The sequence below is a fragment of the Vigna unguiculata genome, chromosome 10 (assembly GCF_037176805.1).
Source record: "Vigna unguiculata cultivar grain cowpea cultivar isolate G323 ecotype 2 chromosome 10, ASM3717680v1, whole genome shotgun sequence".
Classification (NCBI taxonomy): Eukaryota; Viridiplantae; Streptophyta; class Magnoliopsida; order Fabales; family Fabaceae; genus Vigna; species Vigna unguiculata.
The window spans coordinates 9,091,228-9,163,316 of NC_140801.1; the positions used below are offsets into that span (position 1 = coordinate 9,091,228).

At 33.9% G+C, this 72,089-nt stretch overlaps 3 protein-coding genes across 5 annotated transcripts; 1 reads left to right on the forward strand and 2 right to left on the reverse strand.

Moving 5' to 3' along the window:
* Positions 1–9,146: 9,146 nt before the first annotated feature.
* On the reverse strand, positions 9,147–16,893 carry LOC114165828 (Core-2/I-branching beta-1,6-N-acetylglucosaminyltransferase family protein). Its single transcript, XM_028050422.2, has 4 exons — positions 16,194–16,893; positions 10,875–10,950; positions 10,675–10,790; positions 9,147–9,737 (listed from the first exon to the last, which is right to left on the reverse strand). The coding sequence occupies exons 1-4, from the start codon at positions 16,765–16,767 to the stop codon at positions 9,223–9,225; spliced, it is 1,281 nt and encodes a 426-aa protein (XP_027906223.2). The 5' UTR covers positions 16,768–16,893; the 3' UTR covers positions 9,147–9,222.
* Positions 16,894–27,911: 11,018 nt separating this feature from the next.
* On the forward strand, positions 27,912–52,776 carry SGT (UDP-Glycosyltransferase superfamily protein). Of its 3 annotated transcripts, none has more exons than XR_014985158.1 (14): positions 27,912–28,227; positions 30,551–30,732; positions 31,350–31,586; positions 32,762–32,873; positions 34,521–34,691; positions 35,101–35,164; positions 35,311–35,368; positions 35,459–35,636; positions 38,039–38,169; positions 42,654–42,756; positions 42,839–42,915; positions 44,111–44,224; positions 44,384–44,431; positions 44,516–44,554. XR_014985158.1 is itself a non-coding variant. In XM_028052096.2 (14 exons), the coding sequence occupies exons 1-14, from the start codon at positions 28,104–28,106 to the stop codon at positions 52,601–52,603; spliced, it is 1,803 nt and encodes a 600-aa protein (XP_027907897.1). In that variant the 5' UTR covers positions 27,918–28,103; the 3' UTR covers positions 52,604–52,776. The 3 variants fall into 3 exon arrangements, 2 of the variants coding, with proteins under 2 accessions (XP_027907897.1, XP_027907898.1); XM_028052096.2 differs by lacking the exon at positions 44,111–44,224 and adding an exon at positions 52,436–52,776 and having other exon boundaries at positions 27,918–28,227; positions 44,516–44,665; XM_028052097.2 differs by lacking the exon at positions 44,111–44,224 and adding an exon at positions 52,436–52,776 and having other exon boundaries at positions 27,921–28,227; positions 31,367–31,586; positions 44,516–44,665.
* A 152-nt stretch (positions 52,777–52,928) lies between these two features.
* Positions 52,929–55,317, reverse strand: LOC114165192 (uncharacterized). Its single transcript, XM_085667271.1, has 4 exons — positions 55,165–55,317; positions 54,474–54,714; positions 54,132–54,355; positions 52,929–54,078 (listed from the first exon to the last, which is right to left on the reverse strand). The coding sequence occupies exons 1-4, from the start codon at positions 55,315–55,317 to the stop codon at positions 53,506–53,508; spliced, it is 1,191 nt and encodes a 396-aa protein (XP_085523397.1). The 3' UTR covers positions 52,929–53,505.
* Between the last annotated feature and the right edge of the window lie 16,772 nt (positions 55,318–72,089).

Consider the following 72,089-nt stretch of genomic DNA (forward strand, 5'->3'; position numbering starts at 1 on the left):
CTGTGACTATTTTTTTTTTTCAGAAAATAGTTAATCCAATTCATTAGTTTATTAGTTTTTTGTTCAAAATCACTCGAATATAAGTACAAAGGTTCATTTTAAGTACACAGAACATGGTGTGTTTAAATTTCGAACTTGTCCAAAAATTGTACAAAAATTCCAACACAACTCCCCACTTATTTGCACACAGCTCCCCACATGTGTGTGGCCTACTATGGCTATTTTTTCAGAAAAAATGAATTCAATCCATTACTGTTGCGGGAAGGTTGAAAACAAATATAAAGTTAGTTCTTGAAATATAAGAATGAAAAATACACATGTACAAACGCTTTTTTCCTCACTACATTCATCAATTTCACCACCTTTACTAACTATTCTCCTTTCGATAAACACAACAAACATAAATATAAATCAAGGTTAAAATACTCCCTTGGTCCATGTTTTTGTTGAAAAATCTCAAATAGCTCCTAAGATTTTTTTTAGTCTCAATTAGGTCCATATTTTTGAAAATGTGTAACAATTAGGCCCATTCTGTTAGTATGGTGTTAACGGTGTTAAGGATATGTCACGTGTCAGCTTCTCATTTTTTTTAATTTTTTAATTTTTTTTTAATTTTTTTTTAATTTTTTTTTAATTTTTTTAATTTTTTTTTGAAAATTATTCATGCCACGTGTCAAGTCAGTAAGGTGACACGTGTCAAGTCATTGTTTGAATCTCAATTTGGTCCATATATTTGTTATTTTAATTATATTTCAGTCCATTTTTTTTTTAATTTTTAGTTTCATCCTCTCCAAATTGAGATCAAATTTAACTTTTATATAAATTTTGTAATGATATTTTTATTAAACATTTTAATAATATTAAGTTTATTTTATATTTTGTTTTAAAATTTTAAAATATTTATTTTAACTTGTTACAAAATTGTTTTAAATAATTTATATACAAATGTTAGAGTTGGTTTAAAATTAGCAATTTTATAAATTTAAATATAAAATTTTAAAACAATTTTGTAAAAAGTTAAAATAAATATATTTAAAAAATTTAAAAAAAAATGGACTGAAATGTAATAAAAATAACAAATATATGGACCAAATTGAGATTCAGACAATGATTTGACACGTGTCACCTTACTAACTTGACATGTGGCACAATACTGACGTGACACGTGGCATGACTAATTTTTTAAAAAAAAATTTAAAAAATTTAAAAAAAAAATTCAAAAAAAATGTGGAGTTGACACGTGGCACATCTTTAACATCGTTAACTCTATACTAACGAAATGGGCCTAATTATTACACATTTTCAAAAATATGGACCTAATTGAGACTAAAAAAAATCTTAGGACGTATTTGAGATTTTTCAACAAAACCATGGACCAAGGGAGTATTTTAACCTATAAATCAATGTAAAAATTTTTGGACCACCAATCGAACACTTCATGAAAAACACACCCACCCATAATGGAATGACAAATGTCAAGAACGAGAAAAAACCCACACTAAAATAGTCTGCGAATGGACAGAGAAGACGATTGGAGAGATGCCCTACCTTCCACGCGATAAGATGAAGACAGTAGACAAACAAACTTCAAATGGTTACACGAAGTGGACGAAGACAACACCACACTCAGAAAAGCGTCAATGCCTTGAAAAAGAAGGAGGAGGAGATACCTTAATTTTCAGCATTTTTCTAAATGTTTACTTTGCCAAAGACGAATCCTTTTCGCCCAATACCACTCGTGTGTGCAATGAAAAAAAATTGAAAATTGTAATTAATAGATGACACGTAGACGGTGACAAAAAAGAGTGTTAAAATACCATTTCCCTTTGTTTGAAGCCTTGACTTTAGTGTATGATTCATGTTATTGTGTGGTGGTACCAGATAATTTTTGTTTTCTTTTTTGAAACGTCAAATAAACTTAAAAAAAATGGGTTAAATATGTTTTTGGTCCCTTAAGTTTCAGTGAATTTTGGAATTAGTCCCTCATCAAAACTTTTGACCAATTTAGTCCTTCATCTTTCAAAATGCAGGAATTTAGTCATTTTAATCAAATTTTGTTAAGTTTATCTGACGTTTCAAGCACATTTCATGATAGTATTTAAATTATTTACACTGTTTGACACAATTTTTCTTCCATGTTAACTTAAATACTATCATGAAATGTGCTTGAAACGTCAGATAAACTTAACAAAATTTGGTTAAAAGGACTAAATTCACGCATTTTGAAAGATGAAGGACTAAATTGGTATAAAGTTTTGATGAGGGACTAATTCCAAAATTCATTGAAACTTAAGGGACCAAAAACATATTTAACCCAAAAAAAATTGGTTTAAAGGATTAAATCCTCGCATTTCTAAAGATAAGGGAATAAATTGGTTCAAAGTTTCCAAGAGGGACTAATTCCAATTTTCACTTAAGTTCAAAGACCAAAAACATATTTAACCCTTATTTTATTATAGATATTGCTAGAACAAGAGGAGCATTTGTACCTCATGGCGAAAGTTCTTCACATGTTAAGGCTTCTGAGAAGGATCCTAGATGTAGACCTACGACATTTGCTCGTAGAAGAAGTTAGGGTCGTCATGGAGAAGTTGGTCCATCAACAACTCATGGAGAAGTTGGTCCATCATCAGTAATTCTTGCTTATATTCATGAGGAGGTTATTCTGGAGCAGGACGACCATGATTTAGGAGGATTTCCCGAAGAACTCGAGGATACTTCTCTGTTGATCATCTATATTGATCATGTCGCATGTGCTATTTGGGATGACCAGGTTAGTATAGTACAATATTTTTGTTGAAATTGGTGGATGAATTTAAAAATTTTTTTTTTTTTACGAGGACCGAGTGAACATGAAGTCGGTGTCCCATGGTAAGAAATTAAACAGATTTGGAGTGTGTCATGAGGTTGTTGAGCCATTTGTTCAAAATTCTAGTTTGATGCTACTATGTGATATATGTTATGAATACCTTTATAAGGGCCCTTAATTGGCTTTTATTGAGAGGTGACATAGAGTGACCAACAACTTTCATCTTCCTTTTAGAGAGATGGCATAGAGAGACCAAGATGATGTTGTTATGAATTACATCCCAACATGAGCATAGGTATCCCATACTGCTTCCCAAACTTTCTTGAGGCTCTAGTTGGCAGACTCAACCCTATTACACTTAAGATAAACAATATCATAACTCAAATAACCAAAAATAACTAATCAAAATGACAATGAAACATACTTGTTTGATGTTGTATTTCCTAAATGCATTACTCAATTTGTCATAGCCTTTACAAAGAATTTTTTATACGAAATTATCCCACTTTCATTGACATATTCATATAATAAAGGCCATAAAATACAAACATGACGAAGTCGCTTAACACAATCAGTGATGGTGGACTCATCTTCACAATACATTACATTCTCCCATGCTTCCATCACAACATCCCATGCCTCAACAAAATTGACTAACATTTTGCGTTTCGCTCGGACATTTTTATGAATATTGAATCGACATAGGAGATGATAACATTCAAGAAATACAGTGGCAATATCATTCATCAAAGTAAGATCTCTATCACTCACAATTAGTTGTGGACCACCCTTAGATGTCATGAATAATCCTCCAAGCCTTTCCAGAGCCCAAGTGAAATTAGATTGTCGTTCACTAGAGAAAGTCAACATTGTAGATGTTACCCTAACTATCTCAAGTAATGACAATCGATATTTGTTGGTTTTGTAGGTGGTATCCATCAAAAAAACAATATTGAATAATTCAACAATTTAACGGAATAAGGATGTGTCTAAAATAGGTCACTAACCACCTCTAATTCATCTTAACCTACTTAGTGAATGTAATTAACACGTTCTAACAGCATCATCAAGTGTTATAATTCAGTTCTTAAACCTCAATGATCATTTATAAGTGTATCTTGCATTAGATACTTGCTTTATCGTTGTCATATTACACTCATTATTTTCTTTGAGAGTGGGCAGAATATTTGCAGGCTTTACTTGACTCTTAGACATATCAATAAGCAAGGAACGTTCAGTAGATTTTAACCTCTCAACAAATGGGTGACCAACTAAAGTTTGAGACAAATCATTATTATGATATTTACACATTACCTTCAACACCCAACCATCTCAATTACAAATTGGTTTGCCTCTCAATTTAAATGAAAAATCACATTTTATTGTGCTAGAAACACTAGGTTGAACATCATATTTGTACTTCCTATACTTACCACACCCTTTCATAGCCAAACAATACATATGTTTTCCTCCCAAGTTGACCATTAGCTTTGTCAGATCTTATAATGACAACAACAAAACCAAGATGAAAAGTTATCCCTCGAACCCACTAAATCAACTCATCTCGTGTGGTAAATATCTACTCATTCATAAAATTATATGTAAAGCGGTGTTGACGTGACATCGTAAACTTGGGTATAAGTCAGGGAGAAGTTTGCAAATCTAGGCAGAACATAATCTATTACTCAGGCTCAAGAAGTTTGTTTTACCTCTGCGTGAGCATTGTGTGATAAGCCAACACATATAGACATAGATCGCAGATTGCTAGTTTGACTACCAAGAAAAAGAAACACAAGAAGACTAGTTCATTCTGATGTAAGGGAATCATAAGAGTTATCACTAGGAGAATCAAAGTTTACTCTGGAAGATTGTAGGTGTACTACATCAAGAGGGAGTCAAATGTGTTGTTACCAGTTCAAGGAATCCAAAGCACAAGTAGAGCTTGAAACTGGGGAAAATTAAGTGTTTGGGTTATGCTAATAATGTGAAGGGGTACCACCTGTGGGTCCCACTACCCACAAGGTTATTGTTAAGCAGAAATGAAATGATGCTCCAACCAGAAGGCGTTAAAGAACAAGAAAACTTGGTTTGCAGGATTGAACAAATCTTAGTATGGTTTAAAGAGGACGCTCAGGTGTTCGTACAAGAGATTTGATTCCTTCATAAGCCTCGGTTACAATAGAATGGGTGTTTAGACAATTGATGTTGTATGCGGATGACATGTTGGAGGTAAGCCCCAACAAAGTTCAAATCTAGAAATTGAAGGCACAATCGGCTAGAGAGTATGAGAAGAAAGACTTGGAACCAACAAACAAGGATTTCAAGGATGCAAATTTATCGAGACAGAAAAGATAGGAAGATTTGGCTTTCTCAAAAGAAATACTTACAGATAATCTTGTGGCGCTTCAACATGCAAGATTGCAAGCCAGTTTTTACCCCTTTTTCTATCAGTTATTCCTCACATTTGAGTCCTAGCAGTGAAGCGAAGAGGATGGAGAAGTCTTGAGTACCAAGTGCATCAGTGGTGGACATCCTTATGAATGTTATGATGTGTACAAGACCAGATATTGCACAAGTAGTGGGAATGGTTAGTAGGTTCATGGCAGTTTGGTGGAGAGCATTAAAGTATTGATAAGAGGTCCTTAGAAGGAACCGGTGTTGCATTGCATTTCGGAGGATCATAATTATGTGTCAATGAAGTCTACGTGGATTCGATCCTATTGAAGTCTATCAGAAGAACAAGCAACATGAAGGTAGAGAATAAAGCATGGTGTGAAGATTTGATTAATTTCACCAAAATCTTCAAGTGGGAGAATGTTAGAAAAGAAGTCTCACATCAATGGGAACTTACTTTGAGGCTTACTTTTCATGCTATAAAAGGAGCCTGGTGTTTCCTTAGGAAATGATCCCAAAGTCTCTCCTTTTCTATTCCTTTTTCTTTATTGCTTGAGAGAAGAATTAAGAGAGAATATTAGTTTCTCCTTTAAGAGAGAGAAGGTTAGTTTCTCCTTTAAGGTTCTCCTTGTATTAGTTTTTCCTATTTCCAAGAGAGGGATTGTCATTGTTTTCTCCTTGGGACTAGAGAGAATTGTACGAAATTTTTCTTTTCCTTGAATAAATTATATTGGTTGTCTACTATCTATTTTTATTCCTTTATTTTCATCTTTTATTTTAGTTATGAGTACTTGTGCTAGTACTCTAATACCCAACAAAACAACACACTAGAAAATATTTATTTTTATACATCACTTCCTAAAATAATCAATTATCATAGAGCAAGAACAAGTTATTAGGAAGCTAAAACACTGGAATAATTGATTGTCAATCAATTACTTATATCGGAACTTAAAAATAGAGAACTTAATCCAGTTCAACTTTAAAACATAGAACTTTGTTTTTCATTCATATTAAAAAAAATTTTAAAACTTATTCAAACATCTTAAAATAGATTTCATTAATAATTTTATAGATTTACATTTATACAAGCAAGGAGAACATGGAACTAAAAACAATGAGTAGATTAAAATTCTTCATTTGATTCACAACTCCTTTCATCATTTGTTAGCTTCTTTAGCTTCCTATTCACCCTTTCTGATTTGTTGTACACGTTAGCTTCTTTTTTTCTCCTTCTGGTAATTGTATATTGCATTCGATATCTTCACCAAAGTGGGTTCAAAAGGAGTGAGAGACTTTTCCTCTTATTCTTGGACAAGTTCTTGTACAGGTTGAGCAAGTCGAGCAAGATCTTCTACTTAAATAAAACAAATAAAAAATACAATCATTATAAAATAAAGGCTTAAATATGTTTTTGGTCCTTCAACTTCTAGTGAAAATTGAAATTAGTCCCTCTTGAAAACCTTGAACCAATTTAGCCCCTCAACTCTGTAAATTCTTGGATTTAGTCCTTTTAACCAAATTTTATTAAGTTTATTTGACGTTTCAAACACATTTCATTATAGTATTTTAGTTTGTTTACACTGTTTGAGACATGTTCGCTTAAATGTTAGTTGAGAAATGCGTTTGAAATGTCAAATAAATTTAAAAAATGGTTTAAAGGACTAAATTCACGCATTTCTAAAGACAAATGACTAAATTTGTTCAAGATTTTTAAGAGGGACTAATTCCAATTTTCACTAAAATTTGAAGGACCAAAAACATATTTAACCCTAAAATAAATATAAATCTGTGTACAAAATATATGTTATTAACATCCAATCCTAAATATTCAACAAGAAATATATCTTAGGAAAAAATTTGTAAAGTTCTAGACAGTCTCCCAAAAGAAAATAGATTTATAAGACCATCTCAACTTTTGTAAAAACAAGTTTGATAGAGGCCAATCTAATAAGGAGTTATCATTGAGATGTTGCATTTAGAGTCATAGGTTATGATACATGGATACGATACGTGTATCAGATACGATACATATATGATACGACACATATATGATACGCTGATATATTTATTTTGAAAATAATAGGATACGATACGTGATATATGCATATTGAAAAGTGTACAAAAATTCTTAAAAACATGATAAATATATGTTTGTTATTATGTAAATCCAAATTAAAATCATATGTATTAAACATTGTCAAAATAAAATTTATAAATTATTGTCATCATAAAAATTCTATTGTTTTATGGATTTGATACTTTATTGAAAGTATTAATAAAGTATTCTAATGTATCAAATATAATTGAAGTATCAATGCATAATAGGTCATAGGATTGGGTCAATATGTAAATTTAAATCATTACCTATCTTTTATAGTGAGTTAAAAAAGAGAGGACATAATATTAAATTACACATTTCTACATTTGTAAAATGCATTGATCAACAAATGGACCATAAAATAAGAACTTGTTTTTGTGTTGTATGTTCAGAGTTGTCATTTTAAACCACATATTTTATTGACGGGGGCTTTTTGAAAGCCCCCCAGCTCCAAAACGCTTATGTAGGTTGGGACAGGGTTCACCCTCCCCCTTCTTACGTCCTTCGCTTCAAGAAACAGTGTGTTCCTTACCTCAAGGGCACCTCCTTTGAAACCATTGCAGCACACATCATGCACTCTTGGATTCGTTCACTCCAACAATCCATACCGTCCAAACTCCTTGTGAATCCCCTTTTCTCTGTCAACGTTAAACGAACAGTTGACCTTCTACAAGGGTATTATCATATGGGAATAGATTCTTGCTAGAGCTAGAGTGTTGTTGTATGTCATCGAGACCATAGTGGAACGTATCACATGATGAGGCAAACTTAGGAAGAAAAAGAAGAAAATGGATTCTTCTAAAATCTTGGTTCCTCGTGCATGCGTACACTAGTTTCAGTGTGTTCAACGTTGTTCGATTGATATTATGTGACTTACGTAATATTACGTGAGATTACGTAATGTCATTGATATTGAGTGAAATTTTCTTTTTATTGTTCTAAATGTATGGGTTAAATATGTTTTTATCTTTTAACTTTTTGTGAAAATTGAAATTAATTCATTTTCTAAACTTTGACCCAATTAATCCTCAATCTTAGGAAGACATGTGTGTGTGGATTTAATCCTTTTAACCATATTTTGTTAAGTTTATTTGCTGTTTTAAACACGTTTCTCAACTTTTCTCAGCTAACATTAAAGCAGAAATGTGTTAAACAATGTAAACAACTTAAATACTATAGTGAAAAACGTGTTTGAAAATGTCAAATAAATTTAGAAAAATTTAGTTACAATAACTAAATTCATACGATTCTTAAATTGATGAACTAAGTTGGACGAAAGTTTCAAAAAGAAATTAATTCTAATTTACACTAAAATTTAAGGGACAAAAAATATATTTAACCCTTAATATAGTAAAGAACCAAAATGGAATCTCGTTATGATATTAGGATATAAGGATATAAAAGAGATTTTATTGAATTCTTGTTTTTCTAATACCCTATTCTTATGCTGAGGATGGAACCTCTACAATATCTGAGGCACAAAAAATTGACATGACTCTTGCATTTAGAACTAATATTTTTTTCTTGTTCAAAAGAAGATCATGGACTGGTCCTTATTAATAGAGCTTTTATGAGTATTTTGATTTTTTGAACCTTTTCAATGGAGGAGTTGTTGATCTGCGAGTTTTTTTGTGTTTTTGCCTCAATCCGTATGAACCAAGGTCAAACAATGTGAGATGGTCAAATTGCCAGGTCTACGAATGTTCCTTTGTCCAATACCACTGCATTATGTTTCAAAAGAAGCAAAAGTTTCTCTTGAAATCAAAGGTTCATTTACGGCATCAATTGATAAGACCTACTTTACGTTCATATGCCACAAGAAAAAAACACGTTTCACAGCAATTCAGGGTTAAATTTGAACAGATGCAATAAAAATGGCAATAGAATCGTGAATAGAGATTTCAAGTTGCAGTGACGACTATTTACACTGTTTGGGCCTAAAATTTTCAGAATCCAACAGTTTCACCAATAGTTTTTCAAGCTTCTTTGATCGTAAAGTAGGTTTAACTACAATTGGATTTCCATAAACTGTGCAAGGGTCTTTTCCCAAAAGAGGACTGCCAAAACACCAGCCTCCAGGTGTAAAGTGACCCTTTGATCTTCCCAGAAGTTCCTTGTCAATTTTGTCAAGAACTGGGTCATCCTTTGCAAACTTCCGAGCAAAAGGAATACCACTACGTACCATGTCATCAAAATGCTCCAACTTCAAGAACAATGGATGCTGTTTTGGCGGGTTGTCCCACCTTATATAACGTAAATCATGGTTAATGGTCGTGTTTTGATAATCCTTATGATTGCAAATGACCGTATGGAAGTAGCCCTCAGGGGATGAAAGAAAATTCGTGTAATACATAAGGAGAGTGCGAGGAAGATTATCCCAACCCAAAACACAAAACTCCAGAAACGACTTTGTCAGCACAATCCACGGAGAACCTGGTTGAAAGACACAAATACCATTAGGTAAAACAACTAAGACTTCACCAAAATATCAAGTAAAATGAAGTTCCTCTCAAATTAAAAATAACATCTGCACCCAAATGATTTGTGTTCTATGTTATACAAATGCTCTATGTAATAACAAAAATAAGAGCAACAGCAAAACCTTTGATGTTTTTCCAGAAATATAGCTCTGAGCTAATAAGAGAACTCCATTCAATTCTTCTAAAGAAACTTGTATGTTTGATGACTCAGCTTTCGCATAGGGTATCAAGTAAATTTACTTGGGGTCAATTTATTTTATAAGAATATACCCAAACAAACTTCAATCATTTGGTCAATGAAATGGCCGAGCATTCATTCGAATCCTTTGTATAGAAAGACAACACAATTATGCTAACCTACTTTTCCAATAATGTTTTAGATGTCTTTGGCTAGTTAGAACATTAAATTCATGTAATGACACATCTCATTAGAATGATTTCTTAATCATCTATTATATTGAGCTGCGGTTAATAAGAAATAGCAGCATGTGCAGAGCCAATCATGCATGCCGAAGACATTGTTACTCTGCGATGCTCATCTTTATGACAATAAAAAAACTAAGGTTCTCTAGTGCCATAGATCCTCTTTTCAACGAGGTATGAGGGAGGGTAACTGTAAGCAGTCTTCAACATATGCAAAGAGACTGTTTCTGAATTAAAGCCCATGACCAACTGGTCGCGAAGGTGGAACATTACTGTTACCCCAGGGTTCGTCCCCTATTCATGTTTAAGACAATGAAACAAAAACACAAAAGATAGAATATGAGATGCATAAGAGAGACTTAAGCAGCATATATTTATAAAGAAAAATGAGAAGAGCAAAGAACAGGGATATGTTAGGACCTAGAAGAGAATACGACAAAGCTTCGGAAATGCTGCATATTTAATACCTGTGAATAATTTGAACGATGAAGGAACAGATCTCTTCTCTTTAGCCCAGTAAACACCAGATTTCTTCAAATGATATAAGCCTGGATCTATAATGATCGGTCTAGCTCTTTGATGCCTGATGCCACAGTTATTGCAAAATTATGAACAAATAGTTTAGCAACAAATTGAGAAAATATCAAAGGATAGATAATGTACATACTCTTTCCAACCAATATTACTTGTATGCTCAATGAAATTGAGATCCCTGGGCAAGAATGAAAAGATGTGCAAGAGATCTGAAGCAAGTTACATGGAAAAAAGTCAGCAAAGTAAACATAATTTACATTTGTGAAACGGACTAGGATTCACATAGATCTCACATCTACTAGATATATGACAAAATTATAGTATATAAATGGGTTAAACATTACCTTATAAGTGTAGTTTTGGTATGGTGAAGTGAGGTTTAAATTCCACTTTCTTAAGATGATATAAGAGCCTATCCTAGCCAAGTTTGTAAGGCCTATCATATCCCCCACTATCAGGTAACACCCTAGTCTCATCCTCAAGATGTTTAGTCCTTGACATGAGAGCGTCTGTTGAAGATCTCATATCGACTAGAGATATGATCAAGTCATAGTATGTAAGTAGATGAAAAACTCACCTTACAATTCAGTTATGTCAAGTTTAGTTAGACTTAAACTCCGTTCGTTTAAGAATAAAAAGCAAAAAACACTAAAGGAAAGTACTTGTTACACATGATAACAAAATTAAATGAGAATGATCAAATGAGAACTTGAAACATTTCCTTCCTATCCATATACTAATAGAAACGTGGCATCTTAAAAGAAAAAATAAGGGATTCTCCATTGAATATAATATTTAGCTTGTAAACTTTCACCCAATGTCCAAAGGTCTCAATCCTCACAGGTAAGTGAAATAATCTCTTCCTTCACCTTTCCTCTCATTTAAATGCTTTCTTCAACCAATCAACTTAAATAACTACCTAAACTAGATGATATTACCCTTCTTTCAATTTAGTCACACTAGTCATTTTCAAAGAGTTCATTTCTTGAATCTTGAAAACATCATTAGAGAAGGTGAGTGTGTAATTAAGCATGGAAATTACTTTAGAAATGGAAATAAGGTTAAGAAATAATTTAGAAATACAAACAACATTATGAATAATAATGTAATTAAGCATGTCTGAATCTTGTTCTTCTTGCAGAGGGCCTGTAGCTTTGCAAAGAAATACTCCCTCAACCAATTTTTCGATATTTGATTTGCTTGTGACACCAATATCTTGAATTCTTGGATGAAATTTTTCACACTCCCAGACTGTGTTACTGCGAGCAAACTATCAAATAATATGCTTCCCATGTTGCCTCCCGCTATCCATAGTAGAGTTGTTGCAAGATCTTCCCAAGAAGAGTTCTTGGATTTTTGCTGCCAGATTTGGAATCCCTAGCCTGCATTTACTTCCATGCTAACGAAAGTTAGGTGTACTTTTGTTGATCCTTTGATGTTCCAATCAAAAACATTTGTTGCCCTTGCTATCTAACCTTGGGGGCCATTCCCTTCAAATTTGGGCAACTCCACCCTTTTAACCGAAGGGCAAAGTGGTTATTCCTCATCTTTATTAAATCCATTACTGTCAATGACATTCTCTTCTCTTTTCTCATCCCGATTGATTGAATTTTTTCCTCCATCTGAAAATTCTCTCCTTCCTTGATGTCTTGAAGAAAGTCTTTAATCTACTTCATGTCCTCTAGGGGATCTTTGATAATAGACAGATCTATCTTCATTTTTGTAATCACCTTTCCTTTCTCACTGGCCAATCTATCCAAAGCACTGACTCTAATTTCCAAGACTGTCCTTTAACAGATCTAGCAAGTCGGACCAAATTGTTACGTGCCCAAGAAAGGAAACTAAAAGAGACTAGACAGAAAAGAAGAGAAGACATAGTCTTGCATTGTATTATTCACTTTACACAGTAAAAACCAAAGTTTCCAAAGGAAAACTGCTTTCCTTTCTCGTAGGGTTCTCCCTATCACAAACAACAATTCCAAAATCTCCCCTTCAACATCCCATAAGATAAAAATGTATAGACTTTCCTAGAAAGTCTCACCCTTCTAGCAACTAACAATTTTACTACTTTTATCTTTAAATTTGTTCCTAACTTCCCTGCCTAACAATATGCAACATGTCATTTTGAGAGAAGCATTTCTTTAGGTCATTCCAAATGGCATCTGCATGATCAAAGTAAAGAATGCTTTGAGAGATAGATTGAGACAAGGAGTTTAAGATCCATGATATGATCAAATTGTTACAACATTTCCACACTGGATACAACAGGTTGGTGGGTTGCGTAATAGGAATGAAGTCAGCACCTTATTGCTTTTGAAGATTTGTGCCATTCAGAAGGAGCGTGACTAAAAGTGATAGCAGTTTCCGTATAAGATTAGTGTGATAATGACTGAAGAAGGATTCTCACTTGAATGGATGTAACAAGGACTCGAGGGGTTTTGCCTTAGGTCAGGTGTATTTATCTCATGATTGTTAATGGTTTGATGATGAAGACATGGATAAAAAGGCGTATCAACAAAGCTCCAGATGAGAGTTTTGATACCATAACACAAATTAGGATACAAGGGAGAACGGAACCAAAGGTAACGACTACCAAATAGGGATTACTTTGAGAATGCTAAATTCATTAATTATCAGAATGTAATGCAGGAAGAATTTAACAACCAACGCTAACAATAACAATTACAGCTCAGTAAAAGATAAGAAATATCCCCGAGAGAAGGTAAAAATTGTAAAATAGCTTAACTTAATACAGCGCAGCAGTATTTTAGAGTTTTATAGAAGATAGGGGATAAACGTCAGAATTCTTATTTTAGGCCACAGGACTTGCTATGGGCTGCTTGTTAGATACGTATCCATCATAAACAGAAAACAGTGGACCATAAACTTCTCCTCTAGGATTATCCTGTAGCCCATCCCCAAACGTAGAAAAATATTCTTTTTCCTGCTACTTTGTAGAAGCATATTAACAAACAGAAATTAATGTTGTGAAATCAATGTTTATAATAGGAAAAAAATCCTTTCCATATGCAGGATTATGCACAAAAACAGAATAAGTAGAAGAGAGACTGCATTGGTGATGAGAAATGGAAGAAGATGCTGGAAATAGCAAGAGCACAAGCTACCAGGCAAGAAAAGTCCTTTGGCCACAACAATGTCAAATAAATACTGTAAGGTTTTCAGAGAGATAAATTTCCTATATCTGTTTTTGTCTCTCTACTTGAGGCCTCGAGATTATCCGTGTAGGGGCCTAGGCTGAGCATCAGCATATGTTTGAGTGAGGTTTTGGTGGAAAAGGAAATAGAATTTAAATTAAGAGACATATAATGTTTAAAAAAATAAATAAATAAATTTGTTTGATAAATATATAAATAAAAAAATTAGGGAATTAACTTAATGCCTATCTATCATTTAAATAATCAGTATAAATGGAATGGCAGACTAACTTATTTTTAAGGATTAACTCTCTGTTATTCATTTCGTCCTTTTCTGCTTCGAAATTGAAAAGCATAAAAAACTGGGCATATATAAGTCACTTGCAGCATTTTGTAACATCCTTGTGATCAGGGCTTGTGGAAAAGGGAAATTCATGCTATTTTAGCTATTAGAATATCCTTTTTCTTCTTTGGTGACACACAGGTGCCAAAGGCGTTAAGTAGAAAATCACAAACTAATGCAAGCACGTCTCACACATGGTGAAACCACTGAACATGCAATTAAGTTCCGCTTCCGACAATTATCCCTTAAGCATGGAAAGGAAATGGACTCAGAAATTGCATCACTGTAAATATGATGTCGGGGAGAATCCTGGTAGAAAATTGAATTTTACTTATACACTGGTGGGGAAGATCTCACGGTTTATGAGATGAAAAAGAGGGAGATCAAAAAGGACTTCTAAGGAAGTTACTAAAAGTGGTGACATGGTAAATAAAACCTCTGAAGATTTAGCCTTTAACCGAGCTAAATGACTTCATGTAATCCGTGTAACTGATCTTTTGCAAGTTGCACAAGATTTTGTTGTTATTCTATTGTCTAATATTAAGCACAACAGTAACGATTCATGAATTGCTCAGGTGAGTCTAGCTTGGAGTTTAGGACGATATTACTAATTTACGAACCACAGTTAAGCATTAAAATCAATTTTAGCCCACAACCAACAAAGCAGGTAAAAGATCCACAAAATTACCTAATTTATGTATCATTCATCACTCTTGAGTTAATAGCTACCATTACCGTCTTAGAACTTAAATTTGAGCTTAACTCAACCCTAAAATCCAGCTTATAGGTTGAGGACTAACTCCTACTTTTATACTCCTATGTAACATGGAGCCAAAATAACCCAAAAGTGAAAATGAAATTAAGCAGTCAAATCACATGGAAAAAGTGGGAAAGTTAGTTATACCAAGGAGACACATGTCCAATGATCCAGGAGAAAGGGACACAAGAAGAAGCACAAGACTGAGGAGGAGGAGGAATGTTATATCGGAAGGCTTTGGAGAATGAGAGGGTATCCATGTGGTTTGGCCCAATTTCCTTTGATTCTTCTCTCTCATCTCTGGGCTCATACTTCTCAATCTCCATGATTGCTCTAATTCTTTCTCTACCAGGTTGTTGGTGTGATTGTGATCATTGACAACTTGATTCTACAGTCACTATAGTTACTCCGTTATAGCCAATTATAGTTTTAAATTCCACTCACTGATACTACTTCTTTGAGTTTGTTCCCCATTCTGCTATTCATTGATATACATCCATAATTTTTCATCCTTCCATCCCACATTTACTGCAATTTAAAGTTTCGTTTTTGCACTATATTAAGAATAACAATAAATATACCACTTTTCAAAACAATTTTACTAAAATAATCCAATTTTCTCAATAAACGTATTACTTTTATTGAGAAAGACAAGGTAATTAATTTGGGGACAAATTAGACATATAAAGATCAATATTTTATTAAAAAGTGATACGTTAAAAGTCTAAGACTGAAGTCATTGTGGGGTGGAGGGAGTATACACTATTTTAACTACAGTATTGGTCAACATGCAATCAACAACACACACCCTCATGTTGGGGACGGGGAGGTTCGACCTCTCGAGATGGTTCAATAATGCCATAATAATGGCTGGTCATATATGCTTAAGAGAGCATCTCCAGTTGTTCACTATAGTTTTTCTTTATCAATATGGCCATGTAAACATAAATTCTTCAAAATTGAATAGAGTTGCTTTAACTCTCTTCAATTTTAAAGGATCCTATGTTAGTACAACTTCAATTGGAAATGCTTGAGAGCAACCAACAAGAGAAATTCTAGTAGAATCCTAGAATTTAGGTTTGTACTAGGAGTCAATTCTAGTTGTTTCCCGTGTGTAGATTATTTGGGTGAATGTGCAATCTATTTTGAAAACTGCAACACTAGAGATTTAAAGAACAAAGAAGAGTGACAACACACCATCTTGGGAGATGAGAGGATAATCAGAGGCACTGAGATTGAGAAACCAGTCCCATTGGGGAATCCTCTTGAGCAACAGAGCAATGCCGTGGAGAGTGGAAGCGACCATGGTGGGGCCCTTGTAGGTGACCAAATCAGACTTACCCACGACCATGACGTTCCCAAACGCCGCAAACACAGCCTCGAACTTGACGTACTTGGCAAGCTCGAACCTTTCCTCATCAGAAGCTTCTAGATCGAGATGAAGCAGGTAGAAGTTCCTGGGATGATACACTGCCTGAAGAACCCTCTTCAGCTGCGCTCCCTCCCCCTTTGTGCCCGTCAACATGTACGCCAATCTCGGAAGACCCACTCCTACTTCTTCCGTTAAATTGAGCGATGAAGAAGAAGAAGACCATGTTGCAGAAGAGGAAGAAGAAGAAGATGATGATGATGAAGAAGAAGAGGGTTTGGTGAGGGTAAGAAGCAGGAGGATAATGCATATTGTTACGATGACGGTGATCATCATCATCCATTTGCGTGGTCGGAAGGAGTCGTGGTGGTGGTGGTTGTGGGAATTATGGTTTCGTTTCATGTTTTTGGGTGTGCGAAACTTCTTAGCTGTTGTTTGTTGGGTTTCTTCGTGTTATGTTTTTTGTCGGCTCCAACGGTGGTTGAAATTGGCCTTGAAATTGGGTGGGGTAGGGTGGGTTCAGTTGTGGGATTTTCTGTCAAATTGTGAGGGAGACCCACTATCTACTGGTACTGTCTCCGCCCTGCTTTTCGTTCTTATGTCTCTGCCAACTCAAGTATAAACATTGTCCATATTTCATATTTTTAAGAGTATCCAAATTTTTTTTAAATTATAAGTTATAATTTGTCAGTTTAATTTCTTAGAAAAACATTTTATTATTTCATCTCTATTATTGCTTATTATTATATTCACTGTTTTTAACTAGTTTCTAAAAAACTTTAAATTTTTTTATGATCCCTATTTTTTTATTATAATAATTTTTTATTATTATAAATAGTAGATACATTGATAATAGAATTGACAAAAAGAAATGAGATATTTAAACCAACATTTTTAAATTATTAAACATTTAACTTGAAAAAAAATTTAATACTTAAAGTAAAAATTAGTTTTTTATCATTATATTAATATTTTTTTAGTCAAAAACTCATGTTAGATATAAATATGTTTTTGACATTTAAGTTATATTTTTATCTATAAAACACATCTATCATTTGTCATTGAAAAAATAATATTAAAAGAAAAAAAAATAGAATAATGAATCATGAGAGACTAGACCAAACTCATAATAAAAAATACAATACAACTTTCAAAAGAAGAAGTTGTTAAAGACCTAGAGAGGTGATACCTATTATAAAAAAAATCAAACAAATGTTGAGAGGAAAAAAAATCAAACAACACTGGACCAAACTCATGATAAAAAATACAATACAACTTTCAAAAGAAAAAGTTAAAGACCCAGTGAGGTGATACCTATTATAAAAAAAATCAAACAAATGTTGAGAGGAAAATAATCATTTAAATTGTTTCCTATTTATCAAGTCCAAATTGGTCAATATATCAAACAATGTTTCTCTTTCTTAAATATATGTGAACCTTTAAATTTTATATCACTACAAATCTTCAGACATTTTCTCCATCTATCTTTTAGAATCTAAGGAACAATCCTTTATCAAGAGAAAGGTTTGTATACCAAAACAGAGTCACATTTTAACCAAAAATGTCTAAATTCAGCGCTCCAAAGACTGTCTTGGCTCAATTTCAGCTAGGCCGAATTTAACCAAATTTTGATCAGGGCAAACCTAACCAAGTTCGGTTGAACTTCAATCGGGGTAGACTCGGTTGAATAAGTTAGATTTTGGTAGGGATTGACTCGAGCGAATTTGTTGACAAAAAGAAGATGTACATCTTCCTACAATAAGGAGTTTTGATGATGATGATGATGATGATAATGACTTATGAAAAAGTATGGAAGACTTAATAATGATGCATTGAAAAATGTTGAAGACTTAAAAGAATAATTCGATTCAAGAGATGCATTGAAAACTTAGAGGTTTAGTTGTTTAGGTCTTGTAATCTATGTATGCTATTTAAAATAGTTAAATTAGTATGTCAAGAGTCAAAAAGACAAAACCCAAGCAGTAGAGAACCAAGAGAATTGTATTTATTTGCAAAACTCACTAGAAAAATTGATTATTCTTAGTGATAATCGATTATCTTAGTTAAAACTGATTTTTTTAGAAAAGCTTCTGTGATAATTGATTATCACTACTGATAATTGATTATCACCTGCTGATAATAGATTATCCTGGCTGATAATAGATTGTCACAACAAGAAAAATGTTTTTATAAAAGTTTTTGTGATAATCAATTATCACTTATGATAATCGATTATCTATGGCAGTTATGACTTAACTTTTCATATTTTTAATCTAATTTCTAAATAGGCTTTTATAAATAAAGTGGTAGGCTTTCATTTGAAAAACACAAAAGTTAGAGAAGTCTAAGTATTTGAGAACTCTTTGTGAGAAGGCTTTGAAAAATCTAGTGTGGGTAGAGCGATAACTTTCATCAAGTGGGATCTTGAGTGATTGAGTATTATTGTTGTTGCTAAGAAAATCCGATCATCCTTTGTGTGATTCAAAGGAGGTGTTCATTCCTTGTGTGATTAAAGGAAGGTATTTTCATCCCTTGTGGATTTCAAGGGAGGTGTCTTCATCTCTTGTGTGATTCAAGAGATGTGTTTTCTAAACCTTAATCTTTCTTATCATTGATTGTAAGTTTGGTTTATTTTAGTGATTGAGTTAATCTCACTTTTAAGAGATTAACAACTGGACATAGGGTCTTTTGATATGAACCAGTATAAATACTTTGTGCAAATTTCTCTTCCCTACTCTCTTTATTTTATTGTGTTTATTAAAATAAAAGAAAGAATTTTAATTGAACTTTGATATTAAAAGGAAAAAATTTTAAAAGCACATTTTTTATTAAGAACCCAATTCATGCTCCTCTTGATTTTTGTCCAAACGTTAATCATTCCGTTGTACGTTTTTCAACAGAATTTTGGCAGGGACCGACTTAGCCAAATTTTGGTTGGAGCCAGCTTGATCGAATACAATTGAGTTTTAATCATAGCTAAGTTGAATTTGACCGAGTTTCGATTGGTGCCAACTCGACCAAGTTTTGAGCATACCAAACTAAGTTGAATTTGGTTGAGTTTCGATTAGTGTCGACTTGGTTGAATTTGGTTGAAGCTGTCGAGACTGACTTGGCCAAATTTGGCCAAATTTCGGTCGACGCAACTTGTGACGCCCTGACTACTATTATTATTTGATTAAAGATAGAATTTTTTTTCTTTTGTATAATAAGATTTTCCTTGAGAGAAACACTAAGAATAACATAATTTCATATATATATATATATATATATATATATATATATGAAATTAAATGAAATATTACAAAAATATGTATTTTGTATAATATTAAGAATTCTATATCATAATAGAAGATTATCTATATTTTTAATTAGAGATAAATTAAATGAAATAAATAAATAAATATGACCAGTGCATAACTAGAGATAAATCAAGCTAAATTAAGAGAAATAATTAAGTAGGACTAGTGCATAACTAGAAATAAAATAAAATGAAATAATTAACAGAATCTGTGCGTAATTGGAGATAAATTAAATGAAATAAATAAATAGTATCCGTGTGTAACTGAAGATAAATTAAATGAGATAAATAAACATGACCAATGTGTAAGGCTCAATTATTTTCTGCTCTTATTTTTAAGGGCTGCCCCTAATCAGTTTGGCCTAAAGGCTGGCCCATAGGGTGACAAGGCCCCTAAAGCAGCCAAGGTCCCTCATTCTGTACTCACTTGCCAAAATCAGTGCTCTCGCTCTTCCCTTTTCTTTCCACATAAGCTCTGCTAGGGTTTAGGTCTTACCCTTCTTTGTGTTAACTCAACCCCATTCTTCAATCCATGTAAGTTGATTCTCCATCGTACCTTTTTCATTCCCATCTCTGCCATCATGATTCTAACTAGGGTTCACCATGGTAACCCATTTTGAATCTATTCCATTGTTTTACAGATCGTAAATCTGCTTCGTGGTCGGTTGTACTTACTTGCTTGGGTGTCGAGATATTCTGCTAGCTTTTTTCAGGTAAGGGAAGCTAGGGTTTATGTATTTAAAGTTATTTTCTCAATTTTTGGTCTGTTTGTATGGCTGTGATGCTTGAATGAGGTTGTTGGTCGAATAAAAATGTATGGTGTGCGAGTATGTTTGATTGATGTGGCGCTACTCTTTTTCTACATTGCACACTTTTCGTAAAATGAAGATTCCTACTGCGTTAACCGTTGGATCGAGCTAAAATTTTAACAGCTGATCCTTAACACAAAATTCCTGATTTTGACCGGTCGGATCTTTAATCGGAGCTCTATAGTGAGAGCAGTTTTTATCTCAAAGTCACTGTAGTTTAGTTGTTGACAACACTGCACACTTTTCGTAAAATGAAATTTACTACTTCATTAACCGTTGGATCGAGCTGATATTTTAACAGATGACCCTTAACACATAGTTTTTGACTTTGACCGATCTGATCTTGAATCGGATCTCTATAGGGAGAACAATTTTTATCGCAAGATCACTATAGTTTAGTTGTTGACAACATTGACCTTTGTTGCTTGTTTGGTTTGCAACTTTCTTTATAGTTATTCAATTAAGTTGGTTCTTGTTTCATTTGGTTCTTTATTCAATCATATTTAATTTGAATATAAATACAAAAAAATACTGAGTTTTACACAAGCTGTAGTTTTATTTCTAAAATCCCTAAATCGTGTGCATAATGTAAGTTGGATTACTATGTTAAAGCATGAGATGAGTGAACATGCATGAGTAAGAGGGTGTATGAGTTGTGAATGATGAGCTTGGATAAATCTTGGCATGTGATTTCAATGAAATGGTTGGTATCAAAATGGCATGGTATTGGTATGAGGTGAAATTCTATATTCATGGATTGGGAAGGATGAGTTGGAATGGATTCAACATGGAATATGAATGAGGATTTGGTTATAAAGGTTGGCATGAGAGTTATGTGCATGATAAATATTAATTTATTGATTGAGTATGTTTGGTCTTAGTGTCAGTGCGTAATTCCATGAGCCTCTAGGTGAGACCTCATGGTAGTGCTTCAGTGGTCGGGACGTAATTCCATGACCCCTGTTAGTGGAAGTTCATGGTGGTGCCCCATCTATATAATTTGGTAAGGATTCAAGGTAAGGTTGCATCCTGACACTCTAAGGAGTCAGTTAGTCTCACTTAGAGCGGACTGACTCTTGTGGTGAGAGTAGCAGGAGGCCTGAAACTCATCAAGGGTTAACCTTGTGTGGGGGGGGAGGATTGAGACATTGTAACACTTGTAACACTTAGCTCGAGGGTGAGCAGAGGTATCCACCACAAGTGCAAGCATCCACTGAATCCGACCAGATTATATGTATCCGGATAAGTCGTGTCGAGTCTAGTGTATTGCTTGAGGAGTCATAACATGTTTGGATGACATATGCTACTTGGATTGTGTAATAGCATGTGATTGCATGATAAACTATTTTCTACTCTAGCTTACCCTTTGTTTGTTTGATTGTTATGTGTGTGGTTTTCTCTTTTTACGATGATCATCAAGAGCAGATGCAAGAACTCCCCGTGGTCATCAAGGTAGTGGAGGTTTCGCTGCTTAGTTCGTGTTTGGACAGATCTCGCTTTTTAGAGTTTACTTTAGGGCTATGGCCCATGTATTATCTGCTCTCTAAGTATTTATTTTAAACACTGTCGAACTATTTTCTCTGTCTAGTTATTGGCATTGTGGTGTGTCGTAGTATTTCATTTTTAAGTACCTTGGATATTTGTAAGGAGTGACTTGATATTCCGCAAATTGGCCCTTTATGTTATCTTGTGTAATATTCCATTTGATTAGGTTAATATTTAAATGGGGTGTTACACAATGCATAACTATCGATAAAATTAAATGTCATAAATAAATATGACCAGTGCATAACTGGAAAGAAATAAATAAATAGGACCAGTACTTAATTGGACATAAATTAAATAATATAAATATAAATAAATAAAAAGGATAATAAATAAAAATAAGTTAATTGGAAGTAAATAAAATAATATATAATTTAAAATAAATAAAAAAGGTTAATATAACACACATGAGTTTATCAAGATTAATTTAGAAAAAGTTTAACCTCACTCCTCCTTACCTTATTAATTGAAGAACACACGAGTAATAGTTTAAGAGAGTTAGGATCTCTTCGAATCTTTTGCTCCAAACTTTCTCACTCTTTTTTCTCTATATTTTCTCCATCTCTCTCTCTCTCTTCTTTCCTTCTTTCTTTCTCACCTTTCTAAAGTAACTTTTCCCATTTCACCTATATTTATAAGCCAAAGCCAAAGTGCAAAAATGCATACATGTGCATTAATTGCATGATCACATTTGCCTTAAATGCACATTATTCCTTCTTATCTCTTTATCTTCTTTCTTTTTCTTTTCTTTTTCTCTTTCACTCCATTATTTTAGGCTTAAATATACATTTGGTCCCTATTTTTGTCAAAATTATTCAATTTGGTCCCTATTTTCGTTGTTTGTTCAATTTGGTCCTCATTTTTGTAAAATCGCATTCAATCGAGTCCTTTTGACAAACGGTGTTAAAATTATTAACGGCATAGTGACACGGTGGAACTGTTTGGGTTACGTGTCAAATTTTTGAATATATGATGGCACACGTTGGCACAATGTTTAGTTAAAAAGAAATTGGGGAAAAAGTTTAAATTACATAAAAAGATAAAACATGGTTAAGTGAAAAAAAATTAAAAAGTTTGAATTGAGGGTTTACTGCAGCGAGAGTTATCCTTGAGTGAAAAACTGAAATTGGGTATTGGAGTGGTCGAGAGATAGGGAAAAATTAGGGTTGGTGAGAAAGGGGAAAATTAGGGTTCTTGGGTGGTGGAGGTTCTTGTTCATCAATTAGGGTTCGCAAAGAAGGGAAATTGCGCTTGGAGAGTGATTTGCGATTGAAGCTTGGAGATTGCGCTTCAAGATTGCGCTTGGAGGTTGTCATTCAAGATTGGAGCGTCAACTAGGTTCAGATTAGTGTTTAAAAAGTTGTACTTTTTTTGTTGATTTCTGTTCTGGCTTTTCGTTTGTGGTGGCGAGACATACTTCTCAAACAGGAATTCCAAATCACCAACTGGATTGTACACAAGTTTCTTGTTAGCCACAATTTTGCTTGAAACCCTAATTTCTTCCCCAAATCAATTTCACTAACTTTTAAACCTACAACGGCCATAAAATTTCACTGTTCCAATGTCACTGCCAAAAATTTGACATGTAACCCAAACAGTTCCACCATGTCACTGTTCCGTTAACATTTTAACACCGTTTGCCAAAAGGACTCGATTGAATGTGATTTTACAAAAATGAGGACCAAATTGAATAAACAACGAAAATATGGACCAAATTGAATAATTTTGACAAAAATAGGGACCAAATGTATATTTAAGCCATTATTTTATAAGCAAACCATGTGTACACTTATGATAACATGTAATTAATGCAAAGATTCTCTTCATTAATGAAGAGATCAGCCTTATATCTTTTTTTTTTCTAGCGTAACTCTCACATTCTCTTCACTCTTTCACATTCCTATCACATGAAACCTATTTATAAACCAAAATTTTGTAAAGTAATCATTACATTAAATGTAATGCATGTGCATTATGTCATCTTATCTCATCTATCCTTCATCATCCATTTACAAGTTATGCATGTGCCAAGTAATGAATGCATTCATTAAATGTAATGTTATCATGTATTAAGATAAGATTTCTTTCATTAATGAAGAATTATCTCTTTCTCTATCTTTTCTTTCTTTTTTCTTTTTCTTATATCATTTATTTTCATTATTACATAGTTATAATATTTTTTTAAAGCTACTTTATTTATTATTATTATTATTATTTTTAATGTTCAAACTACATTTACATAAAATATGAAACATTAAACATAAAAGATTTTATAAATCTTATTTTTAAAGATAAGGATAAAATAAATAATATAGTTATTTAAAAGTATGGATGTTACACCGCCTAAACTGAATTTGACAAAGTTTCAATCGAACCACCTAGGCTGAATTCGACCAAATTTCAGCAAGGACTGACTAGCTCAAATTCAAACAAATTTCAGTAGGGTCGCCTCAACCGAATTCGACAAAAGCTCGATGGGGCCGACTCAGATGAATTCGACCGTATTTCGGCCAATGTTGACTCGGACGAATTTGGCCATATTTCGACCAGGGCCAAGTCGCGCAAAGTCAATCATGTTTCAACTTGGGTCGACTCTACGAAATAGGCTGAATTTCAATTGGGGTGACTCAACCACATTCGGTTAGAGTTAACTTGGTCGAATACGTTTCGATTAGGGCCATAACTCAAGGAGAAAGAACCATAACTCAATTCTTCACTATGTTAAAGAAGATATGGGAGGAGTTGAACTTCCTGCGCCCATACCAAATTGTATGTGCGGTTTGTAAGTGTGATCTTCCTAGAGTCTTCTTGTCAAAACTAATAATGTCAAAACCTAGATTTTATTAATGGAACCTTTGCCTAACATAAACAAGGTTTTTTCTTTGATCATGCAACAAGAGAGAAAGAATACTAGTTTTGGAATTTTAAGTTTTGAAAACAAGGTCTTCTTGAATGCTACTGAGAAATCATATAAAGCTCAAGAACAAGGTTCTTGAAAAGGTCAAGGCAGAGGCAACGATTTTCGAGCTCAAGGAAAAGGAAGAGGAAGAAACCCCCAACTAAGGAAATGTACTTATTATCATAAGATGAATCACATTGCAGAAGTATGTTATTCAAAGCATGGATATTCTCCATGGTATAAACAAAAAGGAGACCAAGACATAAGTTATTACAATGGTAAAAGTGGAAACACACAACAAATGTGCAATCTTAATGTCAAAGGTGATACTCAAGATTCTGCTAATCTAGTTTCTAAGAAAGATGACACAAACACTTCTTTGAGTGTTGAACAGATACAAAGACTTTTGAAGCTTTTGGATGACAATGGTGAATCAAACCATGCTATCAGCCACCTTTAAAAGGCCAATAATAATGTGTTCAGTCACAAAGCAAAAGGTAAACTTTGGATCTTAGATAAATGGACTACTGACCATGTGACACATAATATAAAATAGTTTTCTACATTATATAAGATCGAACCTCTGTGAGGCTTCCCAACAATTCTATTATTAATATTGTGTATCCTGGAACAAAATACTTCTCTAAAACTTCATGATCTTTAATGTTCTTTACATTCCAGAATTTTCATTTAACTTGATTTTTGTTCAATCTCTTATCAAAGACCTAAATTGCAGTCTATTTTTTTCTAATGAGCATTATCAGATTCAGCACAATACTTCATAGAAGATGATTGGACGTGCTAGCATGTTAAAGGGTGTATACTACGTTGATGTTTGTCCTTCCATTTCAGAAGACCTTCTTTTATTAATATTGCTTTAAATTGTTCTAAGGACAACATTGATGTTTGGCACTGCAAATTAAGGTATCCTTGTGACAATGTTATTAAACAAATTTGTAAAGCTTTCACTTATTTTATTTTATTTTTTGATCCGCAATTGTTAGTTGTTAGTTTTTGTTAGCGGGGCGAGTTAAACCTACAACCTCTCCCACCCTTCCTTCTAAACCCCACCAAATCAACTTTATTTCTCCAAATTGTTAGCTTTCCCTTATGTTCATAATTCTTGTATAAAGATATTTGTGAAATATGCCATTATTCCAAACAACATAAGCTACCTTTCTAACATAACATTACTTTTTCTCTAAACTGTTTTGATATGATACATACTGACATATGGGGTCCTTTTTCTATTCCACCTATACATGGTCATAAATACTTTCTTACTATGGTTGATGATTATTCTAGACATACTTGGGGTTTTCATATGCGTTCTAAAAGCGAAACCAAGAATCTTTTACTGAATTTTGTCATTTATGTTAAAAATCAGTTTGAGAAACATATTAAGATCATTAGATCTGGTAATGGTCCTGAGTTTGAATACGTTGATCTCTACAAAAATTATGGCATTGGACATAAAAAAAAGTTGTTAGAAACCCATTATAGAATTTTGTTGTAGAGAGAAAACATTAACACATTCTAAATGTTACTCAAAGTCTTTTATTTCAATCTAAATTATCCAAATGTTATTGGTATTATGCTGTTAATCATGTTGTCAATAGACTTCCTTCTATGTTCTAGAAAAGAAGTCTCTTTCATGACTTGCATGTCCAAACTGATCTCCTTTTTTTTCTCTACTATGACAAATAATCAGCAAGACATATCGTCGACAACCCTACCTTTCATGAGCATACTAAACACATCGACATTCACTTTCATCTTGCCTGTGAAAGACTTCAAAATAACTTTTTCACCTCCTTCCGATTTGCTTAAACGACCAACTCGTCAATATTTTTACAAAGGCTTTCATCGCACCAATTTCAAGATGAACATTTCCAAGCTTAGAATCCTAAGATTCACCGTCAGCCTGAGTTGAAACTCCTCTTAATATTTCTGTTTTTGGATTAGTTTTCGATAAGTGATTCAAATTAGTTACCTTGGATTTTCCTTTTCCCCCTTTTTTATTCCCCAAAACCTAAGATAGGTCCCGCTTTTCTGTAAATACACATACACACACTTTCACATTCACAAAGTGAAGAAGTTTTCTTACCTGTGTTCACTATTATGCTTTTTCCTCATTTGTGCTCTCACACTCACTTTCCTTCTGTTTCCTGCTCGCATGTTCACGAAACCATGGAGAGAAATGTCCAGCAGTCTGAATATTAATCTCATTAAAGTATAAGCATCATCACAGGTAACTAAAACCTTACCACAACTCACAGGTTCTTTAAAACTAACCCATGTATTCAGCAAAAATTTACCAAACCAAATAAAATTCTGTTCAAATTTATGTATTTGTCATAATTATCTATTTTATTTTTTAAATTAAGATATATCAGATTTACCATCGTAATCGAAAACTATCACAAATTCTTATTTATTTTGTCTGTCATTTTTTACGTGAACCACGTCTTTTGTTTTTTGGTGTAGAAAGCAAACGAAAATCACTAGCAATAGGTGATTTTCTTTTGCCACAGAAACAACGCGGACCCCATTTCCTTTTTTCTCGCAATTTGTTAAGAAAAAAAATCAAAAGGAATCAGGTGCCGCAGCCTGTAAAGTCAAGAACCTGAAGAAAAAAAAAAGAAATTGGCTGAATGGTTTTTTCAATTCTTTAATGTTTTGTTTTTTTAAATTCGTAAATAAAATGTTCATAAAATCACCTTTCCTTTTCCATATTTAGGACAGAAAATCCTGCAAAGAATTATTACAGGTCTAGTCTAGCGGTTGTATTGTGTCAATTGAGAATGAATTCTGAAGAAGAGTAAAAATGAAGTCGCTGATCAAGTTTCACATTATTATGATTTTGAAATTAAAAATCTTGAATAAATATTTTATGATAAAATTGATCATCATAAATAAATAATAAAATGACAAATATAATTAAGTCTTTATTTAAATTCTTGGTACATGACAACATATACTATATCGTTCCACCAAAAATATTCCTTACAGCGTGCTATCCTTTCCCCACCCGTGTCGCGCACACGTGTTCTCTTCCCTCCCCTACAAACACGAGGTGCGGTTCTAATTTCGTGACAGCACCGATACCCACCACTCGATACCTCTCTTCTTTTAATTTCTACAATTCTTCTGGAACCGTGTTTGCGACAGATCTAGATCGCCGGCAATGGCGGACTTGCCGGAAAATAGCCGGCACTCTTCTAACAGTTCAAAAGATCACGGAAACGGCAAGGGTACGGAGGATAGTGAGCACTCTGCTGCCAATGGTACAAGTAGCTCTTCAGCCTCAGGTTCTTGTCACTCTCTCTCTCTCTCTCTCTCTCTCTATATATATATATATATATATATATATATATATATATATATATCGACACCTTTACTTTTCCATTGAATTTCTGTTACGGTGAGTTAAGCACTAGTTAACCGGAATTGGACAAAGAAATTGTAACGGACACGCAGAAAAAAGGGAGGAAACTAAGTGATTGAGTTCATTTCCTTTTTAATGAAAGCTAGATCGCTAGATTCTTCTTTTTTTATTTTTTTTTTCTTTTATAAAGTTGCTCAGGTTGCTGAGCGGAGTTGTTTTTTTTTTGTTGGAAATATTGTGAACCGAATATATTGGATCAGATTCCTTTCGGTGCCGGGCTAAGCTAATGATAATGTATTTGAACCCATAGTGTAGCGTGTAAATCACGTGATGGAAGATGTGAAAATTACAATCAGTGAGTTTAATGATCGGTATTTAGTTCAGGGAAGGCGGAGGATAAGCGAAATTTTGCTTTTAGAGGTATCGATTATGGGGAATAATATTTAGTTATGTTCTGGTTAGTGGTTAGGGCATGCATAATGTGGTCTCTGCAAGGTCTTTTGAATTTAACTACAATCTAAGCAAATTCCATTGAAGTAGGGTGCAGAAGGTGGACTCTGTTTTGACCATAAACAAAGCAAGTGAGTTTAGAATGACATAGCAGTTAATTAAGGACGGGCTTGCAGAAGGTTGAACCTATTTTGACTTTTCTGTTCCTCTATTCTAGTTGTCCACATCGTGAGCCCTTTTTGTATCTTGCACAACACAGATTTCTTACTAGATCTTGGAATTGGAGCTTTAATACTAGCTATAAAGCATTGACCGGATCATGGATACCAAACATGACACAAATATGGACATTTAGACATAGCTAAAATCTAAAGCATTGGACATGGGGCAATTCATATATATTATATGATCAGCATGACAAAAATTGAATTGATAATTTAGATTTCTATATTCATCTTTAAACAATTTAAGCATTATAATTTTCATATGATAGTAAGCCTCACAAAATTGGTACCAAGAGGCATCATATTCTGCAATGCATAAAATCTAAAAGAAACTTTCTAATGAAGAATCTCGCAGAACAAGAAATATTATGAGTAGCCATCATTGGAAAGACTTGCTACTTGGTCATCATTGAAAAACACAAATTCTAACTTTAGTTCATCAAGAAATAAGTTAGCAACTTCAAGAATTCCATTGTCATCAAGTAAGTGAAATCCATCTCTTCTAATGTCAAATTTTTGAGTTTCTTCTTGATTGTATCGGGGGAAATTTTTTCAAAGGAGTCAAAGATTGCTATGGACCAATGCTAGATCTTTTGCCCTAAGGTGCCATGTTATTTCTTCTTCTAGAATGAGTGAAGGAGTATATTCTTTCATTTCTTTAATAACATGAAATGAACATGGTTGCCCAAGTTGCTTAAGGGCAATCTTTTAAAGTATTGGTACATGAGCACCGTGAACTTGCCCCAAAGATTTTCCATCCATTTGACTTCTATTCCCTAAAGAGTCAACACCATCAGAACCTTCTCTCCAATCTAAAAATATTGCAGACTTCACATTCACTTATATTCTTACATTTGCACCAACAAGGTTCCTTTTAAAGGAATTCTTCCTTTCAACAATAAGTTTCATATCTTGATATAGAGGAAGTCCGTGCAACAATGTCTATTTCACAAATTTTATCTTTCCAACATCATAATTCATGTAAGAAGACAACCACAACCAATATCTACAAATAAAAATAAAGAAATTATACATTACAAAATATCTAGAATTAATAAGAAAAAAGAACGAGATATTTGAAAAGAAAATAGAAACCAAGCAAGACGAAGTTAGACAGAAAAAAATATAGAAATGCATGTAAGGAATAAAAAGAATACAAGCCAGAAACCTTATAATTGTTACTATACATTCATTTTATTATATTTTCTCTTTATTTCTGCACACACAAAAAAAAAGAAGAAACTTTTTAGAGAAGAAAAAGAAAGATGTACAAAACAGGAAAGTTATCCTCCTAGAAAAACCAAAGAAAAGTGGAAACTAGAGATACAGGAAAACACAGTAAGTCGCAAAGATATTTAATGTCTTTGTATATCTAAGAAAGAAACCCTCTTTATGTCATGAAGTTGATTGTGCCAAGGAGCTCTTAGTATTCTGATATGATACTCGATACATGTCTCTTGAATATTTTTTGGAAGTCTTTTCCTTTTGTTTTCTATTCTAGAATGTTTTGTTTAATTTTATGCTCATCTTGGAACTATGTGTAAATGCTATTCGTTTTTTCTCCTTATTCAGACATTCCTGGCAAGGTGTTGTCCAAAGTGACCACAATGCCAGTAGACATTTCACATGGAGATAAATTGGAGTCAAGTTCAAGTAAGTTTAGGATGGAAAGGTCAAAGACAGAGAGGCTTAGACACTTAAGTCCTGAAGATGCAGCACAAATTTTTGATGACAAAATTCCTGTTCAGGAGAAGGTATATGGTTGTGTTTTTTCACCTTTTACCAAATACTCAATATTTTCCGTGTATTTTGGTAAGTTCTTATCCATTGTTTGGATAGGGGATTTGGTAAGAAAAATGAAGCTAGGAGATTGATGATTATTTTTAAAGATGTGATTTGATATCTATAAATATGAAAATGTGTAAACCAAAAGAATAGAGAATGAATTTGAGAGAGTGAATTTCGCACTCTTGGGATCTCATATTTATAATGGTATTGGAGATTTCAGATACAATTTAATGAGAGGGAAGAAAAGTAAATAAGAAAGGTCATATCTAAAAACTAGGTAGCGCACAAAGCAAACAACAACTTTTTGATAAATTCTATTTACGATGACTTATTCTAACACACTCCCCTTCAAGCTTGAACATACAAGTTGTATATGCCAAACTTGGAACAAATAAATCCAGTCCAAGGTTAATACAAATGACACTACTGTTTCTCTCTAGACATAAAATGTAACTATGAGTAACAGTTTATAAACCTAAATCTATATGAGGTTGACTTTCTCAACATCACTATCATCATTATCTTTATTTTTGTTTTTAATCATGTATGACTGGTACTTCAGTTGATTTTTACAACTGTGCAGCTTAAATTGTTGAACAGAATAGCTACTGTTAAAGATGATGGAACTGTAGAATTTGAAGTTCCTCTAGATGTTGAACCTGAGGCAATTGTTACTCAATCCACACAAGTAAATCATGTTGTTGATGATGCACTTGATGCAACGGACTTTCATTACATCCCACCATTGAATATAGTCATGCTTATAGTTGGTACACGAGGAGATGTGCAACCATTTATTGCAATAGGCAAGCGATTACAGGTATAGAGGCACATTCTTATGTCATAATTTTCTTTTTCCTGCTTCAATAATGCATACACACTACTATGAAATATGAATTTGATGCCTTGGTAAAAAATAATATTCAGACATTGGTTTTTCTTCCTTCTGCCTGCCAAGCCATAGGTTGTAAGAGGGTTTTTAGAGTTAAAGAAAATGTTGACGATTCTAAAAAAGTATAGCTTTGTTGCAAAAGTTTTTCATCAACAACCTAGTTCAAGTTGGTTACTATTCATATTATATTGTCTTTGGTTAATAAAATGGAGAATAGTAAGACAAATAAAACAAAATAGTGTTCTTGGAGGACGGTGAATCTTGTGGTGAGATTGGCAGTCTGATTGTAGGCTTCGGCGTACACTAGAGCCATGGTGACGAGTGTGGCTTTAGTGGTGACGGATTATGACAGCTGGCGGTGGTGGAGACAACAGGGATAGAACCAAAAGTTGGGTACTCTTTAGGCAACTTCAATAATGAAAGGAAGTGAGTGCACTTCAGATAACCCTAAAAATGAAGTATAGTAATGACGGTAAAGAAGAAATGCGGTATCAGGGTCCCCAATTCGGGAGCTTTTTATACCAACTTAAGAAGGTTAATCTGAATGAATGAAAATATTTATCAATTGATTGATTTGAAACCCTCTCTCTCTCTCTCTCTCTCTCTCTCTCTATATATATATATATATATATATATATATATATATATATATATAAACAGAACTCTTGTAATTATGTGTTTTACAATAAAAGTTGCCTCTTTTCTGGTTCTCTTTTCTTTTCTCTCTCTTTCTCTCAAGATCTTAAATAGGTGGCTAATGGTTGTATTTATATAGTCACTTTATTATTGTTTATGACTCAACGAAAACTGTCCATAAAGCCTTGTGAAAGGAAATATTGCCAATACATACTCCATGTTTTGGCAATGCTCTTTCACTTGGTTCTGATATTTGTGGTTGGTACATTTCTGCAATATATTTTCGTTCTTTTGGCTTCACATTTCTATTTACTAATGGGAATTTTCTGTTTTCTGGTGAACATATTATCATTGGATTAGTACATGTTTTAGTTTATTGTAGGAGAAGATATATGAAGTGAATAATTTGTATTCAAGTTATTTTCATATTCAAATTCGTTACTTTTTAATTCTTTCTTTAAGTGCAGGACTATGGCCACCGAGTTAGATTAGCAACCCATTCAAATTTTAAGGAGTTTGTTTTGACAGCTGGGCTGGAGTTTTATCCATTAGGCGGTGATCCTAAAGTTCTGGCTGGTTGTATGTACTCTCTACCCATGTACTATTTCTTCTACTGGCTGGCTGGGTGCATGATATTCTTAATTTCTTCCGATCTACATTCGCTTCCCATGTGTCCTTTTGTTTGGCAATGTGATAGAAGAATTTTTAATGAAAATATTTTTTAGCTTGGAAGTAATTAGTACCCGAGTGGCTAGTCAAATGAATAAGTTTTTTCTCTTAAACCAGTCATTTAACATTTTATATAATCAAGTGATTGAAAATAATTGGAAGTAACTTGCCAGATATTTCCCATTATTATAGTGATATTTCTTATTATTGTATCTCTTCACTATAAATAAGAGTACTCGTGTGTACCAAACACACCGAATTCATTGTATTCTTTCTTGGTTTTTCTCTTTTCAGCATGGTATTAGTAATACCATCCTTTGTGACTTGTTTTTGTTACTAGTCCGTTTCAACAATATTTATGATGGCACCCTTTACAAATAGGTCTAAATATGATTTTAGTTCCTCAAGTTTAGGATAAGTTTTTTGGTCTCTCAAATTCAAAACTATCATTTTTAGTCCTTGTAATTTAAAAAATGTATGTGATAGGAACCAGAGTAAATAATAAAACAAAAGAAAGTTATCGATGATACTAAATTAAAAATATATCAAGGATGTTAACCTTTGTTACAGAATGAACAATAGATGGCAAATAAATGAAAGATTATTGAACCCTTTTCTGGGGAAGAACCACTCCTTGACTTATCTCCACCAAATATTCCTTCTAACAAATTCCTTCATTGAACCCTTTGCTGATGCCCCACAACACCTAGAACTAGTAGCCTGTGAACCCAAACCTGGTTGACCTGCCGCCTACAGCTGCTGCAACTGCAGTTTTATTGTCAAAATATCTCTACTAAATCTTGCAATGCATTTTTCTTAGTGACAGGACACAAAAGTTCTGGGTGATGGTGATGTTAGCCAGCTATAGTAGTTCCACATGCTGTATCCCCTACATATTCAGCATATTTTTGGATATAAGATATGTGAGTGAGCCCCCCTAAAATTCAACAATAACAATGGTAATGTATTTTTAAAAAAAAGTGCTTGGTGAAACACAATTTTGTTATGTTATTCACTATTGTTCCTGCACCTTCCTTGTCCTTATTTACATTGTGTCTGTATTGAGTTGGGCATGCTTTTCAAATAAGTTAATTCTAATATCAAATATTTCTTATTATGATTTTGTAAATATGAATGTTACATGATGGGTATACACTGACCCTGAACACTTAACCTACCCCAAATATTGTTTGGATTGCTAGTTATTGATTTGGATTGCTGGTTATTGTGCAATGGAATTTGAAACTTTAATTAGCTTGGACTCCTACACGATCCTAAAAATATAGCATATACTTTGACTTATGTCATGAATAAACTAATGGTGTATTTGGAATAAAGGAAAGAAAATCGAGGAAAGAAGCTTCGGATAAAGTTGCATTTTCTTTTGTTTGGCTGAAGAAAAAATGGAAAAGAAAACTTGACTTTATAAAATTTTGAAAATTTTCTCTCTTTACATTTTCTCTTCAATTAAAATTTTATTTATTTATTTTTTCAATTGCTGTCTTTCCTCTTTACAGTTATTTCTATATTTTTACTTTTGAATTATTTCTGGAGCAGATATGGTTAAAAATAAGGGCTTTCTGCCATCAGGACCTTCTGAGATACCTATTCAGCGAAATCAAATGAAAGAAATTATTAATTCTCTGCTTCCTGCTTGTAAAGAACCAGATATTGACTCTGGTGTGCCCTTTAAAGCAGATGCAATCATTGCCAATCCCCCTGCCTATGGTATGCTTTCTTGTTAGTTATATGTAGATAAGATGATTTGATGAATTTGTGCATCTATATTTTCTCGTCCAGTGAGTATGATGAGTTTCTAAATTATGAAAGAATATTGGATTGTTTTTGTCAGCATACATGAGCAAGCCTGAAAAACTTACTTCCCTATTAAAGCAGTATACAAGATTTCTGCGGATTTTTTATTTTTTGTTTTACTGAAGCGTATTAAACAAGGATTGATCAATTAGGAAGTCACGTTTAACCAGAGTTTATGATCTGTGTGAACTATAAAGGCCTAGAAGTGCGTTTGGCACAATATCCCTTAATATTTAACTAAAGTTTGTGATCTGTGTGAACTATAAATATTTCTGTTTAATTAATATCTTGTACATTGCCATTGACATCGGTTCATCTTTAGGGCATACCCATGTGGCAGAGGCACTTAAAATTCCAATTCATATTTTTTTCACAATGCCATGGACGTAAGTTTCATCCTGTTTTCACAATCTTTAGAATTCTTTTCCCGTTCATTGTTGCTTTAGTTCTTTAACTGTTGGTTGTGTTTCTTTTAGTTTTCTCAGTGATTCAATTTTGCGTTTTATGTAAGTACTTTTTCATTTCTTCTCAGGCCAACTACTGAATTTCCACATCCTCTGTCACGTGTAAAGCAACAGGCTGGTTATAGGGTGAATTCTTTGTTAATTGCTTTATCTTATAATCCCTCCTATTTTTTTTTTCAACGTGTTTAACTAAATATTGGTCATATTTATCTTCAGCTTTCATATCAAATAGTTGACTCTTTAATTTGGCTTGGAATACGGGATATGATTAATGATCTTAGGAAGAAAAAGTTGAAGCTACGACCAGTCACATATTTAAGTGGCTCACAAGGCTCTGAGACTGAGATTCCACATGCATATATATGGAGTCCACATCTTGTTCCAAAACCAAAAGGTGGTAGCACTAGATCTCAGTCTTCACATTTTGTTTCTGTAGTTATTGTTATGTTAAGTCCCTTGATTGTTACAGTTTGTGCTCTGTGCATCTGTTTGTTGTTGTTTTGATTTTCTTTCTGACTATTAAGAGAAATGCTGTTAGAAAAATTAGAGAGAAAACAAAACTTTGTATTTATTGTAGAGTTTGTACAAGTGATGAGCTTTTGTTTACAACAACAATCTGTAGACTATAAAAGCTCATCTTTCTAAGTCAGTTGTAGACCATAGGGAGCTCAGTTACATTGAGTTTGAACCCGAGAAACTGAAATTGGTAAGGAGGTCGTCCTGGTGAGAAGATCAGTCTACTGGTCAACATCTGGAATGTACTGAATTACAATTTTCTAGGCCAGGACCTTTGGTGATAAAAAAGATATGAAGTTACATGTGTCTAATTCGTGCGTCCAGGATCTCGCTTGTGAGATAGATGCACTGCATTAACCTGATAAAAAACGATTAAAGGGAGTGTGATGAGGTTTTGCAATACCAGATTTATAATTTGTTTGCGTGGTATGAGTTTTAGTTGGTCTAGGAGAACAAGAAACATTAGATGAGGGAGTAGACAGGTTGGGTCAGAAATGTTGTTTGATGTTAGTGAGGAGGGAGTCGATGGGGACACTATAATGGATTTGAGGGAGATGGCATGATAGGTATAGATGATGTGATGTGGATGGAAAGGAGACTAAGGTGGAAAAAGTTCAAGACAGTGGAATCTAGTTTCTTTTAACACTAGTTTTGTATGCTTTTCAAGAACATAGACATTTGTAACCTTTGTGGGCGGTGGAATAGCCAAGGAATGAACACTCATGGACTTGAGATTGAAACAAAGAAAATTTATGTTTTAAGGGCTTAAAGGACCCCTCTCCCAATCTTCTATTTATAACGAAAAACTAATACAAGAATCCATGGAAGATTAAGGGACTGCACTAGACACCTAGGTGCATAACTAGGTACAACTATAAGTACAACTAATAGATGTTCCCAACACCCTACCCCTTAAACTCAAACTCTAAAGTAATAATTACATGAGATCTCTAGAACCTTTTAAAAACTTCTAAAAACTCGTAACAACTTCTACTAATGCATTTAATATCCTACCAACAACTTTCAGTATTGCATTTAATATCCAACTAACAACAGAATCAATAGGTGGAGAGGATGGTTCAGGAGGACTCTGATTAAGACTGTTATTGGCAAAATCACTAGAAAAACGAAAGTACTTGCTGTATGACATGGGCATCTTCAATAGATGGAGAGATGTAAGGAGTTTGTTCAAATAATGTAACATTGGAAGACATATAGTACTTCACACACCTATCTCTAATTTCGTTTTTCTCTCAGTTTCAGCATGACCCACTTGCTGGTGCACCCTCTTCTCCTTCCTCACACTTAGGTGCCTCTTTTTAGCCCCATTTTAGGTTCATTTCCCATTGCTTCGAAAAGCTCACACTCAAGTACCCCCTTTGCAGTGACTTTAATGTATTTATAATAAAGAAAATATGGGCTAAGCCCAGATACAAATAAATATGTAAAATATTATAAGACACAATATTATTATCTAACACAAGGTAACATTATTTTTAGTGAATTTGAAGATAATGTGATATGATTGTGTCGATCTATTGACAAAAGTAAATTAAATGGGAAGTTTTGGGATAAAGAACAAAGTCAAAAGTAAGAGATGAGAGGGGTTAGGTAGTGCCAATGCTACACATTGGTGTTTTTGAACTATTTGTAGGTCACCTCTTGGGCATTATTTCATTGCCATCATTAGCTAGGGGGAGTTGAGGAGCTGGGAGAGATGACATGCATGAGGGCACACAAATGGATGTTGGTTTTGATGTTTGTGTGATATGATAGATCAACTCAGGGTGATCCTAACCTTGTTCTTGTAAGAGCAAGATAGGTTGCCCAAAAACTCGTTAGAAAAGTCTTAGTGATGATGCCACAATAGTGCATGGAAACATGGTAGAGAAGTTTGCGAAGAAATCAAGGAACATTGACATGAAACCACGTGTTTTTTATATATCAAAGATGTTGTATTTGTATTTGTGAAAACATAATGAATACACTAATCAAAGATGTTGTATTTGTATTTGTGAAAACATAATGAATACACTAAATAGAGTAGATGTCATACCTTCTAATAATAAAGCTGTGATAGGAGAATAAATACAGGTGTTTCTAGTAACACATACAATGTAGATATTCCTAATTATAAAAGATTTGCACCTTATTTCTACAATTATAACAAAATAATTTTATTTTTTGATTTATCATTAGTCTCATGGAAAATAGTTCTTAAAATAAACACCTATGTTGTCTGATTCTTGGTTTAAGAATCTACTTTGTTTCGCTTTACAGATTGGGGACCGAAAATTGATGTTGTAGGATTTTGCTTTCTTGATCTTGCATCAAACTATGAACCACCTGAATCCCTTGTAAAATGGCTCGGAGATGGTGATAAGCCTATTTACATTGGATTTGGTAGCTTGGTGAGTCTTTTCCCTTTCATTATATAATTATCTTTTCATATATTATTTCTGAAAGCTAAACCTAATTGTAGGAACTTTGCATTGACTCTTTAGCCTAGCAAATTTACTCTGTATTATTGAATCTTTATTGATGTAACCATTGCTTGAAAAGTGGTGTTTATAATTTCCATCTAGTTGTGAGTATATGCCAAGGTTCTAAAAGATTTATCGCACCCAAATGTGAAATCCAAATTATCTCCCTTCAATATGCCTTCCTTTACTCAAAGTGGATAAAAGCATCCTTAATGGTCCTTTTGTAAGAGAATTTGACACGCTTAAAATAAATGCTTCCCCTTACATGGTTTTTCTATTCTAGCAAGACAACAAACACCTTTTAGTCTAATAAGGTTGAACCACATTTTCTATAGAAGAATATCAGTAATATCTTAGTTTGAAGTCCAATAGCTAAGGAGAGCATTTCATTAGTTTGTCAAAAGCTTGCATCTCTCAAACCTAGGAGTGTCAAAGTTCATGTATAATTGACTCAAGTGCTTCCAATCACATTTCTGGTAATGCTTTATTATTTTCTTCCATTTTGTCATCCTAAAATTTTTCATGTTATTACTTTAGCCAATGGATCTAAAGTTACTTCTCAAAGGCTTAGTCATATCTCCCTTTATCAGTACTTGAACCTAAAACATGTTCTTTTTGTCCCCAATTGTCCTTTTATTCTAGTTTCCTTAAGTCAATTAACTAAATCTTTAAATAGTTTTATAAACTTTGATGCAAATTCTTTTATTATATGAGTGAAGTACTGACTGACTCACTACTAATGAAGAACATAAGTCTAGGGGATTATACAATAAAGCTAGAAATAAATAGGACTACCAAAAAGAGTTAATTTAACAACGTGGAGATTCGAAAAATATTGAATGCAAAATCAACCAATCAAACAAATCACAAGTATATAATGCAGCAAAATAATTGTGTTGAACTCTTTAGTTCGAGGGTGGTATTAGAGAAGTGTAAAAGCATTTAGTTATTCAAGTGGATGCCTGTTTTCTTTCCTAGTCTGTTTTGCTAACAATAGGCTTTAAAGCCTATATATACTATGCCTCTACTCTTGGATGCAAAAGTGAAATAATATACAAAGCTAGAAGCTTGTTGGTTGCAATTGAGTTTACACCATAAATGTTTGGCCAAATTGTGTAATTGACCATCACAAAGCTAGATTTGTGGCCAAAGGATATAGTTAGATCTATGGCCTTAATTATGGTGATATGTTTTTTCCTGTAGTCAAAATGACTACTGTGCATCCCTTCTCTGCCATGGCAGCTATACGTCATTGGTCTCCTCATCAATTAGATACCAAGAAATCTTTCCTTCATGGTGATTTAGAAGAGGAGATTTACATGGAGCAACCTCCTGGTTTTATTGCTTAGGGGAGTTTGGGTTGGTTTGTAAGTTACACTAATCTCTATAAGCATTCTCCTTGTGTTTGATTTGGAAAATTTTGTTAAATTGTTCAAACTTTTGAAATGAAACATAGTGAGGCTGATTATTCGGTTTTTTGTTGTCATATGTTGCCTAGAAAATGTATTTACCTAATTATGTATGTTGGTGACATAGTTATTATAGGAGATGATGCTACTAGAACCTCGTAGCTAAAGGAACACTTATATAATCACCTTCAAACCAAAGATCTTGTAAGTTTCATACATTCTAGGCATTGAAATAGCTTAATCAAGTCAAGGCATTGTAATTTCCCAAAGGAAATATGCTTTAGATATCTCTGAAGAATCAAACTTGACTGTAAATCACTACATAGCCCTATGGATCCTATTAAATATAGTTAAACTAGGTTTGAGATTAATCTTCCTTGTGTAGAAAATACACATAGGGGCTATATTTATAATAAAGAAAATATGGGTTAAGCCAAAAATACATATGAATAATAATAACAATAGAAACAAAAAAAAGAAGATATTAATGATATCTTAACACTCCTCCTCAAGCGGGTGCATACAAATCTTATGTATCGAGCTTGTTACAAATATAACTAATTCTCGGTTCCCATAAAGATTTAGTAAAAATATCTGCTAACTGATCACTTGAGTTAACAAACTCAGTCTTGATGTCTCCAGACATAATCTTTTCTCGAATGAAATGACAGTCGATCTCAATGTGTTTAGTTCTTTCATGAAAGACAGGATTAAAACTGATATAAAGAGCAACTTGATTGTCACATATAAGTGTCATTTGATTAATGTCTCCAAACTGTAACTCTTTCAGCAATTGCTTAAGCCAAACAAGCTCACAAGCGGCTGAAGCTATGACTCTATATTCTGCTTCTGCACTAGACCTTGCCATGACACTTTGTTTCTTGCTTTTCCATGAGATCAAGTTACCTCCAATGGAGACACAATATCCGGATGTAGACCTTCTATCAGAAGAAGATCCTGCCCAATCAGCATCTGAATAATAAACAACTCTTGTATGGTTATTAGAACCATATAACAACCCTTTTCCAGGAGAATCTTTAATGTACTTCAGTATACGAATGACTGCATTCCAATGATTTTCGCACGGAGAATTAAGAAATTGGCTTACCACAGTGACTGCAAAGGAAATGTCAGGATGAGTAACTGTAAGATAATTCAATTTTCCAACTAACCTTCTATACTGTTCGGGATTAGACATAGGCTTCCCCTGATACGGTAGAAGTTTAGTATTGAGATCCATGAGTGTGTGAAGAAATTTTGAATTCATCAACCTAGTTTCTTCTAAAATATCCAGTGCATACTTCCTTTGTGAAATAACAATATCATCTTTATTAAATTGTGCCACCTCAATACCCAAGGAATATATGAGTTTTCCAAGATCTTTGGTTTGAAAATGATCACAAAGATGTTTCATCTGAGAGATGCCATGGTGGAGAGAGAAAAACCCTAAAAATTGAAAGTGCGCCAATGGAAACACGAAGCCCAGATCTGGAAAGCTAAGGATGAGGCGAGTGTAGCGGTGGTGATCGGCGCACGTGCCGCCATGCACGGCGGAATCTGATGGCGGCTGAAACAGTTAGACGACGTGTGGGACCTTCGATGACCATGAAACCAACGGCGTTCGGGTTGCCTAGCTGAGACGATCACAACCATGTGGTCGTCGGTCGAAACTGAATCTCCAGTGACGGTGACGACGGTAGTGGATCCAGTGACAAAGGCAAAAAAAAAAAAAATCCTTAGGTTCTAGATACGATACTAAATATGGTGAAACTAAGTTTGGTATTAGTCTCCCTTGTGTAGAAAATACACATAGGGGCTATATTTATAATAAAGAAAATATGGGCTAAGCCCAAAATATATATGAAGAATAATAACAATAGAAACAAAAAAAATAAGATATTAATGATATCTTAACAGATCCAAATCAAAAGTTATTGGCAAATCCTTGTATATTAAATGCTACATCTGCATCTTATGAATAGACACTCTACTACAGGGTATTGTGTTGTCATTGGAGGAAACATTTTTTTTCGGAAAAGCAAGAAACAAATTGCGGTTACCCGATCTAGTGTCGAAGCTGAATGTTGGGCAATGGCATCTCACACTTGTGAACTTGTATGGGTGAAGCAATTTCTTCAAGAATTGAAATTGAGATCCAACAATTGAAGATGTCTTGTCATAACCAACCTGCTCTCCACATGCTTTGAATCTAGTACTTTGTGAGAGGACTAAACACAAATAATTTGACTGTCATTTCATTTAAAAAAAGTTATTGGCAGGTAAATTTGTACTGAGTTTTTCAAATCCAATGATCAACTTGTAGATGTGTCAACAAAATCCTTAAGGAACCTCATTAAATCCATTGTATTGGAAAGCTACTATACGGTGTACGTACGTATGAGCTGTTTACTTATTTGCATCAATTACCTAGGCTTTTCCTCGTACCTTTGTTCGTATGAACTGTTTACTTATTTGCATCAATTACCTAGGCTTTTTCTTGTACCTTTTGGTGTTTCTAATGTAGTTTTCTTCTACAAATAACAAAGATCAACGAAGAGATAATCAATCTCTTAACTCTTTTTATCATATTTTTAGTCTTAAAAGATGACTATTTTTCCTATCTTACCTTGACCACCAAAATGGGCCTAAAGTATTCGATAAAAGTCTTCCCTTTTCTATTTTCTAATCTAACTTCTTTCAGCTTCGTCTCTTTTTCTGTAAGATTCTTGTTTAATAGTTTTATCATGAGGATATCTTAACCTTGTTTCTATGTTTTTCTTTGTTATAATTTTGTATCATTAAAGATTGTAACATTAAATAGGGAAAGTTAGAAATATTGTAGGGCAATTATTGACTGTATCCTTATGTAATACATTACATCTTTTTATTTTTTCTTGAGGAGGATATCTTATCCCCATTTTTATCCTCCTTTATTAAATTTATTTTTCTAAGAACATGAATAATGTTTTTAATCTTATTTCTACTCTCTCATTTTTCCGGCAGCCTGTTCAAGAACCAAAAAAGATGACAGAAATAATTGTAGATGCACTGGAGACCACTGGACAGAGAGGCATAATCAATAAAGGATGGGGAGGTCTTGGGAATTGTAAGAATATTTCTAATTTTTGTTTTCTTGTTGGAATAGTATTTCTTTTACGTGTTTTTCAACAACATATTTTTCTTCCCAGTGACAGAACCAAAGGACTCAATATACTTATTGGATAATTGCCCTCATGATTGGCTTTTCTTGCATTGCAAGGCAGTGGTAAGACTACTATACTATCTAGTTCTTGTTAGAGGGTGTTTGGTACCAGGGAAGTTTTTTCATACCCGAAACTTATGATTCCTGGTGAATCATGAACTGTGTGAATTGTGATTCATAGGAATGACTAAATTTTGTTTGGTTTCTTAGAATATTTTTGTGAATATTTGTATGACCTTTTTAAAGACCAAAGAGTAATATGCTATTTTTACTAAAATCCTTGATTTTTTGTACATTAAACTAATTGGAGTTATCTGTTTTTTTTTTTTTTTTTTTTTTTTCTGTAAAACTTGTATTTTAACTTAGGAATATTAGATTCCCACCCCAAATGAGGATGCGTTTTGCAGGAAAACTTGCTAAACCATCCTTAAGAATGTTATTTTTTAAAAGGTAAATTAAACACACGAAACATACTTTTCCAACTTTAAATTCTCAAGTAGCTAAATATTTCCTTTCGGTCAGATTTTTCCTTAGTCCATCCATTATAGTAGTACAAGTCACATTGAATTATTAGAATAAAAGATCATATGTCTACTGAACTTTCAAACTCTTTAAACCGGTCGAAGTCATAATTTGTTGGATAATCATGGCCTTCCAGCCCATGTTTGCTGTTTCACAAATCTGGAAAGTCTGTTGGGTACAAAGCTTACATAATTATGCTTCAGTGTTTCTAGGGAACATCATTTGTATATTGAATGAATCTTTAAGTTCCATTCATATGCATCTTTTTCAGCATACTTAATCTAGTATTTTTGTTTACTAAAATTTTTTACATAGTAGCATGTGTCTTATAGTACTACAATTTCTTTCACGACATGAAGATGAAAACAACGGTGTGTAACTAACTTGAGGGAACGTTTTCATTCTTATAGTACTAACTTCTTGAATCATGAAGACCAGCACCTAACCAGAAATGTTTTCGATTCATGTTACCCCTATCATTCAAAGAATCAAGATCATCAAAACCTTCTCCATCTGAGAAGTTAACAAAATATATATGCACTTGCTCTACATTCACATCAATAAATTACCTTAAAAAGATTTTGCTCTTTCATTACCAAGTTCTATTTCTTGATGTGGAGAAACTTAGTTACAATCTTGACTTAGCCATTGATTACTATAATACCTATAGTTTCTTGTTGATGGGTTTGATTTGGTGCCCCATCTTATTTTTGATAATATATTACAAATGTTGCAGATGATTGATACCGACTGAGATGCCAACCAAGTTATGATTGCAGTTAGTACAGTCATACACTAGCATTCTTGCTTTTTATAAAAGATAGGACCTGCTGACTGATTCTTAACTAGAGTAATTCACTGAATTCAGACACTTGGGAAAAATGTAACTGATTTTAGGGCTGCATGCATGTAGAAGAGTCAGGTTACATCAGTATATTTATGAATGAAATCGTGTGCAAATTATCTTTTCGCAAATTTTTATTCTTGTAGTTTTACTCAATTTTTGCAGGTTCATCACGGGGGTGCTGGAACAACAGCTGCAGGGCTCAAAGCTGCTGTAAGAAATTCGTTGCTTTATAGATCCTTTGTAATATTATCATGTCTTCTGATAATATGTTTAATATGGGTATTTTTGTGATAGTGCCCAACAACGATAGTTCCCTTTTTCGGTGATCAACCATTTTGGGGTGATAGAGTACATGCCAGAGGAGTTGGTCCTCCACCTATCCCAGTTGATGAGTTTTCGCTTCCCAAGTTGATTGGTGCAATAGAATTTATGCTAGATCCTAAGGTAAATTTAAGTTTCATGAAATAACAAAACTATAAGCAAAAATGTTTACTTATAACTTTTATAAAAGTAAATATTGGAACTAAACTCATCAAGCAATATGAAAATATAGTTTACGTATTATAATATATGAATTGCTCTCATAATACTTACCTTGAGAAATACTAAAAATTAATATCTTACTTGAGTAACTTTTGGACCTCTAAAACGAGTTTAAAATGGTAATTGTAATGTTTAACCGCGTGCATGTTGTGAATAAAAAATAATATACAACTAGAAATTTTTGGAGTTTAGTGTAGATAATCTTCTGTTTTTATTTCCTATTATGTTTGTGTATATATATTGTGGGAAGGATTGCTGTATTTAGGAAAGCTTTTTGTATTATAGAATATTGAATTGATATGCCCTAGATTTAGGATAATTTTTTCCTCTTTTTCTTGTTCTTTGTACCTCAATACATGTCCCATTTGGTGCTTTTTATCAAGCCAATAATATCCAGATATTCAGCTATGCTCTCTGTTTTCAAGTTGGTATTTACTCATGCCATAAATGTGTTTCTTAGTCCCACCACACGTCAAAAGGAGTATTTAGCCTATAGTGTTTCCCCATTGCTTTTGCACGTGTTTTTCCTTTCTTCTATGTTTTTAGTTTGTCTTCCACTGGAGCCACTAGGTCCTTGTCCTCTTTTACTTATTCCTAGAAAGTGCATTTTAGGTCTAATTCAACTTCAAAATTGAGTTTTAAGGTGAGCTTTGCACTCACCTATATGTTGTAATTTAATCATATTTCAAGTCACTATGGGATCTCCAACACTTAATAACTCCATTTGAATTATGTGCCAAATGATATGCACCATACGGAAAGTATAGGTAATTAGGTTCTCCTCTGGCCTCTTGTACTAGGTTTGGCTCCATTGACTCTACATATGATTTTTCCATTGTTGTTTGTAAAGTTATTTATTTTATTTTATTTTTGATCCCTAGTTCAATCTATAATTTCTTTAGTTATCACCCGCTGCCTCTCCTATCCAATGTTTTGTCACTATACCTATATCTCTCCATTGGAAGCACTTATTGGTGACTATTAAAATCTTGGGAGGATGGAAACATTGAGTTGAAACTATATGTTTCTAAGGCAACACATGCGCTTTATTCATATTGAGAATAAAGAAGTAATAATAAATATAGGAGATTGGATATCCTCTAACAAATGACTAGATAAAATAGTTACTAATAATATATATAATCTCGATTTTGTGATTATATGGGATCAACTCCTTATTTGTATAACTTCAACAATATTTCTGATTATATAGGATTAGCTTCTTATTTCTATAATTATAACACTTCTCCTCAAGATGGAGTATATAGGTTATATAGGTTGTATGTGCTCAACTTTCTACAAATATAATCAATCATTAGACCTGTTAGTGACTTGGTGAATATATCAACCAATTGTTTATTACAGTTGACAAATCTAGTGGTGATGTCTCCAAACTCCAATTTTTCTCTTATAAAATGACAATCCACGTCAATATCTTGAGTCCTCTCACTAAAGATAGGATTAGAGGCAATATGCTTGGGTGTCTCGCACAATGTGCTTTTGGGAGTCATTAGAATGAACAGTTGTATGATATGGAACAAAAGCAAAGAAATTGACGTCAACATACACAAAATACCTATGAAGATAAGGAAAGAGAAACATCGATACCCATTTTTTATTTTAGCAATGATTTCTCACGAAGACACATTTGAATGGCTAAGGAGAAAGTTTTTTCTCAACCAGCTGAGATTATGTATAAAACATGTGGTACCAAAAACATAAAGGAAGACATGTATAGAGGGGGAATAAAGAAAAAAATGGTAAGGAAGATAATTGTGGTGAAGTGTCTGAGTAGTTTCAATAAGATGTTTGTTTTTGTGTGACTACTTTATTTTGTTGAAGGGTAATCATGACACAAAGTTTGACGAAGGAGCCCATTGGATGTCATGAATTGCTGCAATTGGTTACACAAATATTCACTAGCATTGTCATCATAAAAATACATATGGGAATACTAAATTGTGTTTTTATTTCATTTAAAACTATTTGAAATATAGAAATCACTTATGATTGATTCTTCATTAACCCAGTCTAAGTATATTTAGAATAATCATCAATGAAAGTAGTAAGATATTTAAAACCAAAAGGTTAATAGTATGAGAAAGATCCTAAATATCAAAGTGAGCTAAAGAAAAAGGAGACAAATAGTTTGTTAAGATTACTAGGATAGACCGACAAACATGTTTTCTTGATTGGTATGACTCACAGTTCAAAGTAGACAAATGTTTTAACTTTACAAATCTTTAGCAATTTTGTTAAGCTGGAATGTCCTAATTGTGCATGAATTATCATTTGAGAGACCGTTGATGATCATATTGATGGTGATGGATAGAGACAGTAAAGGTCATATGACTCACTTGACGTCACCAATCGTCTGACCTGATATCCGATCCTGGAAGGCAATATTGTTTTAGTTCTTAGAATAAATAGTCTTAAAGGAGATTCATTTTCCTAGGAGTATGCTTTAGTCCTAGTTCCTAGGAGCATGCTTTAGTACTAGTTCCTAGGAGCATGCTTTAGTTCTAGTTCCTAGGAGTATCTTCTAGAATTCTCCTCTTTCCTCTCATCCATTGTATCTCATGTACTATAAATATTGAAACCTAAGAGGAGAGAACACACACTCTCAAATTCACTCTAAAATCTTCTTCTCTTTAATTTTAAGTTGGTATCAGAGCGGGTCGATCCCGCTCTGCCTGTCTCTGTCAAAGGAATTGTTATTGGTCTTCTGTCGTCCGCCGCCGGCCGCCGCCGTATTTTTGCCATCCAGCACCTGGGTTCGAGTTGCCTCGAGGAGCGCAATCTAACCTCGGTGGTCGCGCCTCCGTTCATTGCTTCACGCGCTGTTCAACGTCGTTGCTTCCGTAGGCGCGTGGGTCTCATGCACCACCGTCCCGTCGCCGGATCGTCTCCAGACCACCTTCGTCTGACTCGCCGGAGCACCGTGAGTCCATATTTGTCCTTTGTTTCTAGTTTCACAGCGTTTTGGTGAGTCTCCAAGGGTTCTCTCTCCTAAAAACCTAAGATTCTTTCTTGAACCCCTGTTTTTTTTTTCGGTTCTGCTGTTTTTTTTTTCAGATAGTCCACCAGCTACTGTCAACTTATCATGTCTTCAGGGAGTATTCCATCTTTTTCGGGAACTACTTCCATAACTTCGGAAAAATAAAATGGAAAAAATTACTTGTCTTGGTCTGCATCTGTGGAACTTTGGTTCCTTGGTCAAGGGTTTCATGATCATTTGGAAGAAGATGGAAGCTCAGTGCCAAAAGATCAAATTCAGTAATGGAAGAAAACTGATTTTCAGCTTTGTGCCCTACTTTGGCAATAAGTAGAGCCTAATATTTTGAGTACGCTTAGGGCCTTTAAAACATGTCATTCTTTTAGGAAGAAGGCCCAAAATATATTCGCAAATGATATCCAACGGCTCTACGATTCGGCTAATCGACTATCTTCTTTAAAGCAATTTGACAATGATATGGTAACTTTTATGGCTAAAGCTCAATCTGCTGTTGAGGAATTAAAGGTGTTCTTAGAAGTGGACTCGTTAGAAGAAATAAAAGGAAAGTTGGATAAGTTTTACATGGTTATGATTCTTCAAGCAATGAATCCGGAATTTAATCATATTAGGGATCAAATTCTAACTAGTCAAAAAGTCCCTTCTATGGAGAACTTGATAACACGCCTCCTTCGTGTTCCATCCCTTAAGCATAGAAATGTCCAAGAGAATGCTGAGTCTTCTGCTATGATTTCATTTCGTGGTAAAGGAAATCGTGGTGCTAGAGGAGGGCGTGGTGCTAGAGGGCGTCCCCAATGCACATATTGTAAAAGAATGGGATACACTCAAGAGAATTGCTACTCATTACATGGCTTTCCTGGAAAGACAGCCAATATTTCCAAAGCTGAAAGTTCTGAGACAAAATTCTCTGAAGAAGAATATGAGGAATATTTAAAGTTGAAATCCAGCAACCTAGCTCAATCATCTACAACTCCTAGTTTGTCAACTGCATGCATTTCACAATCTACGGAGAGTGAAAACCCATGGATTATTGACTCAGGTGCATCTGATCATATTTCTGGTAATATCTCCTTGTTCTCCTCTCTCCTTTCCTAAAACATCTCATTTCATAACCCTTGCTAATGGATCCAAAGTAGCTTCCCAAGGAATTGGTCAAGTTTCTCTTTCTCCTTCTTTGAACTTAAAATCTGTTCTTTTCGTTCCTAAGTGTCCCTTTAGTCTCATCTCTTTAAGTCAATTAACAAAATCATTAAATTGTTCAGTAACCTTTGATGCCAACTCTTTTGTCATACAGGAACGTGGTACGGGTCGGATGATTGGCGAAGGACATGAATCTAGAGGCCTTTATTACCTTGGTTCTAGCCTATCTATATCTTGTGTTGCTTCATCTCCTAAATTGCTACATGACCGCTTAGGACATCCTCATTTGATGAAACTAAAGAAGATGGTCCCTGAACTCAATAGTCTCCAAACTTTGGAATGTGAATCATGTCAATTAGGGAAACATGTGAGGTCTTCTTTTCCTAAACATTCTGAATCTAGATGTGATTCTGTTTTTTCTATTATCCATTCTGACATTTGGGGGCCAAGCCGTGTGTCATCTTCTGGATTCAGATATTTTGTTACTTTTATTGATGAGTTTTCTAGATGTACCTGGATTTATTTAATGAAGGATCGTTCTGAACTTTTGCAAATTTTTATATCCTTCTTAAATGAAATTCGAAATCAATTTGGAAAAATAATCAAAATTTTCATAAGCGATAATGCTAAAGAATATTTTTCCTCTGAATTATCCAAGCTCTTAAGCTCACATGGCATTTTGCATCAGTCTACTTGCCCTCTTACACCTCAACAAAATGGTATAGCAGAAAGGAAGAATAGACATCTAGTTGAAACTGCTCGTACCTTATTGCTTGGTGCAAATATGCCGATTCATTATTGGGGTGATGCTATCCTAACTGCATGTTATCTCATTAACAGGATGCCTTCTTCTTCTCTTAAAAATAAAGTTCCTTATTCCATTCTATTTCCAAAAGAGCCTCTCTTTCATATCACTCCACGTGTTTTTGGTTGTGTATGTTTTGTCCATGACATGTCTCCAGGTCTAGACAAACTCTCAGCAAGATCTATCAAATGTGTCTTCTTGGGTTATTCTCGTCTTCAAAAAGGATATCGATGTTACTCTCCCAAGACCAAGAAGTACTACATGACTGCCCATGTCACCTTTGTTGAGCAATCTACCTTCTTCCCTATTGCTACTTGTGATTCAAATTCTATCCAACATGTTCTACCTATTCCCTTCATTGAGTCTCCGGCTCCGATAGTCCAAAATACCGTACCCGATCCTACTGAGCCGTTGTCACCACCCATTATTACTTATCAACGCAGGAACCAAATGGCTAGACCAATACTCCAAGGTGAGTCCTCTTTTGAAGGTCATTCTCCATCATCACCTGGTACCACGACTCCTGATCATGATGATTTGAATTGGTCCATTGCCATCCGCAAAGGTACACGATCTACTCGAAATCCTCATCCTATTTACAATTTTCTTAGTTATCACAGGGTATCTCCTTCCTATTTCTCTTTTATTTCTTCTGTCTCTTCCATTACTATTCCTAAAACTATGAAAGAAGCACTTGATCATCTTCTGGGAAAAAGATAGTAGGTTGTCGATGGGTCTATGCCATTAAAGTTGGACCCAACGGTGAAGTTGATCGACTTAAGGCACGATTGTAGGCCAAAGGATACACTCAAATCTATGGGCTTGATTACAGTGATACTTTTTCACCAGTAGCCAAAATGACTACTGTCAGACTCTTTCTTGCAATGGCAGCCATTCGTCATTGGCCCCTTCATCAACTAGACATTAAAAATGTTTTTCTGCATGGAGACCTTGAAGAGGAAGTTTACATGGAGCAACCTCCTGGATTTGTTGCTCAGGGGGAGTTTGTTTTGGTTTGTAAGTTACGTCGCTCTCTCTATGGTCTCAAACAATCTCCACGTGCTTGGTTCGGGAAATTCAGCCACATTGTTCAAAACTTTGGGCTGAAACACAGTGAGGCAGACCACTCTGTTTTCTATTACCTTACCTCTCCTGGAAAATGTGTGTACTTAATAGTGTACGTCGATGATATAGTGATCACAGGCAATGATGCTGGTAAAATCTCTCAGTTAAAAGAACACTTGTGCCATCATTTTCAAACCAAGGATCTTGGAACTCTAAAATATTTTCTGGGCATAGAAGTAGCCAAGTCAAAGGAAGGAGTTGTAATGGAAGCTTTCTCTGATCCAGAAATTAATGGAAAACTTATTTATCTTACTATTACCAGACCAGATTTATCCTTTGCAGTTGGTGTTGTGAGTCAATTCATGCAGAATCCGTCTATCGATCATTGGAATGCTGTCATGCGTATTCTAAGGTATCTTAAAAAAGCTCCTGGACAAGGACTACTTTACGAGGATAAAGGGAATACTCGAGTTTTTGGATATTGTGATGCTAATTGGGCTGGTTCTCCTATGGATAGACGTTCTACCATGGGATATTGTGTTTTTCTTGGAGGAAATATAGTCTCGTGGAAAAGTAAAAAGCAAAATATTGTTGCACGATCATCCGCTGAAGCAGAGTATAGAGCAATGGCATCCCTAACATGTGAACTTATATGGGTTAAACAATTTCTACAAGAAATAGGTTTTTGCAACATTCAACCAATGAAGATGTATTGTGATAATCAAGCTGCTCTCCACATCGCTTCTAATCCAGTGTTCCATGAAAGGACCAAACATATTGAAATTGATTGTCACTTTATTCGAGAAAAATTGATGACCAAAGAAATTTGCACAGAATTTGTAGGATCAAATGAACAACTTGCAGATGTATTAACAAAATCCTTGAGAGGTCCTAGGATTGAATTTATATGTTCCAAGCTTGGCACATACAATTTGTATGCTCCAGCTTGAGGGGGAGTGTTAGAATAAATAGTCTTAAAGGAGATTCATTTTCCTAGGAGCATGCTTTAGTCCTAGTTCCTAGGAGCATGCTTTAGTTCTAGTTCCTAGGAGCATCTTCTAGAATTCTCCTCTTTCCTCTCATCCATTGTATCTCATGTACTATAAATATTGAAACCTAAGAGGAGAGAACACACTCTCAAATTCACTATAAAATCTTCTTCTCTTTAATTTTAAGTGAAGGTGTGGATAATATCATTTGGTCAATTAGGTAAAAGTAGTAAATTAAGAGGGCAATTTGAGAAATAAAGAACAAAGTCAATAGTAAAGGATGGGAGGGTAGTACCAATGCCACAAGCTTGTTTGCGAACCAAAACAGTTATAAAAGGCAAATTGGCAGCAGCAGTAAAGGTGTAAAAGAGAGAATGATTACTAAATGTGATGAATCACACCATAGTCTGGGGGACCCAAAGAAGGAAATTGATAGAGGCGAGAAAATGAATCACTAGTGTGTGCCACCAAAGCAGTGTCACTAGCGTTGTAGATGGATGAACCAGTAATGTAGGAACAAGAAGTGTTATGACATCTTGGCATCTACCTTGATTTTTTTGGTGTTCTGCCATGCAATGCAAACTTAGTGGATTTTTTTTTTTTTCTTGGGTGCGTTATAGCTGAAAGATAACCATTACATTTGCTTAATATTATTCCAGGTAAAGGAACGTGCAATTGAACTTGCTAAGGCCATGGAAAATGAGGACGGAGTGACAGGAGCTGTGAAAGCATTTTTTAAGCAGCTTCCTCAAAAAAAATCAGACGCTGATGCAGATCCGCAACCATCTAGTTTTTTTTCTTTAAGAAGATGTTTTGGTTGTTCCTGATTCGAATCCAGTGGATCAAGGCCAACCTTTTTTTTTACGTGAATCGCAAATATTTACTGCATTTATGAGATTTGCTTGTCACCCTGTCAGGTCATTGTATAATTCTGTGCATGCTTCTATTCTCACTGCTTGAGTTTCAGTATGTAAGTAAATTTTCTGTGGCTTTTAGTTGATGTATGTGCTCCGAATGTATGTGTTCTGTATCAGTATTTTGCACTTGAAAATGTTTGTGAATATGGCCGTAACTAGATGTTTAGAATGAATTCTAAACCCAGCATTTTAAAATATTTGCAAAATATTAATTATTTAACAAGAATCTGTTCTGAACAAGATTTTTTATTAAATATATATATATATATATATATATATATTAAAATACACTAAATATTTTTAAATTTTAATTGTTTAATTTTAATTATAATATTATTATATATTTACATCCTTAAAACAGACTTTTAAAAAACAGGTTGACGAGCTTGTCCTATTCTGTTTCTAGCCCGTCAAGTTTGTTTTATCATCCTAGTGTTAAACACATGCTAATTAGCTAATAATATTTACATGATATCAGAAGTGGAGGTCTATGAATCAATAAAGTTTATCTTAAAATTTAATCAAGAAAATTGTTTAGAGGTAAGCTTAATTGAGATGTTTTGAAGAGAAAAGAAAAACAATAGATGGAACAATTATTACAAAGATATATTTCGAAGAGCGGTTATAAATAAAAGAATTTATTGTCAGAATATTAACTATATTAACTACCAGAGTTACATTATAAATTGAATTTAATAGGCAATTTGTTAAAAGATAATAGATATAAACATGTCTCTAAACAATATTTCCAAGAATGATCAACAAATAATTTAACATTTTTATATCTTTTGACATTTTAGTGAATGATTAAACTATTTGAAGTTAAAAAAATCTGAGTATGACCAATTGTCCAATCCTGTATTTGAACAATCAATTTGCGACCAATCGACTATTTCCTTGTTAGACTCAGAAGTAGGATTCTCCACTGAAAATGAGTTATCCAAGTTTTCATGTTTATGGAAAGAATTAGCATCCAAAATCCTTGTACTTGTTTTGTCTATATCTTTGTTACTTTCCTTGCCTGTATTTTCCTTGTGTGTTTCATCATTATCTGTCACAACAGGAGAAAAATTACTATTGCCTTCTTTACAGACCATTTGTTTCACAGGTTCAACCATATCTCTCTTGGTTGAAATCATATTGTAAGAAGGGGTAGTGACCTCCTTATTACATGTTGCATAAGGAGAAATCTGAGTAGGAGGTAGGGACACATATGTATCACTTTGCAATGAATGGATTGTGGGATGTGTTCTCGAAACTAAATTAGATGAAATTTGTAATTCCCTTTTTGCAAAGTTTGCGACCAAGGATTCAGTCGATGCAGAAGAGGATCCAGAATCTACTTTGTTATTAGGAGATGGTAGCAACATGTTTGTACCTATAAATGAGGAGAATGTTAAAAATTAAATTGATGACATATGAAAACTAAGTGGTATACTTTATGCAAACATAAAACAATCATACATTGGACTTGCTTCTTCTTCCCAGGTGGTCTACCACGAGGTTTCTTTGAAACTGCACACCCATCTACTGTCAGAGTATCTTTTCTCTTCATGTCAGACACTTTAATCATAGGTGATGTGAAGTTTGCATGGAACATGGGTTTAGGTGGTGGCAACGACGTTGTGTTTTGCACAGGAAAAACTGTAGCAGAAGACACAACTAATAAAAAGTAGAAAAAACAATCAATAGGTTAAAAGAGGAAAAAAAACTCAAAGATGAAAAAAAAAACAATAACCATATTTTAATTCATTAACAACTATAAAATCTGTGCGCCTACCTAGAGGATCTTGGATAGAATTTTCCATTGGAGGAACAATTGTAGGATTTGTGACCACGGTTGTGACATTAGACATGGGTGATCTTGCATTGAAATTGTTCGTAGCTTTCTGAATGTCTTGCAACAATATTTGGATTCTATTTTTCTCTTGCATTAGCATGACCTTTTCCGCCTCCAACCGTATATTTTGTTTCTTCATAAGTATATATTGATTCAATATCTCCTCCAAATTCATCAAATTCTGGGACACCAAGAAAACAAAATTGATGAGAAAAAATATAGGTCTTTTGGGAGAGATTTATTATTCCTACCACACCCAACAATAGTCCCACTTCGTTTAGAAATCTGAGGCCTAAGGAAGTTTAAATATTCTTTTCTCCTTTCACCCTTCAAAGCGCCTTTTAAAGACAAAACCATGACGGATCAATGTTCCGATCCAAGGTTTGATGATAAAAATCATTGTCAATCACCATACATTTGAGGTATTGTTCACTTTAAGTAATTAAAGTGCCTTAGACCTCAACTTCTAAGTGAAGTAAAACTATTGTGTGTATTAGGTGTGATAAGAACACTATTGAAATTTAAACTTACACTTGGATTTTAAACATAGAATGAAAGAACATCAATTCATTTGTAAAAATTGGAAAGACAAGGAAAAAAATCGAAAGATAGAAAAAGTAAGACGAATAACCTCGCTTGGTGGCAGATTGGAAAAGTGTGGCAAGACTTCGTTGCAATAGGTGGTCCTTGTTTGGTAGAATTTGTTGCGACACAAATATTGATCCACCATGATGGCAACTAGAGCTTGGAGATCGTTACCCCTTCCACAAGTCACTGATGTCATTGAGAATCACACCTTTGAATGCGTTTAACAAAATGTTTTTCACAAGAACACTTTCGAATCGAATAGAATCAAATCAAATCAGAGAGCACTACTATAATCACACGATCAAATACTAACTCACTCTTTTTTGCACTCTGAAATCAAACTTTAGGAAGAGAACACTTTGAAGTAGTGTGAGAGGAACTACTTTTATACTAAAAGGAAGAAAGCAAATATAAACCTTTTATCTTTATTATCTTTTCAATAAATCTTAAATCTTTATTATCTTTTAATTAAATCTTAAATCTTTGATAAGTTTAATTATTTTCAAATCAATTTATATTACTAATTTAATTATTAAATATTAAAAAATTTAATTTTTAATTAAATCTATATTATTTTTAATTAATTTATTAAATCAATTTTATATATTTAGTTTAATTTATCTTTCCATTTTTTCTTAGTGTTTTCTTATAGGCTCCTAGATAAGAGTTTTATCTTTTTACTGCCTTTTTTTAAAAAACTTATTATTAGATAGATTTTAGTTATTTAGTAGAATAAAATATTAAATAACATCATTTACGTGTTATTTATTTTAACACGATTTTTCATAGTTTTTAGAATATAATTATTTATAGTTTTGCTTTCCCGAGAAAAAATATTAGACAATTATTATTAAGTATTTTTGTTTTATCATATCAAATATTATATTTTTAAAAAAATTACAATCAAAATTCCTTTGTTAGTATTTATATTAAGAGATTTGATTATTTGTTTATTTAGATACATAAATTTTTGTCTATTTAGATATAGATAGATATATAAATATTTCTATAGATAGATATATTTTAGATAGATAGATAATATAAATATTTAGATAAGTAATATATATTGTAAATATTTATCTATTTAGATAGATAGATAATATTTAGATAAGTATATATGTTGTAAATATTTATATATTTAAATAGATAGATATATAAATATTTGGATAGATAGATATATTTTAGATAGATAGATAATACACATTTTCAGATACATAATATTTAGATAAGTATATATTTCGTAAATATTTATCTATTTAGATAGATAAATATATAAATATTTAGATAGATAGATATATTTTAGATAGAAAGATAATATACCTATTTAGGTACTATTTATACAGATAATATTTAGATATATTTAAATAGATAAGTAGATTAATAAAAGATAAATTATATATATATATATATATATATATATATATATATAATGATATTTTTATTTCTTATTATTTAAAAAATGTCTGTGATAAAAACAAGAGTAAAATAACAAAACTAAAGAAAGTTATGAATCATACTAAATTAAAAGTATATCAAGCGTATTAGCCTTTCTTACAAAATGAACAATATATGGTAAATAAATAAGAGAAATTATTGAACCCTTTTTCTGGGGAAAAAATACTCCTTCACATATTCCTACCAGATATTCCTTCTACCAAATTCTATCGTTGGGCAAGGACGATCCTTAAGGATTAAGGAGAGCACGACTCTTCCAAAAATTCTTATTTTATTTTCAAATATATTTTAAAATTATATTTTAATATTATTATTCTTAAATATAAAAAAATATTGGATAAAATTAATTTTCTTGTATTTAAAATATACATATGGTGAATATAATTATAATAAAGAGTTATATTACAAATATATAATAATCAAATATAAATATAGTTAATAAAAAATATTATTATAAAAAATGTCAATAATATCTATCAATATTAAACGATATTTATGTTTTTCTAATAAACAATAGATGTCATGTTTTCCTAATTAACATCAAAATATTAAGTTAGTTTAAAAATATTTTCTTTTAAACTTCAAAACAAAGTTTTTCCGTCCTTCTGTACTTTCTGTTTCTTCTTCTTTTGGTTTCTCTCTTCTATACCTTTATTTGTTTTTCATCTCTCCTTTCTGACTTAATTTTCAATTTCAATATTTCATTATTTTTAAAATCAAGTGCTATCACATTGAAATTGAGGTTTTAAGGATCATTTTGGACAAAACAATTTTTTCTTTTGAGTAAGTTCATTTTCTAACTTTGTTTCTTTTGAAACCATCTATTTTCCTTTTACATGTGGTTTAGGATTTAGGGTAAAAGAATTGTTTCTTTTTTAAAAGGGAGGTTTGCGATGAAGATGATAAAAATGTGTCTATATCAACTAAACTTGAGAAATTTCACGAGTTCAAAATTTGAAGAAAAGAAAGTTCATAAAATTACATATAATGAATTTGAAAATTCTTTAACAAATAGTTTATATTGAAAGGAATATTGTAATAAGTTTTAGTTCTAATTCAATTATGGAATATTTCAAGCATTTAAAGAATGGTAGAGGAGTACTTTGACTAAAAGTAATATTTAACATTTAATTATAATTTTTTATAGTTATTTTATGATATGATAATGGATGATAGACTTTTTTTTTGGATTTTACTATTATGTCTGCTTGTTTTGAGTAAAAGAAAGAAATATATTTTTTCAGTTAAAAAAATAATTTATATATAAAAAATATAATTTAACATCCTTAAATTTTTTGTCTAAGTTTCGTCCTTGATCGAATCCTTTGCTTATGTGCCACAACATCTAGAAATGGTATGCTTTCTTGTTAGTTACATACGTAGATATTATGGTTAGATGAATTTGTGCATATCTATATTTTCTCGTTCAGTGAGTATGATGAGTTTCTAAATTATGAAACAATGTTGGATTAGTGTTTTCGTTAGCATACATTAGTAAGCCTGAAAAAGTTACTTCCCTATTAAAGCAGTATACAAGATTTCTGCGGGTTTTTATTTTTTATTTTTAAGCGTATTGAAAACAAGGATTGATGAATTTATGATCTGTGTGAATTATAAAGGCCTAGAAGCTCATTTGACACAATATCCCTAAATACTTAACCAAAGTTTGTGTTCTGTGTGAACTATAAATATTTCTATTTAATTAATATCTTGTACATTACCATTGACATTGGTACATCTTTAGGCCATACTCATATGGCAGAGGCACTTAAAATTCCAATTCATATCTTTTTCATAATGCCATGGACGTAAGTTTCATCATTTTCACAATCTTTAAAATTCTTTTCCCGTTGATTGTTGCTTTAGTTCTTCGACTATATTGAGAATATTATTTTATATTTATTTTATTTAAATTAATTTTTAAAAAATATTTCAATTTTAAAAAATAGTTATTATTTTAACTTAAAATTGAGATATCATAAATATTTAATATTTAATATATTATATATATATATATATATATAAAATACAATAAATTCCTTCTTATAAATATATCATGTATATCTTTCGTATTTTGAAAAGTCCTAAAACTTAAAAAATAAAGTTGTGTTTCTTTGGGATTTCTCACTGATTCAATTTTTCGTTTTATGTAAGTACTGAATTTCCATATCTGTCACATGTAAAGCAACAGGCTCGTTATAGGTTGAATTCTTTGTTAATTGTTGCATCTTATAATCCCTCCTATATTTTTTTTACATGTTTATCCAAACATTGGTCATATTTATTTTTAGATTTCATATCAAATAGTTGACTATTTAATTTGGCTTGGAATACGGGACATGACTATTGATTTTAGGAAGAAAAAGTTGAGCTACGACCAGTCACATACTTAAGTGGCTGTGAGACTATCTGTTCGATGTTGTTAAGAATTTCTTTTTCATAATATTCTTAAATTTAAAAGGGAGGATTTTTTTATATTTCTCACTCACAATTATTTCACTAACCCAGAAAAAAACTTTTATATTTGTGTATTCATGTCTGACATAGAGATCATACATTAAAAATATCGGTCACATATTTGTAAATAAGTCATCAATATTTATGTTTGACCTCACATAGTCAGAAGTAAATTTATGTTTGGTTTAAATGAATTAGACATAAATTTATGTCCGACTATGTGCGTCAGACATAAATATTGAAATTTACGTCTAACATAGAGGTGTCAGACGTGAACCTTAAGTTTTTAATTTCAGCTAGTCTTCTCTAGTACTTCCAACTTTGTGCGAAAGGGCTTTGAGTTTGTTTGCCTCCATTTCTTTGTGCGTGAAAACCACCAAAGGTACCAAACGTACCATTTTCGTTTGCCTCCATTTGCGTTTCTCGAAAGCTTGAAACCCTCCCTTTTACAACAACGATGTGTGACGACAGTGGTCGACGATGGTCTACGGTAACACCGTGCAACAACAGTGTTCGACGATGTTTGTTTGCCTCCATTTGTGTTTCTTGAAAGCCTGAAACCCTCCCTTTTGCAGTAGCGGTGTGGTATTCGATGGTGGTCTGCAGCAACATTGTGCAACGATGGTTCCGACGATGGTTTGTGATGACATGCGACGATAGAGGAGGTTACGTAGCTCTTTATGAATCTTTAAAAAAAAATGTTGATTTGACTTCTATTTTTTTTTTTACAATTTTGAAAACTCTTTTATGTTTTTTTGATATTTTTAATTATTTGGAAATGAGTATCATGCGACGCGAGCGACCGGACAAACACTAAAAAGTAATCAAAGAAAACTATTTTTTTATTTTAGTTTTTTATATATATTTTTATTTTCTGAAGAAAAAAAAGAATTTTGAAAATTTGTGTTGGACAAACACTAAAAGAAATGAGGAAAACTATTTTTTGTTATGAGTTTTAGAATAAGAAAAAAAAAGCGTATAATATTAAAACAAAATATAGTGAAAATTTGGGAATGCATAAATAAAAAATATAGGCACTGACATACCTTTTAAACGTTTGAGTTCCTTTTCTTCTTTATCAATCTCATTCTTTTGTTCCCTACAGTATAACTACCTTCTCTCTCTTCTTATTTTTACTACATCCTCTAATAAGAATTTTGCTCTTCTTCCCCTAAAAGAGATAGAAAGGAGGTGTGACTGTGTAAGGGGTAATAAGAAAGATAGAAGTGTAAAGAATGTTTTTCTTTTCTTTTCTCGATTTCATATGACAGACCGTGTATTTATATTCACATAGTGCAATATCAATGTAATCCTAGCCTTAATTGTAATGAACAATATAAGGAAGGAATTGGTGATAATAGCACCTACGAGAATCAAATCACAACAAATAAGAGCACAATATCAATCCTCACCAGTAATATTGATTCTAATCATTAGAAGAGATATTGCTTTTAATTATTAGAATCATATCACTATTTTCTCTATCAGAAATAAAAGGTAGAAAAGCAAAGAGTGAGAACAAAAACATGTTTGGTTGTTAGGCTCATGATAATGAGTGTGATAATTAAAAACCAATTGGGTTCTTCCTCTTTTCTTTTTCCTTTTTTTTTTCTTTTTTACATCTCTTTTTTTTTTCTTTTTTTGCTAAAATTAAAGTTTGAAAATATTTGAAGAAAAGTTTATTCCACTTTTTTTTTTATTTACCATTAATTAAAAACTTTTTATTTTTTTTTCCGAAAATAAATTTATTCACCTGACTGACTTGTTCATTAAATCTCTTACACATGATAGATTTAATAAGTTTAGGACGAAATCAGGTATTCTGGATTGATATATGTTGATATTTGTTTGACTTGTTAATTTTATTGGATCATGTGCCTGTTGCATTTAAAGTGATAAATTCTCCATGTGAACTACCAATATTTCAATTTGTTGAAATCGCAAAATCAACACATAGATTTCACTTAAACTGTCAAAATCTGCCTAATGTGTGATCTGGCATGTTTTTAATCTATTATTTTTCATAAAATAGCACATAGATTTCACTCAAATTGTCATAGCATGAATTCGTGTGATATGAAATTTTTAGTCTGTTAAATTTGGAAAAATAACACATAGATTTCACTTAAAACTGTCACTACACTCAATTTGTGTGACCTAGTGCATTTTTAATCAACTGACTTTGTATTTTTATGTGTTGATTTCACTTATGTTGATGTGGATTTGCTCGAATTGCATTCAATTGATTGACCTGGTCAAATTACTTATCACATGACTTTGTTTGGACTATAGTAGCAGTAAATCTATGAAAATTAATTGACTGATTATTAAAATCAACACGTTGATTCTATAAATACATGCATAATCATCATGCATTGACACTCATATCTACTAGTAAGAGCCAAACCTAGATACAATATGCCTCAAAGACAGAGAAATGTTTAATCAGATGAGGAGATTTCCACTCCACCCACTCCATCCTCTCCCATTACTATGAATCATGGAAAATTTGAAGCATGGTTTGAAGGCTATGAAGATAGGATTCAAAGCTTCCTGATTGAGATTACTAGAAAGCAAATAATCATCCGTAAGGTGTTGTGTTTCTCATGGCTAAGGGTTGAGAACTTTGAAGCCTTGCAATAACACCTCAAGTCACAAAAGCTTAAGATATTCCTTGAGCTTTTGGGCAAGATCTATCCGAATTTAGTGAAGCTTTTCTTTGCCAATCTTAAATTCAACAATGTCATACTGAAATCAAGTGTGAAAGGTGTTCAAAGGAAGATCATAAGGCAAACATGGAAAAATGTGGTTGGGCTTAGGCAAAGAGGTATGCAAGTCCGCAAAGGGTAAACTACTACAGTGGATGAATTCAACAAGGTTCAATACTTTAATCAATGTGTGTGTAATCTAGGGGAGCAAACTCACAACTTTCATTTGGGAAGGCTTAGTGTGGAAGAAAGATTGCTAGCCATGATGGTGACCAAAATTATTATGCCTCGGAAAAGCAACCATTTAACCTTGAATGAAGGAGACTTAGTGGTGATGTATTGCATTTAGAATGAAGTTGTTTTTGATTAGACCTACACTATTCGTGACCACATGATGAAAGCAAAAAGGCTCAAAGATTTCAAGTTGCCCTATGTTGTGCTTATCTCCAAGTTCATTGAGCATTTTGGAGTAGATGTGGAAGGAGAACTTAAGGAATCAACTGACTTGCTAAACCATGTTTCCATACTCAACATGCACATGATGGGATTTACAAAAATTGGCAACACATGGCTGGTAGAAGGTGAAGTTGCAGCAAATGTTGAAGTTGGTGCTCATGATCATGAGGCTGGACCAAGTGGAACAAACCAAGATGAAGATGATGCCTTTGATCCACAACCTATGGCATTGAGATTTATCATCCTCCAGAGGATACTAGTCTTGCATATTCACAGTTTGAAAGGATGGTTCTCAATCAACTTCAAGAGCTAAATGCGTCATAGAATGCTCACCATTCCTACTACACTATAAGGTTTCAAGACCTGGATGATCAGATCCACAATGTCCATGACCTGCTTTCTAATGTCTACAATAAAGATAACCTCAAGAATGACTGAAGGGGATGGCTCATAGATCATGCATTGCATGTTGGTGTTGCATTCGTGTGTTTATCTCTCTGCTTCTAGTTTTTTAGTTTAGTGTTTCTCATTTTAAATCGAATCATTATGTTAGTTTCAGCTTCAGTTTATTAGTTTTGTTTCTTCTTTTATGTTTCGTTGCATGTATTCACTATTAGTTGTTTTGATAGTTTGTTTTGTTGGTTAATGAATGAAAATTTTATCTTTCCAAAAATAACTACTTCATTACCTTAATTTGATGAATCCAAAGTGGGAGAAAAATTGAGATAAAATGAGTAAAAGTGTGAAAAATTGGATATGTCATGCATTGGATACCAAACCTAGAATTGAACAACTATTGGAACTATGTAATACTGCAAACTGGATCTAAAATCTTAAGTTAAATCACAACAATGATAGGGGGAGCATATGCATATGTGAAGTAATGCATGCTTGTGTGCTTTTGCTTGTATGTATATATGTGTGTGTATTTCTTATATGCAAAAGCTTTTCAGGTTTCTCCATGGATCTTGTCTCATCAATTCAACTCAAGAATGTTGGCTTCATCAAATCAAGGGGAGAATGTTAGCACAAGTTACCTTGGTGCAAGGATTTGATGAAGCAAGTGCATGAGATCACATGAGGTTGATAAAAAATTGATGAAGATGCATTGATGATCAAGCTTCTAGTTTGTTGAATTTGGAAATGACATGAAGACCATGAAGTTTATATGTTGTATTATATTTGTAGACTATATGACATAGGTTAGATGTCATTTTGTCTTATGTGTGTTTTCAATCTGTTAAAAAGGTTTTTAAGAGGTTAAAAGGCTTGCTGCATATAGTTTTGGTATGAATGTATTCAATGAATTGAATTGTTATTCAATTGATTGATTTCACTTAAGTCAAGTGAAATCAACAGATTGTACAGACAAATCAACATGTTGAATTCATTTATGACTAAGTTATATAAGTTGGTTTTCAGAGAGATTAGGAACAAAATGAGATTGTTTAGCGCAAAAAACAATCACACACTTCTGGAAAACTCTTTTTCTCTCAATCACACAGTTGTGGTTGTAGAATGAAGATATTGATTGATCTTGGAGACATTTTAGCTTGGTTGTAGCTTGAAGAACACGTGTTTGGTTGGCTAAGGAGAACCCCCATCGGGTTTTGTGGTTCTTGTGCCTCTATAGTGTTCTCGGTATGATTCCAGATATGTAAGTGAGTTTCTAACAGTGCTAGGGATAAGATTTTTGTGGGATTCAAAAATCTTGGTGTTTGCTTTATTCAAAAGTGTAATCTTTATGTGATTTTGTAAAACTTTTGATAATAGTGTGAAATTAGGCTCATGTTGTCTTGGTAAACTGAATGTAGCTCTATGATTGAGTGAACCGGTATAAAAACAAGTGTGTGATCTTCTTTTTCGTGTCTTGTTCATCATTAAAATCTCAAGAAAACCAAGCAAATCAATCTTTGTTAGGTGTGCATGTGTTTTTACGTTATCTAGTAGTATACTGAATTTGGATATATTGATTGGCACATATCTTGATTGAAAAAGCACGTTGCTTGGGTGAGATTCGTGCATTTCACATTTCTGCATAATTTTCCAGAATATTAGCTTATTGATTTCATATTTTAATTTGTTGAATCATAGTGTATGAACAAATTAACATGTTTTTTATTTTAATTAGTTGAAAGTGTATTCTCTTGCAACATTTTTTTTGATCTTGTGGTCTGGTTGATTCAAAGAAAACGGTTCTTAAGCTTTCACAAAGTTTTATAAAGTCAATTCAAACCCCCCTTCTTGGCTAAACCAACCATTTCAATACTAACAAGAACCACCATCATTTTCACTATCTTCATCCTTACCATTATTAACTCTTTTATTCTCCTACTACCTTTCAACTTCATCTCCATCTTTCTTACTCCACACTACATTGTCACATAATCAACACATCACTTTTGTAAGACTCGTGAAATTTAATTAATTAAATAAATAATTAATTAATAAATGCGGGTGTGAGAGCCTTTGTGGCATTTAGTATTGATTGATGTGACGTGGAAAAGTACTAGCTCAAATGGTTGAGAGTACTTTAATTGTGTGAGAGGACTTGGGTTTGAGTCCTATGTATACCAGTTGTGTATTATTTAATTATTATTGATTTTAATAATATGATTGAGCATGTTGAACGAGGAGATAATAATAGAATTATAGTAGTCATCACGAAACATGAATTGGTTAATTGGTTGTACATTGATTTGGCATTTGGCATGGTTATGGCTTCAAACCTTAGTGAACCCAAATTAAGCTTTCTTTTTGCTAAACTTGATTTTGGCAAAGAGGAGAACGGGTAGAATCCCTAACAGCCACGTGAAGGCAGCCAAAGGGGCTGAAAAACAACTCCATAATGGCCTTGAATGACAATTATCATTAGCATTAAACCCAATTTTCGTTTTTGATAATTAACCCCCATTAAGATCTAATTAAAAGGCAATTTAGAGGTGAGAAAAGGGTTTTGCTTGGTCTCTGATTGTACTGCACGTAGGGAGAGAAAAATCAGAGTGAAGAGAGTGTGTTGAGTGAATCATTGAGGCAGATTTGAGAAGGACTAAGGGAGGCTATTGGAAACAAGAGGGAATCTAGAGCCATTCAAGTTTTTAAGCAAAAGGATCTAGGTAAGGGGAGTTACTCACGCTAATTTTATGGTAATCATGATTTGTATGCGATATGTATCTGATTTTGTCCATGAACCTCTACTGTATGTACATTTTCGCGTTTCTGGAAAATTTCCAGAAACTGCCTAGCGGGCTATTCATAGCTTCCAGGCGGCACATGCAATTTTAGCCTAATACTGGGTCCCTGAAGAGGAACCGCTTGACGATAAACTCTCGACCGCCAGGCGATGCATAGTTGATAAGCTAGTTTCCTGTGGTTTGATGAAGGGCCTAGCGGTAGGGGAATCAACCCGCCAGGCGACGTGAGCCGTTTGATTCGATTTTGACGCTCTGTGCATTCTGGAATGATTATGATCAGAGGGAGAGTTGGTTTCAGTTGAGTTGTGATATTTAATATTAAACTTCTAATGATTTTCGCGTAATTGGAGGTTAAAATTGATGGAACAGTGCGAATATGGTTAGGGTTGGAAAGCCTTTGGGTGTGATTGCTGCGAGTTTCAATTGGGGGTGAAATTCTAGTAAAAACAGGTAAGGTTTGAGTGTGAGTTGTACGAAAGTCTGAATGTAGGGAAATCTGCGTGAGAAATGGAGGAAACTGGCAGCGAGGAAACAAACTGGGGAATTTTTGGGAGTTCTCGCAAGGTGGAACCAAATATGGTAGTCGTCAAAGACTTAGGCAAGAATTGGAGCCACTATATAGTGTATGAGATATAGACTTGACACTTGTATATTGTTACATGGTTAGATTGAATTGGTGCTAGTTTCCTTATTAGAAATCTTGGGTCAAGAATCTAAAAGGTAAGGAAAGAAAAAGATTTGGTAGTGAGATTAAATCCCCTGGGAATTAATGGGTTGAATTGGTAAAGTTTACAGCGGGTGATAGGATCTATTGAAAGTGTACCATCAGAGTCGGAGAACCTAAATCAGAAAGCTTGGCTATACAGATACAACGTCTGGCGACAAAGTGGATCCGCCAGGTGACAGATGTGAAAAACAGAGAGCACCTGGGTCGCATGCGCCTAGCGGTGTGAGTGTTTCCGACAGGCGATAGCCACAAAATAGTGGGGTCTAGTGTGAGTTCCGCCTGCGGTAAAGGTGGTTCCGCTAGGCGGTTGCTGTAGATTCAGGGGGCTCCTAGAGTGAGTGTGCTTGGCGGTGTGGGATGTCCCGCCAGGCGGTGTTTGCAAGTGTTGGTAGTTATAAGGCGCTTCGCGCCTGGCATTAGTGTCCCTGCAGACTGTTTAGAAGTGGGCAGCCCTAGTGGTACGTGTCCCCTGCCAGGCGATTTTACTCCAACAATATTGGTGTGCGTGATCTACAAGGCTTTTGGTGATGATTCAAAGTTGAGTTTGTTGGTGTTCCTTGAGTTGAGCTCGGAACATATCCCTTGAGTTGAGCTTGGGATAGGGGTTAAGCACGTGGCATCCCTCGAGTTGAGCTCGGAATGGCATCTCTCGAGTTGAGCTCAAGATGGTGGATGAACACGAGGAACCCTTGAGTTGAGCTCGGGTTGGCGAGTGTTGTCGATGTGAGTGTGCTAGTGGTGGCCAATACGGATGGGTCCAGATAGATTGCCCTTCTCAGTAGTTAGCTGACGAGTTTGGTAGTCTTGAGACATTGTGAACTATGTTCGTATTTGGGAACTCTACCTGGCATTACAGTGTATGATCCGTAGAAATGGTTTCCCGCACGTGCTCTATCGGTTGTGGGCGATAGGTATGGCAGCAAGTCATCTTGAGGTAATCACTAGAAGATCTAGAACACGATTCACATGGTTGTGGCCATGTGGTATGAAATCAAAGGGTGGGATTCATTTGAAACGATTGTGTTGCATATGTAAATGTGTTGTATATGTGTATGCATTTTTATATGTTTTATCTGTTAAGCTCACCCTATCTACTTGTGTTTGGCGATGATCGTGTACGCGGTACACATGAGCAAATGATGTTGTTGTAGGTGGTTCTGGTGAGGCTTAGCTTCGGAGCGAGGATAACTTGGGAGTTTTATGTTTTATGATTTTGGAATAAATTGTAAACACCTATGGATGTTTTATCATATTCTTGTTTTGTAAATTATGGATTGCGTATTATTTATTATTTAATAAAGTTTTAAATTTCTCGCGCTTTTGGGAAATGAGGTTTTATTAAATGTAGTGTAATTAATATTATCTCTATTTTATTATTTAAATCCGTAATTAATATTATCTCTATTTCATGTCTTCCATTTCCATCAGTAAATGCACTCCAAGATAAGTTTTATAGCAAGAAAACCCATCCTTTATTTTATCCACAGAACACTAATGTATATACATACCATAAATACACTCACCTAAATAAAAGGTCAAAATAGTCAAAATATCAGTTCTAAACCTATCCATCAAATAATGTACATAATAACGTTCATAAATAGGCTAAAAATATATCTCCTAATTAATAATAAAATAAATAATCATAATGGTTTAAAGAATGTAGTGTGGAAGTGTCTGAAGGGGTTCCAAGTGTCATTTGCATTTTAACTTAGGCTTCGACTAGTTTTAGTTTTAGTCTTCATTCAATTATTGTTCTTATGTTTGTTTTATATTGTTTTTAATCTTTGTTTCAAGTCTCCATAATAAGTAGGAAAGAAAATTTTTTCTCACTTAGTTGACCTACCTTTAGTATTAGAAAATTCACACACTTAAAATTATTTTGAAATTTTTATTGAGAAGTTTGGTGAAAGAAATCTGAAGATCTTTGGCTAGAAAATACTTGATTTCTAAAATTGTGCAAGTGACTCACCTCTTTTTCCATCGAGAATCTAAGTAAATTTTACCGTCTTTTCTCTTTAGAAATTTCGCTCAAATAAATTTTTTTTCTTCTAAAAATTGGTTTTGCCAAATTATTTTGCTAAAAAAATGAGTTGTTACTCTAGTGTTAGGCATGATAGATTTTAGGAACATAGTAGAATACATGTTAGTTATAGTGAGGATGAGTTGCATTTTAGAGCAAAAAATGGCATCCCTTTCTTTGGTAGAAAAATTGATCCAAATTCATAATTAGCTAGGGAGAAAAGGGAGAAAAACTTTATCTATTCATTGTGAGGTGTAGTAAATATCATATAGTTAATTTTTGTAGTTCTAAGTTTGTAGGACATGCATGTAAGTGGTGGAATTATAGATAGTATGTTGTTGAGATTTGAAAAAAATCACCAAAAAGGGACTGGCATGAGTTAAGAGCATGTATGAGGAAAAAGTTTGTTCCACCTACTTTTCAGAAAATCCAAGAACTTAAATGTTAGATGAGAGAACTCATGGAGAGACGAAGAGAATTTATCATAAGTGAGAAAGTGTTCTTTCTTAGAGAAAAGGATTTTAAAAAGAAAGTTCAAAAGCTCTTGAGAGATAAAAAGAAAAGAGGGATAAAAAGGTGGAAAGAGGGACAAATACAACTAGAGATAAAAATAAGAGAGATGGAAACGAGAGCAAAAGAGAAGGGAAAAGTTCTAAGAGCTAGAGACAAAAGGAAATTCTAAGAACTATAGTTGAGGAAGCTAGAGGAGTAAGAGAGGAGGAAACTAAAAGAGAAGAAGACAATAGTCGAAGAGAGGAAAAATTGAAAGAGATAAAGGAGCAAGAACAAAGAGATAGGAAGGTGATGGATCCAACCCAAGCCCATTTCAAGGCCCAATACCAAAACAAGGCCCAAGGCCAAATAAAGGCCCAATCATTAAAGGAATGCTTAAGAAGATTCAAAATGCTAGTGATGGTCAAGATCTTTCAAGGCACAATGGAATCAAGCTACTTTTTGTAACATCCCGTCAGGATATTACTGATTTATAAATAAATAAAATAAATAAATTAAAACCGTGCGCATTTAATAATACCTCACTTTCCCAAAACGCGGGAAAATTTAAAAACTTTATTAAACCATCGAATAAAGTCTATGAATACCAACACCATAACGTTATAAAATTACCCATCAGGGTTTACAACTGTTTTCAAAGGCAATAAAGAAAACATAAGCATTTCCCCAAGTATAACCCCTCTCCGCAGCTAAGCATCACCTGAGCCACCTGCATCAACAGAATCTGCTCCCGTGTACCGCGTACACGATCATCGCCACACACACGCAGATAGGGTGAGCTTAACAATTAAATCACATGTATAAAGTTGCAGAAACATAAGCATATAAACACAAGATATCGTACATAACATAAACATATCACATTACCCAGTTCTTTAATTTCTACCATCTGACCCCCAATCAGATTATTCGTGTTCTACAACGTCTAAGGATTTCTTCAAGGTGACTTGCTGCCATACCTATCGGCCACAACCGATAGAGCACGTGCGGGAAAACATGCTACGGATCATACACCGCAACGCCAGTAGAGTTTCCATATACGAACATAGTCCGTATTCGTCCCAAGACTACCAAACTCGTCAGCCAACAACTGAGGAGGGCAATCTATCTGGACCCATCCGTACTGGCCACAACCAGCACACTCACACCGGCAACACTCGTCAACCTGAGCCACAACTCAAGGGTTCCTCGTGTTCATCCGCCATCCCGAGCCACAACTCAAGAGATGCTATTCCGAGCCACAAGTCAAGGAATACCACGTGCTTAACCCCTATCCCGAGCCACAACTCAAGGGATACGTTCCGAGCCACAACTCAAGGAACACCAGCAATCTCACCCTTAAGGCATCACTAGACGCACTGTAGATCACAAATTCATAATTAAAACTCAAAGTTGCAGCAGTATAAGTTGCCTGGCGGGGGACACATGCCGCCAGGCGCTGCCAGCTCCCAGACCGCCTGGCGGGTGTCGTGTACTGCCAGGCGCGCAGCGCCTCAAAAATCCATCTCGCAGCAGGTACCGCCTGGCGGTATTACCCTCACCGCCAGGCGCCAGTCCCTTAGTTGCCCTCTGTCACCAGGCTATCGCCTAGCGGACCCATTCCCACCGCCAGGCACTGTATCAGTACAGCAGCACTCCAATTGAGTTCCCTGTCACGAGTTTTCATGGTTCACAGCTTCTAGCTCCCAATGCTATTCTCTCTAACTGAATCATAACAAGTCCCTTAGACTCGACTAGTCGCAATGCCCCTGCATCAATGGAAGTACCTTACTTGAAACCATTTTCCTAGTCTAGATTCACATACTCTTTTTATAATTTTAGCATAACTCACACTTTTCTCCAAACAGTACTCATGCTCCTACCATACTTGTCCTCTTTTCTTCCCCCCTTTTATAACCTACTTAAATATACAAGTTCATCTCACTATATTTTATACTTATTTCTACTACACTCAGATTATAGTACCACCGTCCAACAAGACCTCTCGAGGTCCAATATTGCCCTCACATAGTTTTATGACTCATACCAAAACCTCAATTACCATTATCCCTCGTTACTCTAATATACTCGTCCTCGCATACCCTATCCACCATCTATGTCATTTCATTCCATCAACTCCTATCCCTATGACTCCGAACTTCAACCAAATGCACTCATTTTTTTTCACCAAGCTCCCACTGACACTCAACACTCGCTCAATCATGACAAGCACTCCCTCTGCACTGTCACCGACGTCGCCTGGCGGCCAGCTTCACGCCGCCAGGCGGTGCATCAGTTCTGGGACTTCCCAGATTTTCCCAGCACTCTTAGCCCAACCAGTTTTCTTCCTTTACGAACTCTCATCACACACAATTCCAATACAATCATAGTCCCAACAATTCAATATTTAATTACAATGATCCACTATTCCTATATCCAAATTCACAGTATCCCCTTTCAAACCATAAATACCGATCTCACACATTCAACCCTAAACTCATATGCACTGTTCCATTCGTTTAAGCCCTCGATTACGTAATTATATCCACCACTGATCATTAATATTGTTCCATAATAATTATCGCTGACCCTTGCCCCCACCAGATTCAACCCAAAATGCCAGAAAACCCAAAACGAGTCAGATTGCTCCGCGCCGCCTGGCGGTTTAACCAGTCCCGCCAGGCGCTTCATCCGCAAACCCAGTAATTAGTTAAGACGCTTTGCGTCGCCTGGCGGCCGAGAATGTGCCGCCAGGCGGTTCCTCTTCCAGGAACCCAGAACACACCAATTCGCATGAGTCGCCTGGCGGTGGTTCATCACCCGCCAGGCGGTTTCTGGAAAATTCCAGAAACGCAGAATTTTGAAGGCTTTAACAGTACACAACAACCAATATACCATACAGTTACACATTTATAATCATATGCATAAATTTTACGGAGTCCAGCTCCCCTAACCTGGATCCTTAGCTTAAATTTGAACAATTGATGAAGCTCTCCCTTGATCACCAATAGCCAACCTTGGTTTCTCTCAATTCTGCCTTCAACTCCCTCACGTCAGACCCCTCTCACTCACCCTTGTCTCTGTTTTTCTGAGTCTAAGTTCAGCCTTGCCAAAACCTTGCCTAAACTCCAACTTTTTCCTTTTAAACTAGTACTTTAGGTTACCCAAAACATTAAAACGAATTTAAGTTCATTTACTTTTTAATAACCATCCATCTCTCATCATGAATGGTGAATGCAGCCCCCCTTGGCCGTACTGCTTCCCATGGTTTCTGTTAACCTTTCCCATTTCCCTCTAAAGTCACCATTAGCAAAAATAAAATAAGCATAAGTTCCATTTAGAATTTCCAAGGTTTGAACCCATGACCCATTTGTTACCACTCAAGTGCATAACCACTTCAACTAATCATGTTTCATGCTAACCATCACAATTCAAGCATCATATCATAACAGAACA

Excerpts from the sequence above, each read along its gene's own strand:
- LOC114165828 (XM_028050422.2), bottom strand. The coding sequence starts at position 16,767 with ATGAAACGAAACCATAATTCCCACAACCACCACCACCACGACTCCTTC. Across the intron at positions 10,951-16,193 it reads TCCTCTCATCTCCCAAGATG|ATCTCTTGCACATCTTTTCA; the intron begins GTGTGTTGTCAC and ends AACTTGCTTCAG. Across the intron at positions 10,791-10,874 it reads AGTAATATTGGTTGGAAAGA|GCATCAAAGAGCTAGACCGA; the intron begins GTATGTACATTA and ends CTGTGGCATCAG.
- SGT (XM_028052096.2), top strand. The coding sequence starts at position 28,104 with ATGGCGGACTTGCCGGAAAATAGCCGGCACTCTTCTAACAGTTCAAAA. Across the intron at positions 42,916-44,383 it reads TCTTGCATTGCAAGGCAGTG|GTTCATCACGGGGGTGCTGG; the intron begins GTAAGACTACTA and ends CAATTTTTGCAG. Across the intron at positions 44,432-44,515 it reads CTGCAGGGCTCAAAGCTGCT|TGCCCAACAACGATAGTTCC; the intron begins GTAAGAAATTCG and ends TTTTTGTGATAG.
- LOC114165192 (XM_085667271.1), bottom strand. The coding sequence starts at position 55,317 with ATGACATCAGTGACTTGTGGAAGGGGTAACGATCTCCAAGCTCTAGTT. Across the intron at positions 54,356-54,473 it reads TTCTATCCAAGATCCTCTAG|TTGTGTCTTCTGCTACAGTT; the intron begins GTAGGCGCACAG and ends ACTTTTTATTAG. Across the intron at positions 54,079-54,131 it reads TTGTTTTATGTTTGCATAAA|TTTATAGGTACAAACATGTT; the intron begins GTATACCACTTA and ends ACATTCTCCTCA.